Here is a 72,089-nt window from a genome sequence, read left to right as displayed (position 1 = left end):
CTTGAACTCAGAATTTACAATGCTTCTGTGCCAGGGAGTCTCAGTTATGTAAGAATTGAGTAAACAAGGGGTCTTATCTGTTTTGTCATAAATCAGCCAAGATCCTCTCAAGACCCTATTTGGATGTCTAGTTTCAACTAAGGCACTGTAATAAAAAAAAAATCTATGTATTCCCTTTTGATGTTGCATGTATATAGCTGTGTGTACCAACATCTTGTCAGCATACAGGATTCAGTCTGACGAAGGCAGCACAGCCAAAAGCTTACTCTTGTATTGTTAAATGGCAACTGAAGCGAGAGAGATATGGAGGCTGCCATATTTATTTCCTTTTAAGCAATACCAGTTTGCCTGGCTATCCTGCTATTCCTCTCTCTCTAATACTTTTAGCCATAGCCCCTGAACAAGCATGCAACAGATCAGGCGTTTCTGACATACAGATCTAAAAGATTAGCTTCAGACTTGTTTCTGACATTATTTAGACTCTAGGACTGCCAGGCAACTGGTATTGTGTAAAAGGAAGCAAATATGGCAGCCTCCATATATTTCTCACTTCAGTTTTTTTGGAGGGTCTAAAAGCTTATGAAAAAATTGCACTGCTTTTAGAGAAACTCTGGATGTAATTATACCGCCAGGGAGATTAAAATGCATAGAAAGTACTTTACTGAAAACAAATATCATCCCAAAAATCCTAATGTGTGGCAAAAAAACAAGATCTACATCATTTGGGTGTGATCAGTAGAGATAGTCATTGGCAAATGAAAGGGAGGAGCGCTGTCGGGTGAAAATTGCTCTGTTATAAGGGTAAAAACCTCTAAGGGCTCTTTCACATTAGGGCAGATTTTCTGCGTTTCAACGCAAAGGGTAAAGTTTGCGTTACCCAAGGTGAAATGAAAGTCCATAGACTTTCATTTTAGCTTTCACATATAACGCAGCCTTTTTGTGCGTTGCGTTACACTGACTGCACCCAGGTGCAGTTTTTCGGCCGACGCTAGCTTTATGCGTTACAATGTTAGTCAATGTAAAACGCACACTATGCGTGTTTGTAATCCATTAACGCAGGCAATCAGTCCCAGAATGCAACAGAGGAACAATGTAGAAAGTTGAAAACTAAAAGAAAAAAAAATTACCTGCGTTTTTCTATGTGCTGTAACGCATTGAAAACGGATTAAAAACGCACACTCACTGCAGTGCAACGCATATTAAAACGCATACAACAAAACTTATGCTTTGAGCGTTCTCCAATGCAAGCTCTGATGTGAAAGAGCCCTTAGGGCTCGTTTCCACTAGTGCGAATCCGCATGCGGGCACTGCACGCGGATTCGCATAGGCAATGTCAGTGGATGGGGCTGTTTACACTTCTGCGGGTGCGGCAGCGTTTTTTGAAGCGGCAGAAATCTGCACGGCAGAGCCGTCAGATTTCGCGTGCAGAAGGAATGTGCACGAATCGCCGCTAATGTATCTTAATAGGGAAATCGCATGCGGGGTGACCATGCGTTTTTTGACGCGAAATCGCATGCGATTTCGCATAGGTAATAATGTTAATTTACACCAGCAGTGACATGGTTAAATTCGCATATACCTTACCTATGCGGAATCGCATGCGAAATTGCTGCAAAAACGCATGCGGAATTGCACCTGCATGCGATTTCGTCCGCGGTGGAATGCAGGCGATTCCGCACCGCACTAGTGGAAACGAGCCCTTAGTGTTAAAGGGACTCCGAGCACTTCTCATGGGCATGCCTTTAAGACAGACTACCTCCAACAAAGTTGTGCTATGACCCCCTCTGGAGGCGCCTCTTGCAATGGCCATGCGTATCACTTCCTCTTCCTGCTTCATTCAGTGATGCACTTCTCTAACAGAGAAGACAGGGGTGACCCGAAAGTTATAACATAGCCAAGATGGCAGCTGCAATTTTTTAATTTGAAATCTAATGAAAACTATTTGGTGTAGAATGGCGATTCAGGCATCAAATGAAAGAGGAGAGCACAAGCTACAGAAAGGTACTGGTCGGAGTCTTAAAGGCATTCCCATGAGAGGTGCTCGGAGTCACTTTAAAGTGGATCATTTTATTGTATCATGTGATACCACCTTTAGTTTTGATTGTACATCTCTCTAAAGGTATCCATTTAGTATTACATTTTTAAAATCATTAGACTCCTATAACAAAATCGGTTATTATTGCGTTTGAAAAGTATGGCTTGCCATTCATGCCCAAGGCACTCCCATTTCCCTGCATGTGCACATAGCAGGAAGCATTGCCAATGTAGATGAGCATTACCTGCACTAATCAGATAACAGACACACCCAGTACTCCATGTGCTGGCAGTGAGGAATGGATGCAGCCATCTCTGCAGATAAAACCTATGAAATAAATCTGAAATGTTTGCACAATTATTTGTGATGTGTAAAAAGGGGCTAATGTTGACTACTTAAGCTCTGCCCTGCAACTCTTACCCTCAGATAGGACAACAGCTCATCTCCCTATATCTGGTGTGTGCAGCCTACTCCGACCCCACTGTCAGGAAGTCACTAACTAACCCGGTAAGACTGAGCGGATACAAATAATCATTTACTTCACATGAAATGTGTGGAAAACATGAGTTCCTCACTTAAGTAACTGGTTCTCCCACCTCTGGCACCAGTAACTGCCCCTGAACATGGTGGATCTCTCCTGTACATTGGCTGAGGAATTGCAGCCCGCTCCTTCTTATCGAACAGCTGAACTCTTGGGTGTTGCTGCTTTCCATTCAAGGTCCTTCCTGGATGTTTCTATAGGACTAAAGTCCAGATTCCACCATTCCCCAGTGTTTCCTTGGCAGATGGACTTGTGTGTTTAGGGTGGGGTTGTTGCACAACCTAGGTTCTCTAGAGTTTAGTTCAGACGGATGTTCTAAATGTGTAGTTCCTGCAGAATTAAACGGTACAATTGAAAATTCAAAGCTCCATTGCAAATATCCTGGTCTAGAGGCAGAAAAGTTGGGTTTACCCGTGCTTCCACCACCACGTTTCATGGTTGGTCTAAGGTTCTCTGAATCTGTTTGCCATTCACCAAAAACAAGTTTCTGTGCAAGGGAGAGAGGTGGATTTTTAGTACACAGAACCTGCTACTGCATGCCCTCTGGCTTATCATGTTGATCTTAGCAAGCTCTCTAGATGGTCAGCAAGTTCTCTCTGGATAATCGTGTATTTCTACTTATAACCCTACATATAAAAAGGCTTTGGGAAATTATCAATAATGGTAATATTACCGATATTCTACTATATTCTAACCTATCCCTCACACGAACCCTTCACTATGGACACCTACTACTTACCCTACCTATTCCTAACACTAATCTGCTGCAGGGGGGTTCCACTTCATGATAGCCTAATCGAGAATGGCCATTTACTGGCCCCGCGGTGCCTCCACTGAGCTCTGTGCCCCAGAACTAAATCCCTGGTGCTGCTATCACTCCCATCACTATTGTAACCACCACTGCCCTCTCCAGTGTCTCCACCACTATTTGGAGTTCGGGTACATTGTAACCCTACTCTGTGCACCAACACTTGCTTCCCTTTGATGATGGCTGGAGTTCAGCGATCTAATAGCTCAGCTCTGCCGCCAAAGTTGTCCATTTTGAGCCACCATAGCTACAATTTACATTGCAGTGTAAAGTGACACCTACGTTTCCAGGCGCACTATGCGCCCAAATGCTTGCTTCCACCATAAGGGTTCAGTGTACTGATGGTGGACTCAGGGTCACATGCATTCCCCATTGCAAGAAATGGCTTAAAGTACATCTGAAGTGAGAGGTATATGGAGGCTGCCATATTTCCTGTTAAACAATACCAGTTCCCTGGCAGCCCTGCTGATCTTCATATCAGTAGTGTCTGAATCACAAACCTTAACCTGCTGGGCGGTCTGGACGAGCTCAGCTCGTCCAGTACCGCCGGAGGCTGCCGCTCAGGCCCTGCTGGGCCGATTTGGCTGAAATAAAAAGCAGCACACGCAGCCGGCACTTTGCCAGCCGCGTGTGCTGCCTGATCGCCGCCGCTCTGCGGCGATTCGCCGCGAGCAGCGGCGAAAGAGGGCCCCCCTAGCCGCCTGAGCCCTGCGCAGCCGGAACAAAAAGTTCCGGCCAGCGCTAAGGGCTGGATCGGAGGCGGCTGACGTCACGACGTCGGCTGACGTCGATGACGTCACTCCGCTCGTCGCTATGGCGACGATATAAGCAAAACAAGGAAGGCCGCTCATTGCGGCCTTCCTTGTTTATTCTGGGCGCCGGAGGCGATCGGAAGATCGCCTCCGGAGCGCCCTCTAGTGGGCTTTCATGCAGCCAACTTTCAGTTGGCTGCATGAAATAGTTTTTTTTTTATTAAAAAAAAACCCTCCCGCAGCCTGCCTGGCGATCTTAATAGAACGCCAGGCAGGTTAAACAAGCATGCAGCTAATCCAGTCAAACTTCAGTCAGATCACATCATCTGCTGCATGCTTGTTCAGTGGCTATGGCTAAACCTATTAGAGGCAGAGGATCAGCGGGGCTGCCAGGCAATGTGCATTGTTTAAAAGGAAGGAAATATGTCAGCTTCCATATCCTCTCACTTCAGGTGTCCATTAAAGGTGCATAGACATGCATTTCAACCCGTAGTCCTCAGGATTCCACCCCAGGTTGGCACAACTGGTGGGAGGAGGAGCCTAGGACCATAAAATGCATTAAAAATACTAAAATGGAAAAATAGCTTGGCCTTCTTCTCTAGGTGAATGACCCAGTCAAACATCGACTATAATGGGACATCGACTATAATGGAAACTTTTTTAAATTGCATGAAGATTGCGCGTTTTGCAGGCTGACGCTGCTTCTTCCTCAGGTGAATAACAAGTTGTGCCGGGTGGCCAGACAGTCAGGAATGAGCACCTGTCATCGATCTTTGCTCAAGTTCATAGAGATGTGCTCGGTCATTGACTGGGTCATGGCCAGAATTGGTTTTAGCAACAACAGGGCACATTTACATCACAGAAGCAGCAGCAAATGACTGAGAATAAAAAAAATCAGAATAGTAATAGTACAAACTTGCACACTGGTGAACAGCCTTGGGTTGGGTTGGGGGGGTGGGCAGTATAAGGCTAAGTGAAGTACCCCTGTTTGCACCAACATGCCTGGACCTAACAGTGGTCTGGTGGAGGCTCAAGTGTGTGGAAAAAGTTTTGGGACCTTTTTCCTGAGAGATTCAATAACCACTTTTAGGAGTTCCCCAGAAATCTCCTTTGATGGAGAGAGACATGATGGTGGCTCTCCATACGTATGACCTGTGATGAGATCTCCCTCAGATCAGATGGTGCAGACTGAAGACCCAGAACACCTACACCAATGAGGGTGCGTTTCCACTAGTGCGGTGGGAAATCGATGCGGATTCTCCGCGGACGAATTCGCATGCAGGAGCGAAATCGCATGCGGTTGTATGCGAATTTTACCGCAAATTCGCATACGATTTCGCATGGATGACGCTGTGTGCGAATTTAACCATGTTAGTGCCTGTGTGCTTTTTCATTGATTCCATGCGAAATCATATGCGAATTCGCATGAAAATTCGCATGAAAAAACACCATGCGAATTCCCTATTAAATACATTGTATGCGAATCGCATGCGTGTGTGCGGTGTCCGAATTCGGATGACTCTGCTGAGCAGATTTTTCCTGCACAAGAAAACGCTCCGTTTTCCTGACAAGTGGACACAGACTCATTCACTTTTATTGGTTATGCGAATTTGCATGCGGGGAACGCATGCGAATTCGCGTTAGTGGAAATGCACCCTCAGACTTGCCAGAAATGTAACTATGGATCATTTCCCTCGATAAATCGATGAGTAAGCATCAACTTCGGGACTCTTTTGCTGATATGTGGTCTGATTGTCTGGATCCTATGAAGAAGACATCATGGCCGCCTCTGTGAGGACGCTGGCGTGAGGGAAGATAGATGTCTGAGGATCCCAGCAGAGAGAAGACAGATGGAGACATCCCAGATTACTTTGCAGTAATTAAGCCGGTGTTATTTATTGGCCATTTATTCCGTTCATTATACATGATCAGCTCTGGCATTACCATCTCCCCGGAGACGCCAAATCTTTCAATGAAATCCATTAATATATTCTGACCGTCATTCGTTTTATAACAGCATGTCTAATGTAGCGGAAGTTACTTCTGTGTTCACATTTACAGCATGACCCAATGAAGAGGACCTGTCCCCAAACATTGCTGATCATGCAGGAGAACTGAAGAGGACCTGTCACCCAGTGCCTGCTGTCCATATACCAGAGCACTGAAGAGGACCTGTCACCCAGTGCCTGCTGTCTCTATACCAGAGCACTGAAGAGGATCTGTCATCCAGAGTCTGCTGTCCATATACTAGCAGCAAATGGAGCCAGTGCACTATCTGCAAAGAGTTTGTATGTTTTCTCCGTGTTTGTGTGGGTTTCCTCCGGGCACTCCGGTTTCCTCCCACATCCCAAAACATACAGATAAGTTAATTGGCTTCCCCCTAAATAAAAATTGGCCCTAGACTATAGTACTTACACTACATAATATAGACATATGGCAATGGTAGGGATAAGATTGTGAGCTCCTCTGAGGGACAGTTAGTGACAAGACAATATATATACTGTACAGCGCTGCGTAATATGTCGGTGCTATATAAATACTAAATAATAATAATAATACCAGAGGACCTGTCCCCCGGTGCCTGCTGTCCATATACCAGAGCACTGAAGAGGACCTGTCACCCAGTGCCTGCTGACCATATACCAGACTACTGAAGAGGACCTGTCACCCAGTGCCTGCTGTCCATATACCAGAGCAGTTAAGAGGACCTGTCACCCAGTGCGTGCTGTCCATATCCCAGAGCACCTGTCTCCCGGTGCCTGCTGTCCATATACCAGAGCACTGAAGAGGACCCGTCACCCAGTACCACTGTCCATATACCAGAGCACTGAAGAGGACCTGTCACCCAGAGTCTGCTGTCCATATTCCAAAGCACTGAAGAGGATCTGTCACCCAGTGCCTGCTGTCCATATACCAGAGCACTGAAGAGGACCTGTCACCCAGAGTCTGCTGTCCATATACCAGAGCACTGAAGAGGACCTGTCACCCAGAGTCTGCTGTCCATATACCAGAGCACTGAAGAGGACCTGTCACCCAGTACCACTGTCCATATACCAGAGCACTGAAGAGGACCTATCATCCAGTGCTTGCTGTCCATATACCAGAGCACTGAAGAGGACCTGTCACTCAGACGTTTATGCCCATACCAGCGAACTGAAGAGGACCAGTTCTCCTTCTCTCCTGTAAAGGTAACCATACACTGGTCAATATTTTTTATCGATATCTGGCCGATTCAAACATTTGATCGGATCTGCTTAAAATCAACACCACAAATGATTCCTGATCGTTTTCCTCCCAAAATCGATTGATTCAGTTGATCTCGCTGGATGGACTCGTAGTGTGTACAGGCAGAGCTCTCCCTGCCACGGAAGTGTGATCAATGACGCGCCACTGGGCCTAGCGCTTGCGCACTCCGGCCAACCCGCAAGCAGCTTCTTCTGGCTTTTAGGAGAGAACAGAGGGGGGTAGAGCTAAATGGGGCAGTGGGTAATATGCAGGGCCGGGTCTAGCTATAATGGGGCATAGGGCAATAGTAACCTGGAGGCCCACCTGATAATGGGTCAGTGCATTGATGGAGCAAGGAAGGTGGACCGGCTGCCCATAGCAGTGCTGCCCAGTTCCCTGTCCCATGTGCACTTTCACTAGAGGTGAAGGTTAAAAAGTGCGCCCCCCTTGGCTGCCCCAAGTATAGGTAATAAATGTGCCCCAATACTGCCTGTAAGGAGGACACTTGGGGGCCCTCTAGGGCATGAGGCCTGCTCCCCCATTCTTACCATTTTATTCGCTCACCGTAGATCAAAATGACTTCTCCTGTGGCTGGAGAGATTCCTCCACTCGCTCTGTCTGTCCAGATACACAAGTGAGGGGAACCTGTGTGGATAATATCTGTACAATCCGAATATACCAGACTGGGAACCTACAGAGGCTGGTCCTATTGTGAAACTTGTGTTCCTTCAGTTGTTGTTGTGGTCATTTGTGCATATTTGTGTAGTGTGTTTATGTTGTGTGTTTATGTATAGCTGGATATTGTTATTGTTATTATGTATAACTGGATCTTATTATTGCCCCGTTTATGTATAGCTGGATCTTGTTATTGTTATTTGTGTATAGCTGGATCTTGTTATTGTTATTTGTGTATAGCTGGATCTTGTTATTGCCCTGTTTATGTATAGCTGGATATTATTTGTGTATAGCTGGATCTTGTTATTGTTATTTATGTATAGCTGGATCTTATTTGCCTGTTTATGTAGCTGTTTTTGTTCTGCTGTAGTTTTACAAGGTTTTTGTACTTTATAGAGCTGTTATTAGACATTCCGGAAATAATAACAAATTGTTAGCTTACTCTGACACTTGGAATGAATGTAGTTAGCTGTTGGTGTCCCAGGAAATAGGCTGCCACTAGGGGGTGATGTTGTTACCTCATAGACTAAAGAGTGGCCGGGTTCCAGGACAGTTATAGATAGCAGGTTAGGCTTCTGTCTGTGACACGTTACCACAGCACCGTCGCTGCAGCCGCCCAGGGCCGGGCCGAGGCATAGGCTGGAGAGGCCCCAGCCTCAGGGCGCAGTGTAGGAGGGGGCGCAGAATTCATTCAGCTGTTATTCCTAATTGTGTTTGAAGCAGAAAGAAATAATAAAAGGGGATACATGGCAGTGACTGCAAGCCAGATAACTAGATATTAAGGTGTTGGTGAGGTTGTGGGCCCTGTGGCCCTCTTAGTCTAATAGCAATCAGTGTGTGACAGCTGGGGTGCAGGGATGGGGGGGCGCACTTTGGTGTCTCAGCCTTGGGTGCTGGAGGACCTTGTCCCAGCTCAGCAGAAAAGCATTGTCTGCCTCATGGAAGCAGGGAGTTTGGGTGCCCACTAGCGGCAGAAGTTCGGACGCCGCCAGAGCAGCCCATTGTAATTATCCACAAGGAATAATTTATATATAAATGATTTTTTTTTTATTCCAGAAGAGGAAGGGTTAAAGAGAATCTGAAGTGAAATTAAAAATTAAAATCAGATACTCACCTAAGGAGAGTGGAGGCTCTGGGTCCTACAGAGCCTCCCGTTCTCCTCATGATCCCCGCGTTCCGCCTTTACAAATCCACAACCCATGGGTGGTACACTGCTCTCTTCTGGTGGGCGGGACTCTATAGCACTCGGGCTTCGGAAGATGGCGGCTCCGTAATGCGCATAGGCGAGCGCCCTCTCTCACGCAGTACGGAGCTGGCGGTCTACGGGAGGACTTGGTTCCCGAAGACCCCCGAAGCCTCCTGTGGCGGGAGATTTGAACTGGGAATCCAGCACTGGAACGCAGTGACCGTGAGAGGAGCGGGAAGGCTTATTAGGACCCAGTGCCTCCCCTCTCCTTTGGTAAACATCTTTTGTTTTTATTATTTATTTATTTTTTTACTACATATTCTCTTTAAAGGATACCCGATGTGACATGTGACATGATGAGATTGACATGGGTATGTACAGTGCCTAGCACACAACTAGGCTGTGTTCCTTTTTTTCTTTCTCTGCCTGAAAGAGTTAAACATCAGGTATGTAAGTGGCAGTTCCTGTCTGAGTCAGGACTGGGACAAACTACAGCGTGACCCTAACTGATAAGTAATTACAACTATAACACACTTTCCTAGCAGAAAATAGCTTCAGAGAGCAGGAAAGAGATAAAAAGGTAAAATGGTTCATAGATTTTAGCTCTGGCATACTACAGTGAATTCTTTGAGCAAAAACAATAGAACAGTAAAAACTTAAATATAAAATAAAACTGTGGAATATTTTGAAAAAGTAATTTTTAGGAGGAGGAGGATAGATACAATTGTTACAATTTCTTTAGTTTATTTTCACCTCGGGTGTCCATTTAAAGAGGAACTGAAGATACTTAAAAAAAGAAAAAAAGTTTCACTTACCTGGGGCTTCTGTGAGCCCCCTGCAGCCGCCCTGTGCCTCGATGTCCTGGAACGATGCTCCGGTCCCCAGCCGCGGCGTAGTTTCAGTTTCACAGTAGCGCATGCGCAGAACACGTACAGCGCAGTACATGTCCTGTAGTACGCATACACCACATGTGTAGGACGGCCACAGAGACATGAATGAGAGCGAGGACGCGTGCGGCCAGAGCCGTGGCGGGGGACTGAAGCATCGTTCCAGGACGTTGAGGGTACAGGGCGGCTGCGGGGGGGGGGGGGGGGGGAACAGCAGAAGCCCCAATAAGTGAAACACTTTTTTTTTTTTTTTTTTTTGCAGAATCTCTCTTCAGTTCTGCTTTAAGGTTAGCTATGAAGGATTGGTGGAGGCCGGAACAGTCTAGGCATGAGCAGGGCAGTTTCTAGGCTAAATTACACCAAGCACGAGGGTGTAAAAATTGTCCTATTTCCCCACCTTCTTCTTTCTTGTTCCATTTGGCTGCTCCGCACGCCACCGGCTCCCTAGCGGTTATGTGCTTCTGCCTGCACCCCTTTGTTGCCGGTCCGCACCCAGGGCGGTCGCCCTGCCAGAAACGGCCCTGGGCATGAGGGAGGAAGAGTTAAGGTTAGGTGTGGGGGCAGAGCTGGGACAAGGTCCTCCAGCACCCAAGGCTGAGACACCAAAGTGCGCCCCTCCATCCCTCCCACCCCAGCCGTCACACACTGATTGCTATTAGACTAAGAGGGCCACAGGGCCCCCAACCTCCCCAACACCTTAATATGTAGTTATCTGGCTTGCAGTCACTGCCATGTATCCCGTTTTCTTATTTCTTTCTGCTGCAAACACAATTAGGAATGACAGCTGAATGAATTGTGCGCCCCCTCCTACACTGCGCCCTGAGGCTGGAGCCTCTCCAGCCTATGCCTCAGCCCGGCCCTGTGTGGGGGTGTGGGTTGGTTAAGGTTAGGGGCATTGGTAGTGGGAGGATTCAGTGTGAGAATAGGCTTGGGTTTACCTATAGTAAGCTATCGGCATTTAATACCAATATTTGACTATAATTTTTACACTTTAACTACTTGCCGACTGGTTCACGCCAATTGGCATGAGCAGTGCGGCCGCCTCAGGACCGCTCCATGCCGATTGGCGTGCACGGCCGTTTATGGGCCTAACAGGAGATCGCGCGCAGGATGCGTGCGCATCTCCCGCTTGGGGGCGGAGCTCTTCTCCACCTTCAGTCTCCGAGCATCAATTGTCGCTAGGGAGACTGTTACACGGCGAAACCGCCGTCTACTTACTTTGTACAGCACTGCAATCTGCAGCAGCGCTGTACTGGGGCAGCCGTGTGACATGGCTGTCCCCCTGGGACACAGGGAAGCGATCCGCTTTCATAGGCCGAAGCCTATGATCAGGATCAGGCATGGTCGGAAGAGCTTATTTCCGATTCTGCGGTAATTCCGCATACCGTCAAGACGAAATTCTGCTACCGCTGCATTCTGGCGTAAATCCGCTACATTCCGGCGGAAATCCGCATAATTCTGCCGGGTACATTTTCCGTAATTTTTAAATGGATGTCCGTAAATTTCGGAGGAATTACTCAGATGCTCATTTGAAACATCGTTTTTGTATCTGAAATTTAAGATGATCATCAATAATGTTGATAATAGTCTATTGTTAATAAAGTTGATTTGTACTTTTTAAATTTGGCTAAAAAAAGTACTTTAGTTTTTTGCGGAAATCCGTTTCTTTTGTAATGCAGAGTGATTGGGTGGCGCCAAGGCGGAAGTTGGCAGATGTCACTTCCAGCCAGGAGTCCCTGAGTGCATGTGGACAACGATAGTGAAGAGAGGACAGGACAGGAGGAGTGACGTCAGCATCAGCAAGCATTTGCAAGTGAATTCACCAGCTGATCATGATTGGTCAACTAATTCCGGATCTCCTGATTGGTCAAAAAATTCAGATTCCGAATTCACGGTGTTCCGCATATTCCGACTACCGTTTTGTAATTTCCGCGGTACAATGCGGAACACCCAATTCCGGCGGAATTTCAGAAAATTAGCTTCCGCGGAATTCGGAAGCTCATGCCTGGCGCTGGCCAGTCGGGTAGTAAAAAAAATAAAAAAAGCTAAATTTTATTTAAAAATAATACAAATAAATATTTATAAAAAAAAAAAAAACATTGTAGGGGAGATCAGACCCCACCAACAGAGAGCTCTGTTGGTGGGGAGAAAAGGGGGGGGGGGGGGGAAATCACCTGTGTGCGGAGTTTTACGGCCCTGCAGCTTGGCCTTAAAGCTGTAGTGGCCTATTTAACAAAAAATGGCCTGGTCTTTAGGCAGGGTTAACGCTGCGGTCCTGACGTGGTTAATAGTGAGATATTGGTAAATTTACTAATATTCTGCTATTGGAATTACTGGGCGCCGAAATGACCAGGTGCCTCTCAGTGCCCTTATTTACTTACCCAATTGTCTTTCTATCTAACTTTGGCAGACATTACCTAATGCCGGGTACACACCGTGCAATTTCCCATCAGATAGACGGGTTGAAATGATTATTTGCGACAGGTTTGATCTGATTTCTGATCGCTCTATGCAAAATTAAGCATTGATCTGTCGGAAATAATCGATTTAACCCGTCTATCTGACGGGAAATTGCATGGTGTGTACCAGGCATTAAACGAACCTCCTTGTCTGAGGTGTTTACTGACAGGTTAAAGCCCACCTGCAGTGAGAGGGATATGGAGGCTGCCATATTTATTTCCTGTGAAACAATACCAGTTGCTTTTCTGTCCTATTGATCTGTTTGGCTGCGGTAGTGTCTGAATCACACATCTGAAAGACGCATGCAGCTAATCCAGTCACACTTCAGTCAAAAACATCTGATCTGCTGCATGCTTGTTCAGGGGCTGTGGCTAAAGTATTAGAGGCTGAGGATCAGCAGGACTGCCAGGCAATGTGCATTGTTGTCTCGCACTTCAGGTGCCCTTTAACAAGTTTTTTTTTTTTATCCCCTGCTTCTAGAAACTGTAGTTTCCAGAGTGGAAGCACAGAAGGCGCCCCTCTTTCCCATTCCATAATGTTGAGACAGAGCCCATATATGTGCCATATGCAGGGCCGAGCCCGAGAGAGGCTCCAGTCTCAGGGCACAGTGTAGGAGGGGGTGCAGGGCAGGCAGAGGCGAGAGAGGCTCCAGCCTCAGGGCGCAGTGTAGGAGGGGGGTGCAGGGCAGGCAGAGGCGAGAGAGGCTCCAGCCTCAGGGCGCAGTGTAGGAGGGGGGTGCAGGGCAGGCAGAGGCGAGAGAGGCTCCAGCCTCAGGGCACAGTGTAGGAGGGGGCGCAGGGCGGGCAGAGGCAAGAGAGGCTCCAGCCTCAGGGCGCAGTGTAGGAGGGGGGTGCAGGGCAGGCAGAGGCGAGAGAGGTTCCAGCCTCAGGGCGCAGTGTAGGAGGGGGGTGCAGGGCAGGCAGAGGCGAGAGAGGCTCCAGCCTCAGGGCGCAGTGTAGGAGGGGGGTGCAGGGCAGGCAGAGGCGAGAGAGGCTCCAGCCTCAGGGCGCAGTGTAGGAGGGGGGTGCAGGGCAGGCAGAGGCGAGAGAGGCTCCAGCCTCAGGGCACAGTGTAGGAGGGGGTGCAGGGCAGGCAGAGGCGAGAGAGGCTCCAGCCTCAGGGCGCAGTGTAGGAGGGGGGTGCAGGGCAGGCAGAGGCGAGAGAGGCTCCAGCCTCAGGGCGCAGTGTAGGAGGGGGGTGCAGGGCAGGCAGAGGCGAGAGAGGCTCCAGCCTCAGGGCGCAGTGTAGGAGGGGGGTGCAGGGCAGGCAGAGGCGAGAGAGGCTCCAGCCTCAGGGCGCAGTGTAGGAGGGGCACACAACTCACTCAGCTATCATTCCCCTATTGTGTTTGAATCAGAGAGAAATAAGAAAAGGGGAGACATGGCAGTGACTGCAAGCCAGATAACTAGAGATGAGGGGGGGGGGCGCTTGGGTACATCTTAGCCTAATAGCAGTCAGTGTATCATGGCTGGGGTGGGAGGGATGGGGGGTGCACTTTGGTGTCCAGCCTTGGGTGCTGGAGGATCTTGTCCCGGCTTTGGCCATGTGTGTCACCTCAAACACATACAAGGACTGTTACCTGCAGATATCGGGACTCGATCTTTCAGGTGACAGGTTGGGGTGAGTTCTGTACAGACACAATGCTAGCCTGCAGACTAGGGCTGCATCCTGTTGCTATGGAACAGGGGGAGGGCAGAAGGCACAGCACACGATGGAGCAGCACAGAATGCAGATATCGGGACTCGATCTTTCAGGTGACAGGTTGGGGTGAGTTCTGTACAGACACAATGCTAGCCTGCAGACTAGGGATGCATCCTGTTGCTATGGAACAGGGGGAGGGCAGAAGGCACAGCACACGATGGAGCAGCACAGAATGCAGATATCGGGACTTGATCTTTCAGGTAACAGGTTGGGGGTGAGTTCTGTACAGACACGTTGCTGGCCTGCAGACTAGGGATGCATCCTGTTGCTATGGAACAGGGGGAGGGCAGAAGGCACAGCACACAATGGAGCAGCACAGAATGCAGATATCGGGACTCGATCTTTCAGGTAACAGGTTGGGGGTGAGTTCTGTACAGACACGTTGCTGGCCTGCAGACTAGGGATGCATCCTGTTGCTATGGAACAGGGGGAGGGCAGAAGGCACAGCACACGATGGAGCAGCACAGAATGCAGATATCGGGACTCGATCTTTCAGGTGACAGGTTGGGGGTGAGTTCTGTACAGACACGTTGCTGGCCTGCAGACTAGGGATGCATTCTGTTGCTATGGAACAGGGGGAGGGCAGAAGGCGTGGCACAGAATGGGCGGAGTAAGTAGAGGAACAATGCCCTGAGATGATCCCTCGCTGACGGATAGGGGGTGCTGTACATGCAGTATATTCCCAGCAGAGTGCAGCTCTGGCGGGACGGGAACCATGTAGCGTGCGTAGGCGGCTTAGCGTTCCCACAGGTGATTAGCTCTGTAATAGGTTCCCTCTAAACACACAATAATATTTATTCATCAGCAGCTTGTGTTGTGTTTCCTCCTCCAGCGATCTGTCTGGCGGTGGCAGGCATGGCTGAGGCGCTCTGCAGCTGTCACTGTTTACTCACTGAGGCTGGGGAAGGGGGGGGGGTGCAGAAAGCTGGGGGGGGGATATTCATTCTCAGGTCTCATCTGAGGCTGACACAGGAAAGAGGCGTCCAGCTGACATTAGGAAACTCCTGTACTGAACACTGCCTACCAGGGCCGGCGCTACCACAGCGGCAAAGGGGGCAATTGCCCCAGGGCCCCAGAGCCTGGTACAATTGATGTACACCTGATGATATTGTGTGATGGGAGGGGAGAATTGGATCAGGCCTGGCAGCTGGCTCAGGGGACCTGGGGGTGATGTGGTTGGGGGGGGCGTTAGGGGGCCCCCAAAGTTACTTTTGTCCCAGGGCCCTATTGTAGCTATAACAGGCCCTGCTACCTTCAGCAGCATAGCTCCCACCTGTCCCTCTTTTGGGAAGCATGTCCCTCTTTTTTATTTATTTGTCCCTCTTTCAGGACTCATGGACAGATCTATGTAAATATATGTGTTTTTGTATGTTTTAATTGACTGTGAACTTTAGTACCATACTTTAAATTGATGTATTTCTTGTTTCCAGGTGTTAATATAAAAGAAAATGAACCAGGATAGAAAGGGCCAGTGTGGTTTGTATAATGAAACAGGATATTTTTCTTAGAAAAACTTTATGGGATGCGTGACTAGGGGTGGGCCTGGGGCGTGGTTAGGGGTGTGAAACAGGCGTGGCTTAAGTGTTCCTCTTTCTTATTTCAAAAAGTTGGGAGGTCTGCAGCAATAATTGTTTAACATAGTCCCGCCCACCTCCCCAACTCTCCCCTTGCAGACAGGTGTGGTGTGTCACTAAGCTGCTTTATGTAACTGAAGTTATTGAATATTTACTCATACAACTTCTTATCTTATCTATTCCAACAACAACAGAATTCTGTGGCTGACTAATCTCATGCAGACGGGTCTAGTGCTGGGGATTACGCAATCCTTCCTCTTGCTGGAGAAGACTCTGTGCTCTTCCTCAGCCAATCAGTGAATAATGGCGCACAGCGCCTATGCATAAAAATGGCGCTGCATTAAAAAGATGCGCTTATCGCTATTTATCGTTAGTATTGCATAATAATGGCGCCCTTGGAAAAGAGAACAAAAACGGCACGCAGTAACGTTATTTATCAATAACGCCGTTCATATGCCAAATAGCAGACGTTATTGCGCACAGTAACGTTATTTATCAATAGTGCCCTACATAGGCTTAGGGTTAGGCACCACCAGGGGAGATTTAGGGTTAGACACCATCTGGGAGGTCTTAGGGTTAGGCACCACCTAAGGAGGTCTTAGGGTTAGACACAACTAGGGGGTGGTTAGGGTTAGGCACCACCAGGGGAGATTTAGGGTTAGGCACCATCAGGGAGGTCTTAGGGTTAGGCACCACCATGGAGGTCTTGGGGTTAGGCACCACCAGGGAGGTCTTAGGGTTAGGCACCACCTAGGGAGGTCTTAGGGTTAGGCACCACCAGGGGAGATTTAGGGTTAGGCACCATCTGGGAGGTCTTAGGGTTAGGCACCACCATGGAGGTCTTAGGGTGAGGCACCACCTAGGGAGGTCTTAGGGTTAGGCACCACCTAAGGAGGTCTTAGGTTTAGACACAACTAGGGGGGTGGTTAGGGTTAGGCACCACCAGGGGGGTAGTTAGGGTTAGGCACCACCAGGGGGTAGTTAGGGTGGGTTAGGCACCACCAGGGGGGTCTAGCCGTAAGGGATAGGTACAGAGAGGGCTCTGTGTGAGAGTAGGGTTAGGTATAGTTACAGTACAATATACACCACCAGGGGGGTGGTTAGGGTTAGGCACCACCAGGGGGGAAGGGGGGGGTTAGAGTTAGGCACCACTAGGGGGGGTCTAGGAGTTAGCGATAGGTACAGGGAGGGTACTGTGTGAGAGTAGGGTTAGGTATAGTTACAGTACAATATACACCACCAGGGGGGTGGTTTCGATTAGGCACCACCAGGGGGGGTCTAGGGGTTAGGGATATGTACAGAGAGGGTTCTGTGTGAGAGTAGGGTTAGGTATATCTTTTATATCACCGCTTTTTACAACGATAAATAACGATACAATGTTAACGCTAATGTTCAATAAAATAGACAGATAGACAGAGCAAAATAGCGATAAGGCTTTAATGTTAAATAGTGATAAGCGACAAACGGATTAGCGGCAACACCGTGCGCCATTATTCGCAGGCGCCATTTTCAGATGGATGCCTTCCTCAGGGTCACATGTATCTTATGCTAGGTACACACCATACAATTTTCTGTCAGATTTACCTGCCAAATCAATTTTTTTTTCAACATGTCCGAACTTAATTTTGATTTTTTCTGATCGATTTCCATAGACGTGAACAGAAATCAATTGGAAAATCGATCAAAATTTAGGTTGGACATGTTGGAATAAATTGATCTGGCAGGTAAATGTAACAGAAAATTGTATTGTGTGTACCCAGCATTATGTGACCTCCTGATGTCTGAAGGTGTCGATCTGCTCATGTTACCCTCCTATAGAAAGTGTCTATTAGAGATGGGCTGAACCTACGTTTTTGGTACATACGAACTTTCGCGAACCGCAATAGACTTCAATGGGGAGGCGAACTTTGAAAACTAGAAACATTTATGCTGGCCACAAAAGTGATGGAAAAGATGTTTCAAGGGGTCTAACACCTGGAGGGGGGCATGGCGGAGTGGGATAGACGCCAAAAGTCCCCGGAAAAAATCTGGATTTGACGCACAGCAGCGGTTTAAGGGCAGAAATCACATTGCATGCTAAATTGCAGGCCTAAAGTGCTATAAAACATCTTGCATGTGTATACATCAATCAGGGAGTGTAATTAGAGTACTGCTTCACACTGACACACCAAACTCACTGTGTAACGCACCACAAACAGCTGTTTGTGTAGTGACGGCCGTGCTGGACTGGTGCACACCATGGCCAGAGTGCAGGCGATATGGTCGGGCTAAGGTAGCTGAATGACAGTGACTGAGTGTCCAGCTGATTGAATTTGGTCTGTCCACAATGAAGCAACGACCTTATTAAACAACCTTATTATCTATTTTCTTGGGTCAGGTGCGCCCCCCAACCCCAACTCACTCATATAGCCGTCGGTCATTGCCTCATTGTGATACGCAAGCCCCTTCACCGCGGCAAGGTAATGATCACGAAGGGGAATTGACACATGCACATGCCTTTTGTTTTGTTGTTGCAGCCGCAGTGCAGCCAGAAAAATTAGGCAGGCATGTACACACACCAGAAAAATTATTATAGCAGCCACCTGGAGTCCTGGACACTGTTGGTGATGGCGGAGAAGTCAGTCACACGGCGTGCAGGCAGAGATACTGTGTGACTTAGTCTTCGGGCAGGCAGTAACCCTCCGGGATCCATGCCTCATTCATTTTGATAAAGGTGAGGTACTGAACACTTTTGTGACTTAGGCGACTTCTCCTCTCAGTGACAATGCCTCCAGCTGCACTGAAGGTCCTTTCTGACAGGACGCTTGAGGCAGGGCAAGACAGAAGTTGGATGGCAAATTAGGACAGCTCTGGCCACAGGTCAAGCCTGCTCACCCAGTAGTCCACGGGTTCATCGCTGCTCACAACGTCTACATCCACACTTAAGGCCAAAGGCCAGGTAGTCGGCTACCTGCCGGTCGAGGCATTGGTGGAAGATGGATCCCGCTAAGGCGAGGCGTTGGACTAAAGAATGTCCGCATGTCCGACATCACCATGAGATCGCTAGAGCATCCTGTCCTTGCCTGTGTGGACATGGGAGGAGGATGATTACTGGCAGTGGCACCTTTATTCCGTTGTGCTGTGACATCACCCTTAAACGCACTGTAAAGCATAGTTGCCAGCTTGTTCTGCATGTGCAGCATCCTTTCTGCCTTCTGGTGAGTTGGTAACATGTCCATCACTTTGTGCTTAAACTGAGGTTCTAGTAGCGTGACCACCCAGTACAGCTCATTCCCCTTGAGTTTTTTTATACGGGGGTCGCTCAACCGGCTGGACAGCATGAAAGACGCCATCTGCACAAAGTTGGATCCAGACGTACTATCCAACTCCTCTTGCTCTACCTCAGTGATGTCAGGTAAGTTCTCCTCCTCCCCCCCAGCCATGAACAATACCAAGGGAGCGTTGAGCAGCACAAGCCCCCTGCGGCGTCTGCTGCGGTTGTTCTTCTGCTGCCTCTTCCTCCTCCAAAAAAAGAACACCTTCCTCATCATCTGACTCCTCTTCCCCACACGACTCTTCCTCCTCCTCATCCCCCCTCTGTGCTGCCACGGGGGTTGAGGAAACATCTGGTTCTGATGAGAATTGATCCCACAACACTTCCTCCTGTAACTGTTCCTGTTCACGCTCATCCACAGCTTGATCCACCACTCTACGCACGACACGCTCCAGGAAGAAGGCATACGGGATCAAGTCGCTGACGGCGCCTTCACTGTGACTCACCATGTTTGTCATCTCCTCACACGGCTGCATGAGCCTGCAGGCATTTTGCATGAGTGTCCAGTACTTCGGCAAGAACATCACCCATCTCCCCAGACTGTGTCCTTTGACTGTAGTTGTAGAGATACTGTTTGACGGCTTTCTCCTGTTGTAGCAGGCAGTCGAACATCAGGAGGGTCGAATTCCAGGAGGGCTATCGCAAATCAAGCGCCTCACCGGCAAGTTGTTTCTCCGCTGAATATCAGCCAAGCGTGCTATGGCCGTGTAAGACCGCCTGAAATGCCCACACAACTTCCTGGCCTGTATTAGGACGACCTGTAAGCCTGGGTACTTAGACACAAATCTCTGGATTATGAGATTGAGCAGATGTGCCATGCAGGGTACATGTGTCAACTTTCCCAAATTCAAAGCCGAAATGAGATTGCTGCCCTTGTCACACACCACGTTACCGATCTTCAGTTGGTGCGGGGTCAGCCACTGATCCACCTAATTGTTAAGAGCAGCCAGGAGAGCTGCTCCTGTTTGACTCTCTGCTTTGAGGCAAGACATGTCTAAGATGGCGTGACACCGTCGTACCTGGCATGCAGCATAGGCCCTGGGGAGCTGGGGCTGTGTAGCTGGAGAGGAGATTGCAGCACCAGTAGAGTTGAGCTGCCACTCAGCCAAGGAGGAGGAGGAGGACGACAGCGAAGAGGATGTAGCAGCAGTAGTAGGAGTAGAAGGAGAGGAGGTGGCAGCAGGCCTGCCTGCAAGCCGTGGAGGTGTCACAAGTTGGTCCGCTGCACAGCCACATACTCCCTGCTTGCCATCAGTCACCAGGTTGAACCAATGGGCTGTGTAAGTAATGTACCTGCCCTGACTGTGCTTGGCAGACCAGGCATCCGTGGTTAGATGGACCCTTGACCCAACGCTGTGTGCCAGAGATGACACCACTTGCCTTTCTACTTCCCGGTACAGTTTGGGTATCGCCTTTTTTGGAGAAATAATTGCGGCCTGGTATCTTCCACTGTGGTATCCCAATGGCCACAAATTTTTGGAAGGCCTCATAGTCCACCAGCTGGTATGGTAACAGCTGGTGGGATAACAGTTCCACCAAGCCAGCTGTCAGACGCCGGGCAAGGGGGTGACTGGCAAACATTGGCTTCTTCCTCTCAAAGATTTCCCTCATGGACACCTGGCTAAAGCTGTGGGCAGAGGAGCAGGAGCCGCTCAAGGTGAGAGGCGGAGTCGCCGGAGTGGAAGAGGTTGGCTGTGATTGTGAAGGTGCAAGGGAGAAAGTGGCTGAAGAAGATGAAGCACCTGAAGGAGGAAGAGGAGAAGGAGGGTGGCTTTGCTTTTGTGTGCTGCTTTTGCTCAGGTGTTCTTCCCATTGCAGTTTGTGCCTTTTCAGCATGTGCCTTCGTAAGGCAGTTTTCCCTACCTGGGTGTTGGCCTTTCCACTGCTCAATTTTTGGTGGCAGAGAGTACAGATGGCATTGCTCTGATTTGAGGCAGACACTAAAAAATGTCCACACCGCTGAGCCACCCTGGGGTGATGGCACTATGGTGGCGTCAGCAGCTGACGTTGAAGGGCATGTTGGCTGGCTGTCCATAGGTGGCGATACATGGCGCTGGACACTGCCCCCAGCTGTTTCTGATGACGAGCTCCCCCTGCTTCTTTCAGCAACTTGTCTCCTCCTACTCCTCTCTGACTCCCCCTCTGAACTGTCCCCCTGGTCATCTCCTCTATTGGGAACCCACGTGGCATCCGTATCATCATCATCATCATAATCATCATAATCATCCTGCCCAGCTTCGCTTGTATCAAACACCTCCAAAACTGCACCAACAGCAGGTACATCATCATCCTCCTCCTCACACGTTACGTCCATAGTGTCGCCTAACTCAGACATATGAGGTGGTGTAACTTGCGCAGCGCCTTCATCTTGTTGTAACAATAATGGCTGTGAATCAGTGATTTCCCTCCCAAATAACTCCTGCGAAGTGTCAAATGTAGCGGATGTGGTACTTGTAGTAGCGCTGGTGGCTGCGGAAGATGAGGTGTTCTGTGTTAAATAGTCAACTACATCCTGACAAACTTGGGAGTTGATGGGACGTGCCTTCTTCTGAGCACTGTACTTTGGTCCAGAGCCAACGAAATCACATCAGCACGACCTCGAACAGACCTGCCAGGTGGCCTGCCTCTGGGTCTGCCTCTGGCTCAACCTCTGCCTGTTGTTTTGTCCATATTGGGGGGATGAACTGAAAGGTATGCACCGACTTGACTAATACAATGTGCAGTCACACAGGTGCAGTGAAAGGTATGCAGTGACTGGTATTACAATACAATATGCAGCTGTCACACAGGTGCAGTTAACAGATATGCACGGACTGGTATACTAAACAGCGTGCAGTGACACAGGTGCAGTGAACAGATATGCAGGGATTGGTATTACAAATGTGCAGCTGTCAAACACAGGTACTGTGAACAGGTGCAGTGACTGCTTGCGCTCACGTAGGTGCACTGAACAGGTTTCAGGTATGCACTGCAGTGATTGGGATTACAAATGTGCAGATGTCTGTCATACACACACACAGGTACCGTGAACAGGTGCAATGACTGGTGGTATTAACTATGCGTTCGCTCACGTAGGTATAGGTAGGTAGGTAGGTGGACTGAACAGTGAACAGGTGCAGTGATTGGGATTAAAAATGTGCAGCTGCCTGTCACACACACACACAGGTAGTCAATGAATGTGCTGGGCCTGGCAGTGGCACAGTAGGAATTACCAAGGCTATCTATGCAACACAAGTGTCTGTGGGACACACACACACACACAATAGATCACAAGAACAAGATTAGCTCTCAAAAGAGCAGTTGAGGGGTGCTTTTTTAGCAATAAGAATCAGCAAGGAGCAAGCTAACAATCTTACAAGAGCCTAACTAAGCTTTCCCTATAGCTCTCTCTGCAGCAGCTCTCCCTTCTCTAATTGCTGCAGGCACACGAGTGAGTCCAATGCTTGACGCTGCGTGCCTTTTATAAGGGCGAGAGTGGCTCTAGGAGGGAGTGTAGCCTCATTGGCTACTTGCCTGCTGACTGTGATGTAGAGGGTCAAAGTTGACCCTAATGATGCACTATGGAGGCAAATCGAACTTCCGGAAAAGTTTGCGGTTCTCCGTGATCGCGAACCCCGGAAGTTCGCCGGTTCCTGTTCACCGGCGAACCGTTCGAGCCATCTCTAGTGTCTATCTTCTTCCATTAATCCTATTGGAGGTGTCTATCTTCCCCCAGTTCCTCCTATTGGAGATGTCTGTCTTCTCCTAGTTCCTCCAATTGGAGATGTCTGTCCTCCCCCAGTTCCTCCTATTGGAGATGTCTGTCTTCTCCCAGTTCCTCCAATTGGAGATGTCTATCTTCCTCCAGTTCCTCCTATTGGAGATGTCTATCTTCCCCCAGTTCCTCCAATTGGAGATGTCTATCTTCTCCCAGTTCCTCCTATTGGAGATGTCTATCTTCCCTCAGTTCCTCCTATTGGAGATGTCTATCTTCCCTCAGTTCCTCCTATTGGAGATGTCTATCTTCCCCCAGTTCCTCCTATTGGAGATGTCTATCTTTCCCCAGTTCCTCCTATTGGGGATGGCTGTCTTCTCCCAGTTCCTCCAATTGGAGATGTCTAATCTATCTTCTCCCAGTTCTTCCTATTGGAGATGTCTATCTTCTCCCAGTTCTTCCTATTGGAGATGTCTATCTTCCCCCAGTTGCTCCTATTGGTGATGTCTATCTTCTCCCAGTTCCTCCAATTGGAGCTGTATATCTTCTCCCAGTTCCTCCAATTGGAGATGTCTAATCTATCTTCCACCAGTTCCTCCTATTGGAGATGTCTATCTTCTCCCAGTTCCTCCTATTGGAGATGTCTATCTTCTCCCAGTTCCTCCAAATGGAGATGTATATCTTCTCCCAGTTCCTCCAATTGGAGATGTCTATTTTCTCCCAGTTCCTCCAATTGGAGATGTCTATCTTCTCCCAGTTCCTCCTATTGGAGATGTCTATCTTCTCCCACTTCCTCCTATTGGAGGTGCCTATCTCAGGGGAATAACAACTGCCCCAGCATTGGCTGCGACCGCGGGGGAAGGAGAAGCCTGGGGAGGTCAGGTAGCTCTGGGACTCACCCAGGGTTGTTTTTACATATTGGGGGAGGGCACCGCAGGAGGGGGAAGCAGTAGGCAGACACAGCCACAGGGAGGAAGGGCCCGCCTCCCCCCTCCCTCACCTCAGCCCCCCTCAGCTCTCCCCCCTCCAGAAATAAGAGCAGCAGGCAGGGAACATGGACTCACCTCTTCCAGGTTTCCTGCGATGGAGGTCCACATGCCACCGGTTTGTCTACAGCGCCGCTTGGAACTTAATGTCGGTCTTCTCTCATTAACACTCTAGAAGTTGACCAAATGTTTTTCTTCCGTCTGTTAGAGGCATCTATCTGTGCTCCTTCCCATTGCTAGAGGTGTCTATGTTGTCTCTTTCCCATTGCCAGGGGCTCTCATTCACTCTTGCTAGAGACATATATAACTTTTCTACTTCCCACTGTTGGAGGCTTCCATTTGCTTTTGCACTCTCCCATTGTACGTAACTTCTGCTGTCGGCTCTTCCCTTTGATGGAGGTCCTTATCCAATTTCTGTACTCCGTCCCACTGTTGGTATCCAGCTGCTCCAAGTTCTTCACTTTACATGGTATTTTGTGGATGTGAAAAATGGGCCCTGCCATAGGCACAGTTGTTGAATTTTAATTAATGGCTACAGCAGTAATTTTGGGCCCCAGAGGTGCCCGAGAAGGTAGCAATAAAGTTCTGCTGCACCGACATTGTAGCAGGACTTTTGTAGCAAAGGCATGTAGAGACTCATAGAGGCTATTTTATGCTCTAGTCTAAAGAGTTCTTCTACATATTGTATGCACTCTATAGCCAAGGCCGGTTCTGGACTTATTGCTGATAGAGGCAAACTTGTGAGGATGCGCACCCCCCCCCCCCCCCTCCCACCCCACCCCTGAAATGTAATGATCACACAGCACCCCAAAATTTAGTTATAGCTGCGGTGAGCCCCCCCCCCCAAAAAAAAAAACACCCTCAGTATAGGTAGGTATCCAGGTGTGATGATCCGCTCAGCTGGCTGCACAGGCAGACAGCTGTTTGTCCATTCCTCTAGTCTGTGGGCTGCAGGTCTCTGGAACAGAGACCTGTCTTTCCATTGCAAGTTTCTGGTCTGTTCTCTTGCTGGGGAATTTGCATACATTCGTTATGCAAATCCCCTACCTGCCTTCTTTGATGACTGGCACTATAAGAGCTTTATGTTTCCCAGAATGCTTTGCTGGACATTTCCCTTCCATGCTCTGTTCCTGATGGACACTGCTGGAGTGTCAGCCATTGCTATCTAGTATAGTTAATTCCTGGGGGTTGCTTTAGGCTCCCCTGCTAGCCCAGTCAGGTTGTATTATCTGTATTGCCTGTTCTGTCTTGTCTTGCCTGTTTGCCATTGTCCTGTCCCTATATGGTGGTTGACAGGAAATGGTTCTGATCTCTGTTCTTGGAGTATAGCTGGTGCAGCGGTTGCTACCAGCTATCTCTTCTGTTCTGTCTTCTGGGATCGCGCTAGCTACTTTTTGCTAGCACTGGGGATCCTTCTGTTCTGTCTCATGGGATCGCGCTAGCTACTTTTTGCGAGCGCTGGGGATCCTTCTGTTCTGTCTTGTCTGTCGCGATTGCGCTGTCACCAGCGGCGGTTGATAGCGAATCGCTCTGTCTTGTTTAGATCGCACTAGCCGCTAGCGTTAGCGGCTGTGGATCTTTCTGGTCTGTGTTCCTGCTTGGATCACACTTGCTCTGGTGGAAGAGTGGTGGATCCTTTCTGCCTAGTTCCTGTTTTTCGTGTGTCTGTCTTGTCCGCTACGCTTGCTGCAGGCTCGGTGAGGTAACCGTTAAGCAAGCGCTCGCGTCCTCTGTTTCATGTTTGTCTGTTTATGGTTAGTTAGGCGTGCTTGTCTCTATTGTGCTTATCACGTGGAGATCGCGCATAACCGCGTGCACTGTTGCGAATGAGTGCGGTGTTCGCGGTTAGCTAGCGGTTGTTATTTTCCGTATCTCCTTATTGTATTTGCTGTGCCTTTGCTACCCTCGTATTCTATTCTGTTCTGCCTTGTGTTACGTCTGGCGATCGCACCTCTCACGATCGCGTTCCTATTTCGTATCTGCTGTTGTGTGTGCGCGGTCGCGGGGTGGCGACTGGATTGGCGCACACACATACAACCTATCCCTTTGCTCAATCTCATTCGCAATCGCCTCTCTTGCGATTGCGTTCTGCGCTTCGTACAATTCCTGTCTGGCACTTGTGGAGGTACAGAGGATTGGTTCCTCTGCACTCCCCAGCGCCATCTGCCGACAGGAATTTCCCTCTACAGGTGCGTAGCACCTTTTGCTGGGTGCCTGCAAATATACGCTTGTGGAGGATTTCCGCCGTGTCAGCGCACGCGTTGTGCGCTGATCACGGAGAAAGTTCCACAATCGTGACACCAGGTATAGGTGCCCTCAGTATTGGTAGCTAGGAACAGTTGCCCCCAGTATAGGTTGGCCAGGTACTCTTTTCACTTTTCACTTCCTGTTTCTGCCAGACTTCTGCCACCTGAATCACTTGGTATCATGGGCAGACCGGGCCTGTCTATAGCGGCAGGGATAGCGACGGTGTTGGAGTTGAGGTAGAAACGGGATAAGTTAGTGTTAATGTTAGGCATAGATGCAGAGAAGGTAAGTGTGAGAATAGGTTAACATAGGCGATGGTAGAGCAACACTTCCGATATTCTACTACACATAGCAGCACATAGTAGAATAGAGGTATCCTCATTCCCATTCTTGGCTCTTTTGTATGATGTATTTACTTTTAGGTTTATCCAGTTATTATATACAGTACTCCAGGAAAATAAGTACTGAACACATCAAGATTTTGATCAGCAAATATATCTCTAATGGAGCGATGGATGTGAAATCTATAGAAGCTTTTGGTAACTTAAGTAGTAATCCACACATGCAAAGACATCAAAATAAGTTCATAAGTTAAATTATATGAAGTAAATCCATATGTTATGTTATATGTAGTAAATCCATAAGTTAAGTTATATGTAATAAATCCATAAGTTAAGTTATATGTAGTAAAGCGGAATGACACAGAGAGAATATGTATTGAACACACTGAATGAAATGTATTGAATATTAGCAGAGAAGCATGCGATAGCCATTATAGTTCAAAGACGCCCCCTATATGGAGAAACTAGTCACATGCTTTTCTCAGGTGTGATTTTGGCCCATTCATCCACGCAAACTGTTTTTTTTTTTCGAATCTTGAAGGTTTCATCTTCAGCAGCCTGGTAGAAGGCAGCAGATTCTTATCAAGAACGCCCCAGTACATTTCTCCATTCACCCTTCCATCAGTTGCATGAAGTCTGCCAGTACCATATGCTGAAAAACAACCCCACACACACCATGATATTTCACCTCCAAACTTCACAATTGGCCTGGTGTTTTGGGGTGAAATGCAGCTCCATGTCTCCAAACGTGGTGCCCAATGACGTCCATAGAATTTAATTTTGGTCTCATCTGACCAGACTATACTCTCCCAATATTTTATCTCCCAATACTTTAATGGCTTCTCCGAATGTTGTGCAGCAAACTCTAAATGAGCTTCAGGGTGCCTCTTGTTCAGCAGTGGAGTCTTGCGCGTTAAACTTGGCCATGTCAGATGAGTATGCACCTTATTGTTTTCTTTTAAACAATTATGCCTGGTAATTCCAGGTCTTCTGCAGCTCACCGCAAGTTTTCCTTGGCTCCTGGACAACTCCTCTGATTGTCCTTATGACTCCTCTGTCAGAAGTCTTGCAAGGAGCACCTGGTCATGGCTGGCTTCCAGCCCCACCAGTGCTCACCGGAGCATCTCTAAGCTTTGGTTTCTGCAGCGATAACGTTGTGAAGGTCTTCAGAGATCCCTCTGCTGTTACCGATCATGAGCTGCTTTGTGTGGGACACCTCGGTGATGAGAAACTTTTAATAGGCCTTCAATTAGGACTTTACCAGCTGATAATAATTTGCACTAATACAGAGAATAGGATTGCTTTCAAATTACAGATATCCGGTGGTTTGTTGTTCTTCCAGAGGGCTTTTTTTCATGTATTCAATACCTTTTTCCCTGTGTCAATTTACAACACATAGCTGAATGTATTGACTTTTTTGCTTTGATTTCTTTGTATTTGTGGCTTACTTGGGTTGTTACCGACCCCTGGCGTACATTTCACGTCAATAGCCCTATTAGAAATATATTTACCGAGAAAAGCATTGACGTGCATAATCCTTATTTTAGCTGCTGTAGAGTACATGGAAAGTTCTTGGTGAGACTCGTCAGCCAGAGGTGTCGAAGGCCAGTGCTTTGCTATCTGTGTTTCCTGGTATAATCTGCACATTCTTATCACTGTCACAAGGAATATTGTACAGCCCACTGTCACCACCTGCAGCCAAGAACACGGCTGGTTTTTCAAGTTATAGAAAGTCAACCGGCAGGTTTTTTTTTTTTTTATGCTGTGACCCGGGTCACAAATGGTTAATGGTTTGTGTTTAAACTGCTGCCAAAGGTGTGGACTATTTGAATAGTTGTACCTGTGAAAGCGAAAACCACCACTAAAGCCGTGGATGCCATATAATGTGATCTCTGTCATCTCCTCTCGCCTGACTCTACACCCCCACCGCCATGAAGATGCCCAAAAACGTTGGCCGTTGTGCCGTGGCATTTATTGTCGCACTGATCTTTGATGTGGTCGGCCTCATTTTGCTCCTCATTGGAATTTTCTCTGGCCTTAGCTTCTATGACTTCTTCATCTACACGGGGGCCATCGTTATCGCACTCAGCCTGATCTTCTGGGTTCTGTGGTACACCTTCAACGTGGAGATCTCCTACAAAGACTTGGGGTTGACCTGGTGGTAGGCCGTGAAGGCATCTGGTGGGCTTGCTGGCTCTAGAATTAGGAAGCCGTTTTGCTGAACTTGATTTCATACGAAGAATAGCTTATTAATTTCATCTTTTTACTCACCCAAACATTTTATATAGACGATATTGGTGTTGCAAGCAAGCAAGGAGGAAACAATGGACGGTGTTCTACAACCAAGTATGAAGGTATGGTGGCTAAAAATGTCTGCACATTAAATAGGTTGCTTGATGCCTTTTTGTGTTGGATTATTGTTGGATTTTGAGTTCTTTAGACTGTTTTGTAGAGTTAAGGTCTCTGCAAAGACTTACATACAGTAGTTAATTTTGTTGGAAAAAGACACCCGTCCATCAAGTTTAACCAGGAAAAAAAAATCACTGCCCTGAACCCGCACATATCGTATCTAACTGATCCAGGAGAAGGTGAAAAACCTTTAAAAGGCAATTAGCCAAAAATGGGAAAAAATCATTTCCAACTCCCGGTGGCAGTCAGATAAATCCCTGGATCAACTCTGACTGAAATCACCCAGTGATTATAGCCCTGGATGTCCTTTTAATGCAAAGAAAACAGCCCTGCTTTCTTTAAATGAAGATATACAGTAAAGTTTACTATAACTGCTTCCTAAGATGTTCCAGATTCTTTCTGTAAAGAACCCCTTTTTAAATAGATGGCAAAAAAATGTCCTCCGTACACAGATCATGCCCCCTTGTGTTGTTATCTGTCTGGGGGCCACCTCTGGAGATGGAAGGATGTATTTGGTGGTCTGTCTGGGGGTCACCCCAGATTACTCCAAATTAGCCAAATTAAATTATTCATTTGTGGCCAGCTTTAGAGTCTTCTTCCCTTCTGTAACCCTCATAAGTTTCCTTATTTTTCATGGCGTTTCTCCATTTCACTTTTTTCAGAGTTTGTCTGTGACACCTTCGATATTGCATATCGAATGCATCATAAGCTCATACAGTCATATTTCAATTACAGAATCCTCTCATTCACAAAAAGAGTTAAACTTTTCAAGTACAGGATTAATTAGCGTGGCTTTTAGAGTCACATCAAAGGGGGCCTTTCCCAAGTGCAAGTAATACTTGTCCCAGCACCCTGCTGATTAACAATGCATTCATGTTCCTTTAAGGTAGCCATACACTGGTCGATTTGCCATCAGATTCGACCAACAGACAGATCCCTATCTGATCGAATCTGATCAGAGAGGGATCGTATGGCTACCTTTACTGCAAACAGATTGTGAACCGATTTCAGCCTGAAACCGATCACAATCTGTTGTGGTGGTGGTGCCGCCGCTCCCCCCGCCCGCATACATTACCTGCTCCGCTGGTGCGACTGCCCCCGGTCACCGCTCTTCTTCTCCGTCTCCGCGCTCTGGTCTGCTCTGGTCTCCGGCATGCTTCCCTTCTTCCTGTCTGGGGGAAGTTTAAACAGTAGAGCGCCCTCTACTGTTTAAACTTCCTGCCGGGACAGGAAGAAGGGAAGCATGCCGGAGACCAGAGCAGACCAGAACGGAGACGGAGAAGAAGAACGGAGACCCGGGAGTCACGCCGGCGGAGCAGGTAATGTATGCGGCTCTATTGCGTCGGTCGTCGGGCACTCGAACGCCGCTAGCGATGCGCTCTTTACCCGCGGGCGATCGACGATTATTTTCCGCACGGCGCGATCGACGGGATCGGACGGAATGGATCGAAATTTGGCGTGTAGCGTGAACGATTGGCAGCAGATTCGATCCCAGTGATCGAATCTGCTGTCGAAACGGGCGCAAATCGGGCCAGTGTATGGCCACCTTTACTGTTGACAAAACTCATTTAGGCAGACCCGTACTTGCCTGACAGGCTCCAAAACACCAGGGGTGCTAACCCCTGTAGAAGCTATACCAGCTTCAAAAAGATGTTCAGAGATGTTCACTAGCATGTCAGGTAACCTCCCTGTAATAACCTCAAATTAATATTTTCTCCATATTTTATGGGTTTTCTAGCCTTTAGAAAAATGCTAGCAGAACAATTTTTACAGAACTTAGGACGGTCAGCTTGATGCACACATTGACCGATTTCCACGCGAACCCCACATACAGCAGCTGAACAATAGAAGTTGTCGACCGTATTTTCCAATTTGATACTCATGTGTAATATCTGTGAATTTGTGACGCCTTACTGAATGCAAATATGCAAACCATTTCTTGATATGACTGATGGGCATGGAAAGATCAGCTTGCCAGGAATTCTATCAAGATTTCTCCCCCTGCAGGGGGTACTGCCCCCAGCTCCAATTGCCGCAGGGCTGGACTTTGCTTGTTATAGCGAGTCCCAGCTGCAGAGTGGGTGAAAACACAGCGAGCCTCAGGTCCTGGTCCTTTGTCTATCATCTGTTATCTAATCCCATCAATCGACAGACCAGAAGGACACTGGCCAGATAACCATTTTGGATTATTGCAGCACAAGACTTTATCGTTTACTGGACATTCTACCTCATTTTCTCATCTCTTACTTATTCTATCCAACAAATCTGTTCAGCTGTCAGATGTATATAGATTTTCTTATTTGCCAGCTCCAATGTATATTTGTGTGTATAGTTTTTAGATTAAACTAACAATTTAACAGTTCCAGTTTTGCCCTTGTTACCTGATTATTTGGATCCATGCTAGAATTCTCTGTCCTCAGAAGAGACACACTACCGCATTGTCTGATCTCTGATCCATGCTAGAACTCTGTCCTCAGAAGAGACACACTACTGCATTGTCTGATCTCTGATCCATGCTAGAATTCTCTGTCCTCAGAAGAGACACACTACCACATTGTCTGATCTCTGATCCATGCTAGAACTCTCTCCTCAGAAGAGGCACACTACCGCATTGTCTGATCTCTGATCCATGCTAGAATTCTCTGTCCTCAGAAGAGACACACTACCGCATTGTCTGATCTCTGATCCATGCTAGAACTCTCTCCTCAGAAGAGGCACACTACCGCATTGTCTGATCTCTGATCCATGCTAGAACTCTCTCCTCAGAAGAGACACACTACCGCATTGTCTGATCTCTGATCCATAATATTCAGGTTCAATCACTGCGCATACTTTAACCACTTGCCGACCGCACGCTTATACCGTGCGTCGGCAAAGTGGCAGCTGCAGGACCAGCGACGCAGTACTGCGTCGCCAGCTGCAGCTTAATTAATCAAGAAGCAGCCGCTCGCGCGAGCGGCTGCTTCTTGTCAAATCACGGCGGGGGGCTCCGTGAATAGCCTGCGGGCCGCCGATGGCGGCTCGCAGGCTAGATGTAAACACAAGCGGAAATAATCCGCTTTGTTTACATTTGTACGGCGCTGCTGCGCAGCAGCGCCGTAAGGCAGATCGGCGATCCCCGGCCAATCAGCGGCCGGGGATCGCCGCCATGTGACAGAAGACAGCCTGTCACTGGCTGCACAGGACGGATAGCGTCCTGTGCAGCCCAGATCTCCGGGGGGAGCAGGTAGGAGAGGGAGGGGGGAGAATGTCGCCGCGGGGGGGGCTTTGAGGTGCCCCCCCCGCAACATGCCTGCAGGTAGGAGCGATCAGACCCCCCCTGCACATCATCCCCCTAGTGGGGAAAAAAGGGGGGCGATCTGATCGCTCTGTGTGGCCGCGGATCTGTGCTGGGGGCTGCAGAGCCCACCCAGCACAGATCCAAACAAACAGCGCTGGTCCTTAAGGGGGGGTAAAGGGTGGGTCCTCAAGTGGTTAAACCCTGTAAAATCATAAAAATATATAGTGCCCAATATTGCTTGCATCAGGCTGCGACTCACACCTCGTGCTGCACACCTGGGGGTCGTGCCACCACCTTATAGGGGAATTATAGCAGGTCCCCCCTCCGTGCCCGCACTCACCGGAAGAGCGTCTTGCTCAATTGCGCATCAAATCAAACTGCTTTGCCAGCCAAGGAGAATCAAGCAGAAGATAAAAGAAGCATCCATTTATTGGAATAAAAGCATCCGCAGGCTTACAGTTCTCAGGGGACAAGTTTCAGCTCCACCGCGGTAGATCTAGAGCCACTCGCTCCCACTTCTCGTCCTGCTTCCTAACTACGTCAGCGCGTTCCTCCGCTCCGCCCTACGCGTTTCGTCACACCGTGACTCATTCAGGGGCTGGAGGATAGCGCTGACGCACATCTCTTATGGCTGTACGGCGTTCTCCCCGCCCCGACTCCACCCGCAGCCCTGCCCTCTCCCGCTGCTAAGTTACCATCGGAGCGTGCTGGCTCAATATCTACGCCGCATAGCTGATTACAATTACAATACACAGTATCAAACTCAAAACATTTTCAATCATGGCTCTATCTAAATAGGAACCCAGTGCTTCACATAACTATACATCACATCCCTTATTTTAATCATTCAAAATTCCCATAGACGTCAGTATTGCCATAATGCATATCTCATACACCATGACGATACAACATAACAAATTACACCCATTCCCCATTGCACATCCCCCCTCATCCAATACATTTCTACTGTCCCAATACCATTCTCTTAAAGTGACAGTGCTTATAACAAAATTATTACACACCAATAATCTAAAAATGCTCCCTTGGTATTATCACCATTTCAATACATTTCCCAATACCACTAGTGTTAAAGTGACAGTACTCATTATCACCATTACAATTCATTTCATTCCCAATATCACTTATATTAAAGTGACAGTGCTCATTACCAAATTATTATACCCAACCTTAGTACACACCACCCCCACCCCCCCTCTCATATGTTTTCAGAGTAGATCCTATATCCTACATCACATATACACACCAACCCATATACTGTGACCAATTTACTATTAATCATTTTACCCATGTCCAGATACGTCCTTTATACAGTAACCCCTACCTTATCGCTAAACACATGTGAAACTACCCTCACTCCTAATCTCCATAATACCTCACCTTAAAGTGACAGTGCTCATTATTCAGTCTCAAAACTCCTAATCCATTTCAAAAATATGCATAAGTACAACATTTCATATCACTCATAAACAATTCCATAAAAATATAATAAAAAAATATATATAAAACCTATGTGCATAGACACTACATGTGATACCTAATTGTTTGCGATGTAGCAGTTAATATCTAGTTCTATATTTAGGCCTCTTGGGGTAAAAGAGCCCATTCTGTAGATCCACTCGGTCTCCTTTTTGCACAACTGCTGCAACCGATTGGACCCACGCCAGTGTGGCCTTACGTGTTCCACTGCAATGACTTTCAAACTACCTGGATCCCTATTGTGTACCTCTGAAAAATGGGCCGACACACTGTGCCACATAAAACCCTTTCGAATATTATACATATGTTGATAAATTCTTTTCTTTAATGGCTGGGTAGTCCTCCCGACATAATGTAAGCCACATTCACAAGTAAGGACATACACCACATAGGTTGTGGCACAGGTCATAAATTGTCTAAGTTTAAACTCACGTTGATAGACATTCGTTCTTACCACATCCGTGCTCACACTTGCAGTGTCACTACAAATGCAGCAACCCCTGCATGCATGGTAACCCGGCCTCTGCCACGGGATCACCACCCGTCCTGGGGGGTTGACACAACTCGGTACCAAGGCGTCCCTCAAGTTCGGCGCCCGTTTGTAAATGAACTTAGGTTTCTCTGGAATAATAAGGTTCAGTCGAGCAGTGGAGGTTTTCGAGTTCAGGAAACACAGGAATGTGGACCTTGATAAAATCTTCAATGAGGAACCCCCTATGTTGACAGATTTGGATCAGGATTTTAAACTCTTACAGCATAATATGGTGAAGGAACTACAGACCTGGTGGGACCTTGCTGCTTTACATAAATATGAGAAAAAAGGACTAGTTCCTAAGAGATATCGTTGGGACATTATGCCCACAGATGGGGAGGAGGGGGTTGATAACAATAAAGAATGGTTTGAGTATGTTGAAACTTGTGGGGTGGGTATGGTTAAACTATTGATTAAAAGGAAAACTAGGAGGTTGGAACGCCTGGGGGGTGAAATTGATGTGTTGAAGGTTAAACTTGATCCATTTAAACATTCAGAGGAGTTCCAACAAAGATCTTCTAAATTACAGGAGGTTCTGAATGCTAACGAAAAGGATATAATGTTGGATAAACAGAAACAGTTTAGCAAGGATATTCTGGCATACAAAAATAATGAGGCCTATAAATGGCAAAAGGTAAAGAGTGATGATAAAATGGAGGTAAATGGAGAAGGAGTAGCTGAACCCCAGGGTGAGCAAAAGGGAGGGGGAATGGGAGCTCGACCTAAAGGGGGAGCGGTGGGTGTGCAGGAGCCAACTAGACCGAGCCCAGCCCAGCCGAGATTACAGTCACAGCCCAGACCACAGCCCCAACCGATGGGAGCTCCCAATCGGGGGAGGGGTGGGGGGTCAGGGAGGGGTAGGGGGTATGGTCAGTACCCTGCACGTCCATTCATACCCAATCCATTGAATTATCCGTCTAGACCTGTGAGGGGGGGTGGGGGGGCACCATATCAGAATGGGGGTAGGCCACCATTGGAGAATCTGGGACCACCAGATCTTCCAGTTTATAACAGATACGAACCTTTACAGTCTTATGTGAATGAGGAGCCTCCTCCTTTTTTTCACAAACCCCGATATCGCCAGGACGAATGGTACTTGGACCCTCATCTCACTCCAAAAAACATCAGGAAAAGAGAGCCAGAAGAGGAATCAGAGGAGGAAGGAGGATACAAGAAAAGAAGGGAGTAATTAATGGAGAGGGTATCTTTAATTTGAGTGGGGTGCCATTGGGGAAATCTGAAGTGAAACTGCTTGATAAGGGTCTGAAGTATGCCCCCAAAAACCATTTAGATAAATTTGGAACGTTCATTGATGTCCACAAGTTTGTACGCAGGTTGAATCTTAAAAGATATTTTTTGGACAAAGAGGGTCCAAATAATAAAGTTAATAAGGGTGAAGGTTATGCCCACTCTAATATGCGCAACAACTCTGTTTTTAATCCAGCAAATAATGCTAGTAAGCCAGTTATTGATGTTTTTAAGAATCTGGTGTTAGGAGATTTAGAGCGGATGCAGGGTGCCCGGATCAGGACTGACGATCGGGCTGTCTGCAAACTGCTGAAAGAGAAAGAGTTAATCATCCGACCAGCAGATAAGGGAGGGGGGGTTGTTATTTTAAATCATGAACAGTATTTCACAGAATTGGATAGACTGGTGGGGGATGTATCGGCATATATGAAGCTTGGTGGTAACCCGGTGTCTGCCTATAAGAAGGAGTTGATCGACCTTTTGAAAGAGGGTCTGGATGAGGGGCTATTAAACGAAAAAGAATTTGAGCATCTGGTACCGAGGAATCCTAGAACCCCTATCATTTATCAGTTACCTAAAGTACATAAGTCCATGTCCCAGCCCCCGGGTCGTCCCATTATAAATGGGATAGATTCGGTAACATATAGGGTGGGTAGATATTTAGACTTTTTCTTGCAACCATTGGTGGCCAAATTACCTAGAGTATTGAAGAATACTTTGCATACATTGCGGGTCCTGGAGGGGATGGAGGTAGGGGATGGGGCGCTGCTAGTGACAGCGGACGTCTCATCCCTCTACACGAATATAGACCACCAGGGAGGGATCAGTGCAGTGGAGAATGCTTTTAAAAGAGAAGGGGATCTCCCGTTGAAGCAAATCCAGTTTCTGATGAAATTATTGGGGTTCGCCTTGGCCCGAAATTATTTCTGGTACAAGGGTGAATTCTATGCACAGATCAAAGGCTGTGCCATGGGGGCACCTTTTGCTCCGGCCCTAGCTAATATATATATGGCAGAGTGGGAGGAGAGGGCCATTCAGTTGTACCCTGGGGGGGTTGTCGAATGGCGGAGATTCATCGACGACCTCTTTATAGTTTGGGGAGCCTCTGTACAGGAATGGAGCAAGTTCCTGGAGAGGATGAATGAAATTTGTCCCAATATAAAGTTGGAGGCAGTGGTTGACACAAGTAGTGTCGACTTCTTGGATCTCACCATTTTCAAAAATAGAGGGCAGCTATCTACCCGGTGCTTCTTCAAGAAGACCGACAGAAATGGGTTTATTCCGATGGGAAGTTGTCATCACCCCTCCTGGTTAAGGGCGGTCCCCAAGGGCCAACTCCAGAGGATCAGGAGGAATTGCACCCTGAAAAAAGATTATGCTGAGCAAGCGACTGTACTCACACGTAGATTCGTGGAGAAGGGATACAGTCCAAGGAAAATCCAGGTATTGGAGGAAGAAGTGGGCAATATGGATAGGGACGTGTTGATGAGGGGGAGAGGAAACAGGGATATTAAACCTCCTGAGCTCCCCTTTATCTCCACGTTTAACACCCAGTTTAAACAGGTGGAAAAGATTTTTTATAAACATTGGCCGGTACTTCAGCAGGATGCTAGACTGAACCTTATTATTCCAGAGAAACCTAAGTTCATTTACAAACGGGCGCCGAACTTGAGGGACGCCTTGGTACCGAGTTGTGTCAACCCCCCAGGACGGGTGGTGATCCCGTGGCAGAGGCCGGGTTACCATGCATGCAGGGGTTGCTGCATTTGTAGTGACACTGCAAGTGTGAGCACGGATGTGGTAAGAACGAATGTCTATCAACGTGAGTTTAAACTTAGACAATTTATGACCTGTGCCACAACCTATGTGGTGTATGTCCTTACTTGTGAATGTGGCTTACATTATGTCGGGAGGACTACCCAGCCATTAAAGAAAAGAATTTATCAACATATGTATAATATTCGAAAGGGTTTTATGTGGCACAGTGTGTCGGCCCATTTTTCAGAGGTACACAATAGGGATCCAGGTAGTTTGAAAGTCATTGCAGTGGAACACGTAAGGCCACACTGGCGTGGGTCCAATCGGTTGCAGCAGTTGTGCAAAAAGGAGACCGAGTGGATCTACAGAATGGGCTCTTTTACCCCAAGAGGCCTAAATATAGAACTAGATATTAACTGCTACATCGCAAACAATTAGGTATCACATGTAGTGTCTATGCACATAGGTTTTATATATATTTTTTTATTATATTTTTATGGAATTGTTTATGAGTGATATGAAATGTTGTACTTATGCATATTTTTGAAATGGATTAGGAGTTTTGAGACTGAATAATGAGCACTGTCACTTTAAGGTGAGGTATTATGGAGATTTGGAGTGAGGGTAGTTTCACATGTGTTTAGCGATAAGGTAGGGGTTACTGTATAAAGGACGTATCTGGACATGGGTAAAATGATTAATAGTAAATTGGTCACAGTATATGGGTTGGTGTGTATATGTGATGTAGGATATAGGATCTACTCTGAAAACATATGAGAGGGGGGGTGGGGGTGGTGTGTACTAAGGTTGGGTATAATAATTTGGTAATGAGCACTGTCACTTTAATATAAGTGATATTGGGAATGAAATGAATTGTAATGGTGATAATGAGTACTGTCACTTTAACACTAGTGGTATTGGGAAATGTATTGAAATGGTGATAATACCAAGGGAGCATTTTTAGATTATTGGTGTGTAATAATTTTGTTATAAGCACTGTCACTTTAAGAGAATGGTATTGGGACAGTAGAAATGTATTGGATGAGGGGGGATGTGCAATGGGGAATGGGTGTAATTTGTTATGTTGTATCGTCATGGTGTATGAGATATGCATTATGGCAATACTGACGTCTATGGGAATTTTAAATGATTAAAATAAGGGATGTGATGTATAGTTATGTGAAGCACTGGGTTCCTATTTAGATAGAGCCATGATTGAAAATGTTTTGAGTTTGATACTGTGTATTGTAATTGTAATCAGCTATGCGGCGTAGATATTGAGCCAGCACGCTCCGATGGTAACTTAGCAGCGGGAGAGGGCAGGGCTGCGGGTGGAGTCGGGGCGGGGAGAACGCCGTACAGCCATAAGAGATGTGCGTCAGCGCTATCCTCCAGCCCCTGAATGAGTCACGGTGTGACGAAACGCGTAGGGCGGAGCGGAGGAACGCGCTGACGTAGTTAGGAAGCAGGACGAGAAGTGGGAGCGAGTGGCTCTAGATCTACCGCGGTGGAGCTGAAACTTGTCCCCTGAGAACTGTAAGCCTGCGGATGCTTTTATTCCAATAAATGGATGCTTCTTTTATCTTCTGCTTGATTCTCCTTGGCTGGCAAAGCAGTTTGATTTGATGCGCAATTGAGCAAGACGCTCTTCCGGTGAGTGCGGGCACGGAGGGGGGACCTGCTATAATTCCCCTATAAGGTGGTGGCACGACCCCCAGGTGTGCAGCACGAGGTGTGAGTCGCAGCCTGATGCAAGCAATATTGGGCACTATATATTTTTATGATTTTACAGGGTTTAAAGTATGCGCAGTGATTGAACCTGAATATTGTTGATCAAGGTGGAGTGAGCCTGTTGTAATTGCGATCCCCTGACTCTGGCGGTGTAAGTTTGTTCCAGTGGAGCGCAGTATTTCCTTAGGAAAATTTGATCTCTGATCCATGCTAGAACTCTCTGTCCTCAGGAGAGACACACTACCGCATTGTCTGATCTCTGATCCATGCTAGAACTCTCTCCTCAGAAGAGACACACTACCGCATTGTCTGATCTCTGATCCGTGCTAGAACTCTCTCCTCAGAAGAGGCACACTACCGCATTGTCTGATCTCTGATCCATGCTAGAACTCTCTGTCCTCAGAAGAGACACACTACTGCATTGTCTGATCTCTGATCCATGCTAGAACTCTCTGTCCTCAGAAGAGACACACTACTGCATTGTCTGATCTCTGATCCATGCTAGAACTCTCTCCTCAGAAGAGGCACACTACCGCATTGTCTGATCTCTGATCCATGCTAGAACTCTCTGTCCTCAGAAGAGACACACTACTGCATTGTCTGATCTCTGATCCATGCTAGAATTCTCTGTCCTCAGAAGAGACACACTACCGCATTGTCTGATCTCTGATCCATGCTAGAACTCTCTGTCCTCAGAAGAGACACACTACTGCATTGTCTGATCTCTGATCCATGCTAGAATTCTCTGTCCTCAGAAGAGACACACTACCGCATTGTCTGATCTCTGATCCATGCTAGAACTCTGTCCTCAGAAGAGACACACTACCGCATTGTCTGATCTCTGATCCATGCTAGAACTCTCTCCTCAGAAGAGACACACTACCGCATTGTCTGATCTCTGATCCATGCTAGAACTCTCTGTCCTCAGAAGAGACACACTACTGCATTGTCTGATCTCTGATCCATGCTAGAATTCTCTGTCCTCAGAAGAGACACACTACCACATTGTCTGATCTCTGATCCATGCTAGAACTCTCTGTCCTCAGAAGAGACACACTACTGCATTGTCTGATCTCTGATCCATGCTAGAATTCTCTGTCCTCAGAAGAGACACACGACCGCATTGTCTGATCTCTGATCCATGCTAGAACTCTCTCTTCAGAAGAGACACACTACCGCATTGTCTGATCTCTGATCCATGCTAGAACACTGTCCTCAGAAGAGACACGCTACCACATTGTCTGATCTTTGATCCATGCTAGAACTCTCTGTCCTCAGGAGAGACACACTACCGCATTGTCTGATCTCTGATCCATGCTAGAACTCTCTGTCCTCAGGAGAGACACACTACTGCATTGTCTGATCTCTGATCCATGCTAGAACTCTCTGTCCTCAGAAGAGACACACTACTGCATTGTCTGATCCATGCTAGAACTCTCTCCTCAGAAGAGACACACTACCGCATTGTCTGATCTCTGATCCATGCTAGAACTCTCTCCTCAGAAGAGACACACTACCGCATTGTCTGATCTCTGATCCATGCTAGAACTCTCTCTCCTCAGAAGAGACACACTACCACATTGTCTGATCTCTGATCCATGCTAGAACTCTCTGTCCTCAGGAGAGACACACTACCGCATTGTCTGATCTCTGATCCATGCTAGAACTCTCTGTCCTCAGGAGAGACACACTACCGCATTGTCTGATCTCTGATCCATGCTAGAACTCTCTCCTCAGAAGAGACACACTACCGCATTGTCTGATCTCTGATCCATGCTAGAACTCTCTCCTCAGAAGAGACACACTACCGCATTGTCTGATCTCTGATCCATGCTATAACTATCTGTCCTCAGAAGAGACACACTACCGCATTGTCTGATCTCTGATCCATGCTAGAACTCTCTGTCCTCAGGAGAGACACACTACCGCATTCTCTGATCTCTGATCCATGCTAGAACTCTCTGTCCTCAGGAGAGACACACTACCGCATTGTCTGATCTCTGATCCATGCTAGAACTCTCTCCTCAGAAGAGAGACACTACCGCATTGTCTGATCTCTGATCCATGCTAGAACTCTCTCCTCAGAAGAGACACACTACCGCATTGTCTGATCTCTGATCCATGCTAGAACTCTCTCCTCAGAAGAGACACACTACCGCATTGTCTGATCCCTCATCCATGCTAGAACTCTCTCCTCAGAAGAGACACACTACCACATTGTCTGATCTCTGATCCATGCTAGAACTCTCTCCTCAGAAGAGACACACTACCGCATTGTCTGATCTCTGATCCGTGCTAGAACTCTCTCCTCAGAAGAGACACACTACCGCATTGTCTGATCTCTCATCCATGCTAGAACTCTCTCCTCAGAAGAGACACACTACCGCATTGTCTGATCTCTGATCCATGCTAGAACTCTCTCCTCAGAAGAGACACACTACCCCATTGTCTTATTTTTATAAATTGTGGATTTGGCTAGTTAGGTAAGGTTGCAATTAACCGTTTCTTCCTTATAGGAATGGCTAGTTCCGAGGCCTCTCCGCCTCATCAATCTGGAGAGTGGTGGCAGCAAAACCCAATTTCCAGCACAAAATCGATAATTGTTGCTGATTTTACATACAATCGAGATTGTATCATGTATGGGCACACAAACCAATCTCAAACTTTTAGTGTGCTCACAGTGGATTCGCCTCCAGAAGCCCCTGGTGGATGAGACCTGAATGGCAGCTGTGGCATAGTAAGACAGAATTGGTGGGTGTTTGTCACATGTATTCTCTACTGTGCTCACTGTTTTTGCATTAATCTATTTGTAGCGTAACAGCTGAAAAGGTGATTGGGTGCTCTTGGTGGGGCGGGGCAGAGGCGGAAGAGGCTCCAGCCTCAGGGCGCAGTGTAGGAGGGGGGTGCAGGGCTAGGCAGAGGCAAAGGAGGCTCCAGCCTCAGGGCGCAGTGTAGGAGGGGGGCGCAGGGCCGAAGCAAAGGCAAGGGAGGCTCCAGCCTCAGGGCGCAGTGTAGGAGGGGGGTGCAGGGCTAGGCAGAGTCAAAGGAGGCTCCAGCCTCAGGGCGCAGTGTAGGAGGGGGCGCAGGGCTGTGCCGAAGCAAGAGAGGCTCCAGCCTCAGGGCGCAGTGTAGGAGGGGGGCGCAGGGCCGAAGCAAAGGCAAGGGAGGCTCCAGCCTCAGGGTGCAGTGTAGGAGGGGGGCGCAGGGCCGAAGCAAAGGCAAGGGAGGCTCCAGCCTCAGGGAGCTGTGTAGGAGAGGGTGCAGGGCGGGCAGATGTGAGAGAGGCTCCAGCCTCAGGGTGCAGTGTAGGAGGGCGCGGGGCTGGGCAGAGGCAGAGACAAGAGATGCTCCAGCCTCAGGGCACAGTGTAGGAGGGGGCATAGGGCTGAGCTGAGGCAGAGGCAAGGGAGGCTCCAGCCTCAGGGCACAGTGTAGGAGGGGGCCTCTGGGTCAGGGTTGTCTGAACCTGTAGGCTTAGCCTTTGCGAATCAACACCATGGAGGGCTAAGTTGGAAGATCACCCTTATAGCATCATATGTTCATCCCCAATGTTGTAAATTGAGAAACAAATGAAGATTCATTCTCCATACAAAGTTTTTCAGGAAAATGAGAAAACAGTGCTGGGGAGGTGTGAAAATTCACTTTGGCATTTGTGCAAAATTCCAGGAGAAGTAGATAGCCAAATACACAAGCAAGAAGAGTTTTGGAAGGTCTGTTGGCCAGTGTATTGTTTGCAGGCCTGTGAGGAAGACAAACATGACTTGTTTGTCAGATTTAGGGCTCGATTCACAAAGCGGTGATAACCCAGTTAAAGACTTTAGGCGTGATAACCATTTTTATCATGCCTAAACTCAGTTTAGGCATGATAAGTTTAGGCATGATAAGTTTAGGCATGATAAGTTTAGATAAGTTTAGATCGCGCGCAAAGTCCCGCACGCAAAGCAGCGCCATTAAACTCTATGCAAAGTGCACCAGACTTTGCTAGCGCAAAACTTTTGATCAGCTGTGCACTGCGGTGCTAACCCAGTTGGTGCTTAAACTTATCACGCCTAAAAACTTATCACACCTAAACTTATCACGCCTAAACTTATCACACCTAAACTTATCACACCTAAACTTATCATGCCTAAACAGAGTTTAGGCGTGATAAAGGGCTTTTCACTAGCGTGCTGTTAGCACCGCTTTGTGAATCAGGCCCTTAGTGACCTGCAGGTTGGAAATAGAAAGGTAGCATGTAATGGTGTTACGTCGTCTTGTGTAGCAGCTATCTGTTATATAAGGTTTCCTGTAGACTTTTCATGCTTTTATGTCTTCTATGACTTAGTCAGTCCATTATGTCCTCCTCTCTGCATAATGTCATATGACAGAGCCCTGGTGACTTCTGGACTCTGCCAGGTGCTATAAACAGAGCAGGTGACGTTGGCAGTCATTGTTGTCACTGACGGTGCATGTCACATCCAGGAAGTAAGGTGAGGACTCGGAGATAAGGTGACTCAGAGATAAGGCTCAGGTTGCAGCACAAGCACTGATCATCATCTTGTATTGCAGGTGGGAGCTGCAATGTGCCATACATCAGGCAACTTGGTGGCCGGACGATCATCCAATTCGATTATGAGAATTAAATTGGATGAAAATCAGTGCTGCCAAAAGCATGCCCGACCAACAAAGCGTCCAACTTCGGGATGAAAATTGGTTGCATTGTCGATAGTGCATGCTGCAAGATGTCGGGCCAAAGTTGGTTGGTCGGGTGCACGGCGGGAATAACGTGCAATTATTCCCCCCCATGCCCGCCGTGCCAAAGTGTATACGTTACCCGACCACGGCCTCCGCTTGTCCCCCGCTTCTCTGGGCGCATTCTCCTGTTCCGCATACAAGCGTGGTTTCCTGGTAAGGGCTCAAGTGTGACGTCAATGTATACACTTTGGCACAGCGGGCATTAGGGGGGCATATCGGCAAGGCAGTGCACAGGGCTGAATCGGGATCGATTTCAGCATGAAATTGTTTGGGAATCGGCCTGCGGTGTATGTGGAGCTGACATATCTCTCTTATCAGATTCAATCAGAGATATGTGAGCTCTACATACACTCTTGGACAAATCTGCCCATCATCGCTAGATGTACAGTCACCTTTACTGGTGTGCGGACTGCATGTGCATGACTGGTGGGTGTATGGACCGCACATGGTGGGCTGTGGAGTGTACGGACCGCACATGGTGGGCTGTGGAGTGCATGGACTGCACATGGTGGGCTGTGGAGTGCATGGACCGCACATGGTGGGCTGTGGAGTGTATGGACCGCACATGGTGGGCTGTGGAGTGCATGGACTGCACATGGTGGGCTGTGGAGTGCATGGACTGCACATGGTGGGCTGTGGAGTGTATGGACCGCACATGGTGGGCTGTGGAGTGTATGGACCGCACACGGTGGGCTGTGGAGTGTATGGACCGCACATAGTGGGCTGTGGAGTGTATGGACCGCACATGGTGGGCTGTGGAGTGTACGGACCGCACATGGTGGGCTGTGAAGTGTATGGACCGCACATGGTGGGCTGTGGAGTGTATGGACCGCACATGGTGGGCTGTGGAGTGCATGGACCGCACATGGTGGGCTGTGGAGTGTATGGACCGCACATGGTGGGCTGTAGAGTGCATGGACCGCACATGGTGGGCTGTAGAGTGCATGGACCGCACATGGTGGGCTGTGGAGTGTACGGACCGCACATGGTGGGCTGTGGAGTGTATGGACCGCACATGGTGGGCTGTAGAGTGTATGGACTGCACATGGTGGGCTGTGGAGTGCATGGACCGCACATGGTGGGCTGTAGAGTGCATGGACCGCACATGGTGGGCTGTAGAGTGCATGGACCGCACATGGTGGGCTGTGGAGTGTACGGACCGCACATGGTGGGCTGTGGAGTGTATGGACCGCACATGGTGGGCTGTGGAGTGTATGGACCGCACATGGTGGGCTGTGGAGTGTACGGACCGCACATGGTGGGCTGTGGAGTGTATGGACCGCACATGGTGGGCTGTAGAGTGCATGGACCGCACATGGTGGGCTGTAGAGTGCATGGACCGCACATGGTGGGCTGTGGAGTGTACGGACCGCACATGGTGGGCTGTGGAGTGTACGGACCGCACATGGTGGGCTGTGGAGTGTATGGACCGCACATGGTGGGCTGTAGTGTGCATGGACCGCACATGGTGGGCTGTGGAGTGTACGGACCACACACGGTGGGCTGTGGAGTGCATGGACCGCACATGGTGGGCTGTGGAGTGTACAGACCGCACATGGTGGGCTGTGGAGTGTATGGACCGCACATGGTGGGCTGTGGAGTGTATGGACCGCACATGGTGGGCTGTGGAGTGTACGGACCGCACATGGTGGGCTGTGGAGTGTACGGACCGCACATGGTGGTCTGTGGAGTGTATGGACCGCACACGGTGGGCTGTGGAGTGTATGGACCGCACATGGTGGGCTGTGGAGTGTATGGACCGCACATGGTGGGCTGTAGAGTGTATGGACCGCACATGGTGGGCTGTGGAGTGTATGGACCGCACATGGTGGGCTGTGGAGTGTATGGACCGCACATGGTGGGCTGTGGAGTGTATGGACCGCACATGGTGGGCTGTGGAGTGTATGGACCGCACATGGTGGGCTGTGGAGTGCATGGACTGCACATGGTGGTCTGTGGAGTGCATGGACCAGACACGGTGGGCTGTGGAGTGCATGGACCGCACATGGTGGTCTGTGGAGTGCATGGACCAGACACGGTGGGCTGTGGAGTGCATGGACCGCACATGGTGGGCTGTGAAGTCTGGAGTGTATGGACCGCACATGGTGGTGGACTGTGGAGTGTACGGACCGCACATGGTGGACTGAGGGCATTCATGTATAAAGGGCACCAGGAAATTTGGGCGCAGGGTGAAGCCGTAAAACTACTCACCCTTGCAAATTTCTCGATGAAGTTAATTATTTACTCCAGGCCGCAATGGACTCTGCCCTCCCCCCCCCCCCCCCCCCGCAATTGTCAGCCCCCACCTTATCCATAGACAAGATGCTCTTCCCCACCTCCTTAAGCTTTCAGAAGAGAAATTCCCATGCGTCCTGTGTTGAGAACTGCACTGCCCCCTTCTGGAAGTCATTATGTTGCTGCCCTCAGAGCACCTGCCGGAGGTGATGCTGCCCACCCTTCTTCTCTCATCTCTTGATCTCTTCTATCTTATCTCTCTTGGAGCTCGTCAACGACCACTTGGATAAGCCGGACTCGTACCCCAGGATCCTTCTACTTGACTTTAGCACTCCAGAGAGAGCATTGATTATCACCAATAATCCCTCTAATCCAGGCTTCAGCTTTTTCAGTCGGCTCCCTTCATGCCGAAGGTTCCGGTCCATCGCTACCAAGACCTCAAGGCACAGGAACGGCTTCTTCCCCTCAGCTGTCAACTCTCTGAACTCTCTTAACACACTTCCGTTGATTATTCTTCCCTTACAAGCTAATCTTGATAGAACTCGATGCACCTTACACAATCTGTAGCAAAGTTTGGGTGAAAATTGCTTATGTGTTCATGCTGGAATAATTGCAGTTGTAGCAAGGGCCTAACAATAGGCCTTGCAAGGGATGCAGCTGCAGGGGGGTCCAGAAGCCACAGGGGGCCCCATCTTGAGAGTCTGACAACTAAAGCGCAAGGAGAGATAATAAACTTTCTGCCCTCTGCACAATTGTTGTAACGACTGCATCTGCTCAGCCACTGGTAAGGAATCATACAAAGTTGCAGCGGGAGGCGGCGCCATCCAAAGCTTAGCAGGGGGGCCCAGTGATTTCTAGTAACGCCCCTGAGTTGTAGGGTTGTACTGTTGTATTGCATATGCTTAATTTTTCAAGTTGTATTTATATTGTTTTATTGCTGTTTTTCAGTCCTGTATGCTGAGCCCAATTCCAGACACGACCCAGTCGTGATTTGAGAAATAAAATGACTCTGATTCATCTTACAACTCACTATTTCACCCCAACCCACTCTGAATGAGCTGGTTAGTAGCTTGGAGAGGGCTATTCTTCCTGCCTGCCCTCCTGTGTGAGTCGGCCTGCAGTGTGGTGTAGTTTGCTTTCAGAGGAGCGGCAGCTTTGCACGGGTGTACAAAGCTAGTGGAGAATGCTGTTGAGAGCTTGAGTTGATGCCAAGTACCTGACTATAAGCGGAGAGCATTAAGGGGTCCTGTGTTCAGGCCAGGCACCCCCACTTGTGGAGAATGAGGATCTAACTGAAGCCTTAGCGATTCACATTGCTGGATCTGGCTGCTGATCTCTTCTGGCCTTTCTCCAGCTGATTGCGAAAGCCCAAAAGCATACTACTGGGACTGCTGGGACTTGTTGTTCATCTAGGGTCCTGCTGGAAACTGTGACTCCACTGGGACATGCGGTTCATCTCCTGCATTGAGGAGAATGTGGATGATGGTAACCTTAAGTTTGTTACTGGGCCTTCTGGGACCTGTTGTTGGTCTAAGATCCTGAAGAGCAGACTCTCTGCTGGGACTTCCCCATGTCGGTGGGATTTGTACGGTAGGCCGCGTTGTTGGAATGAGTGGCAACTAATGTGTTACAATAACCATTTTCTGGTCAGGCTTGTGTGGAGTCACTTTCACAATCAGTCCTGATACCCCCCTCCCCCATTCATCATAAACCTAATCCCCTTTGTAAAGCCCCCCAATATCTTATCTCCTATTGTTATCAGGAGTGGTGCAATAGTGGCCCCACCCTACCTAACATTCCTCATGACTGTTCCAGGAGACATTCTAGCGATCTTCCTGATGAGGCTGTCGCTAGCACTTGGCATAAATTGGCCTGGTGAAAAAAAAAACAATTTGTTTTTGTTGTTTTACACATTGTGACATCTCTGAGAAATGACAAGTTCTGGTCTCGTAATCCCCAGATGTTCGTCTCCGTAACATAAGGTGATGTTCTTCAAACACGAGGTCTTATTCCGTAGTTCGGAATCTTGTTTTTAAACGTGACTCAACTGTCAAGTTTGTCTAGGCTGACATAACGAGTTGTGTTGAGGCATGCGTTGTGTCTCTGACTAATAAATACCGTAGTGTTTAAATTCATGCATGCTCTATAAACCAAACCATTATTCCAAGCGCCAGCCAAAGCAGAAGCAAGCTCGGTCCTGCTCCTCACCCAACCGATGGGGAGAAGAATGAGGTTCACGGACATCACCGGTCGTTGTGCCTTCCTTGCCTGTTTGGGTTTGCTGATGGACATTACTGGGATTATATTAATTATCCTAGGGATTACCGCCAACTTGAGTTACTGGGATTTTTTCATCTACACGGGGGCAGCCGCCTTGGGACTCAGCATCTTGTTGTGGTTACTTTGGTATACGTTCAACGTGGAGGTCTCTTATGAAGAGCTGGGATTGGATATGTCATGAGTCAAGGGTTGACCTTTGACTGGTATTAATTCAAGGTTATGGTTGTTGCTGGTTTTCAACCCAAAATCGTCAAAAAAAAGATGAAATTTTCTTTTAAGTTGGAAACTTGGAGAAGCTCAAAACTTCACATTAATTATATATTTTTATTTTTTTATTTACTATCTATTTATTTATTCGGTCCAACACTTCAGTTTTTTAAAGGAGACAGTTTGCTGCTTATGAACCTGTGTGGAACATCACGAGGGGTCGCCCACATCTTCTTGTCGGAGAAAATGAAGGTATCGTATACGTATGTGTCTATTATATAAAGTGTAAAGCTGTAATATATCATGAGCATGCAGATTAAGTTATCGACACATCTGGGGGCTTTCTCCCTCAGGATGACCTCTTCTGTAGTTGCCTCAAGCCTAGTTTACCTTCAAACACCCCTCCAGCCAGGATTATCGCTCTTGTTCTTGAGTTTCAACCTCATTTGGGTTCTCACACTTCTCTATAACCTCATATACAAATATTTCCTAACTTCCTGTTGTGACAGGAAGTGAGGTTTCACCCAAATAAACAAACACTATCTAGCGGAGACTCATTACAACCTCTGCCAGCTCTACATTCTGACCCTGTGACTCATAGTAGATCTCATGTGAAGATACCATATGAGGAAAACGCTCTCTAATAGGGACAAAGACTGCAGGAACCACCTGACAAAAGGTCTTCTTCTCTTCTCTCCCTCTGTTAGGAGGTTTTGATTGGATGTGAGACGCCAGACTCCTTTGTTTGGGTGGAGTCTGGAGATTAGGGTTATCGTTGGGGTACGCTTGGCTCTGCTGGGCTCTATGTAGGTCGGTATCGTAGTCACAACATAGTTTTCTGTCCTGTTCCAGGAGTTATATTTCTCTTTGTGGAGGATAGACCGACCCAGCCGGAGGGGGCACAACGGGAGCAGAAGCACACAGCAATGCTTTGGGTACATACAATAGCATCCTAGTTTCCTGTCTATCAGTCACTGGATTTGTGCTGATTCTGAACATGAGATAACCGTGATTGCTGGCCAGTGCAGTTACTCACTCCTGCAGCAAGGGGGCAGTCTGTACACTAGATGCTATACGGTTGCCCATGGATGCAGAGAAAAAACATTTTAGCTTATTTTCTGGTTTGGAAATTCATTGCAGACTTAAGTAATAAATAAGATCATTTTTAATAAAAAATAATTTACTAAAATGACGATTCGACCAATTTCGGCCCAAAATAGGTGCACAGTGGTAACGTCATGCAATATCGTGATAAACGCAACCAGCCACTGTCCCCCAAACTGAAGTATCCCCCTTTCCCCCGTGCCCATGCATTGGAAATCTCACCTGCTTCAGGTCTCCTCCTCAGGCCGGTGTGATGTCACACGTCACATGGTATACGCGGTGCCACGTGGGGCGCTCATGCAGAAGCGGCGGACCTGGAACTGTGGTGGGCAATCATGGCAGCTGGTGCAGGTGAGATTACAATGCAATGGCACTGGAGGGGAAAGGGGGGGGGGGGGCATTTACATTTGGGGGGGGCGGAGGCGGAGTCACAGCTCCAATTTCCGAGATATTTCATGCTGGAATCGATCGGGAATCGGCCTGCAGTGTATGGGCAGAAGATTCGATCAAAGAGAGATCGGACTCCTGGTCAATCTGCCCATACATCGCTAGATCTATGGGCACCTTCACTGATCTGTAGATCTGATTCAGAGGAGAGAGCCAGGGCCGCCCTCGGGGCATCACAGATGGGACTGCAGTATGGGGCCCGGGTGAGTCTGGGGTCTGGCCAACAGTGCCACAAACATGGGCTGATTTTGCATTGTGATATTTTATTTATTTTTTTCGTGATGCCATGCTTGTGCTTTGACATTCTCATTTCAGTGAGGCCCAGTGCACACCGAGCGGTTTTTGATGCGATCCGCCGGCCACATCTGCCTGTCAAACCGCTCGGTTAATGTATCTCAATGAGATGGTGCACACTGGCGGTTTGAGGATTGTAGCAAACCGCAAACGTGCCTCCTGCTGCACGTTTGCGGTTTGCAGAAGCGTTTCTGCCTCAATGTAAAGTATAGAAAAAACGCAAACCGCTCTGAAAAACGCTACATCAGAGTGGTTTGCCAGGCGTTTTTGTTACAGAAGCGTAACAATTTGTGTAATCTGCTACACAAAAACGCAGCCAAAACCGCTAGGCATGTTTAGAAATCCGCTCTAAACATTCCTAGAATCTCTCTGCTCCCAAAACCGCTAGCGTTTTGCGGATCTGCTAGTGGTTTTGGTGTGCACTGGGCCTGAAAGAGAATTACATCCCAATCACTGAAAAAAATGCTGAATACAGCTCATTTACAATTTTCGCAAGCGCTGCTCAAGCACTGCAGTGAGAGCAATCCCAGAGGATAACATGTGTCACAGCATTTTCCTGATCGCCGTAATCACCTTAAAAATAGGGGGTTCACCTCATATATATAGAGGGGGTAGGGGAAAGAGGGGGGCCCAGAAATTTCTGATGGTGGCCCTGGAGAGACCCAGACAATGGGCTTGATTCACAAAAGAGTGCTAACTGTTAGCACAGCCGTTTTCGCACGCAAACGCGAATTTTCACGTGAAAACGATACCGATTTTGTGAGAAAATTCGTGTTTGCGCACGAAACAGTTTAACTGCGCGTGAAAATTCGCGATCGCGCACAACGGCTGTGCTAACAGTATGCACTCTTTTGTCAATCAAGCCCAATATTTCCTCCAGGCAATTCTCACCTGGCTGCCTCCCGGTGTTAAGGTGGCCATACATGTATTGATTTTTCTTGTCCATATCCTGTCGATTTGATCAATACAATGGGGGCCTGATCGATCGTTTGATTTTCATCCATAGTAAATAAAATTGGTTGATTGCTCTAGCTGAAAGATATCGATTGGAGGCTGACTGAAGTGTGACTGAATTAGCTGCATGCTTGTTTCAGGTATGAGTCAGACACTACTGCAGCCAAATAGATCAGCAGGACAGCCAGACAACTGGTCCATGGTTACAACAGTTTCCTGTTGCATTGTGGGAAATAACAGCTTGTCCAACTGCCAAGCAAGCAGTATCTCCCTCTGTGTATAGAACTCTCAGTCAGTGTCGGACTGGGGGGTGGAAAAGTTGAGGGAATCCACCTGCTGGCCAAGCAGCAGTAACCCTGTGTTTTCACTCCCAGTAGAAACCTGCAGCAAATCCTCACTGTGAGCAGCAACACCTGATTACTGCTGCCTGGCCAGCAAGTGGATTTCCTCAGTTTTACCACCTTCCAGTCCGATACTGCTCTCAGTAACGAACATTCTGCAGAGATCACCTGGCAGGACTAAAGATGTCACCACTAGTGATACATTTTAGAATGTAAATCAGGGAGAGGAAAGTTTTTACAATGGGCAAACACTTCATTTATAAATGAATATTGTAAAAAAAATAAGCAATTGTATTCATTATGCTATTTTCACTACAGGTCCTCTTTAAAGTCTGTTGCTAGGTCATGTGTCAGTTGTATCTGCTCCAATGTTTATATGTCGGTCAGTGGAGGAATGGAGGTAAACAGAGAGGTGGTAAATATCACACAGCAAACACAAACATTGCTCAGGAAAATACGCACGATCCGGGCCTAAACCATTTCCATACAAGATGGGCAACTTTACATATATTCTCCGCATATCCCCCATTCCAGCCCTGACATCATTATTACCCCACAGGCAGGGGACGCTCCATACACTGGGGGCAGATTATACACATCAGGCAATCACAAACACCTGTGTACCAAAGAGCTGACACTCTAATACTCCTCAGCAGCCTCTGACTTCCGTTAGCAATACAGTCGGGGCCGATTCCACTGCCTGGATCTGCCGTAAGCTGATTGGGAGGCAGTGGTCAGGTGACCGTGTGGAGAGTCAGCCTCGGGTCTGGTGTGGTGATCTCCTGGGAATGGAGCTGTGTATGGCAGTCATCCTGATTCAGTCATCCCTACTGGGCAAAGGGTGACCCCCGGGCCCCGCAGGGCGATATTTCCCCAAGAAGCATATGACATCATTCTAGGGGTAGCAGAGTCAAGCTCAGCTATCAGTGTTGCAGCACTGCAGATCCCGCGTTCAGCTCCCAGCCAGTATCCTGTCTGCATGGAGGTGGTCTGCATGGAGGTGGTCTGCATGGAGGTGGATGTTTTCCCCATGTTTGCTTTGTTTTCCTCCAGGCACTCATGTTTCCTCCCACACCCCCTACATTTGCCCCAGACTGTGGCAGAAGGCAGGAGTGTGGTCCCAGCAGGGGCTGCCATTGCTGGATATTGTTACGTATTCTCTGTACAGAGTTGTGGAAAAAGTCTGCACTGTATAGAACTATAACAAAGCCCTGAGTAATGGGAGGAAGTACTCACAGCCCCCTTCCTTTATGCAATATTTACACAATATTTCTGCAGAGCGATACAACACCTGCCCTTTTAGATGCTGAATGATGACCGGACAGGTGCGGCTCTGACTACTGTTATTCCAACCCCCCCTCCCATGGCCCCCCCACTGAGTACCATACATTTAACTGTTTCCAGACTCCAGCAGTGTGCACAGAACAGGAAAAACAGCTACAGAGTTAAGGAATTCCACACTGGGGTACTCAAATTGTGTGCATTTTTTTGTCAGTCACAGAGCTTAATTCCTCTATTAATCCCTCATTAATTCACTGGCTATCCAGACCAGTTTACCGTAGGTTGGTTACTGTGTGTTGGTTGTAAGCTAATTGTTTTTATAATAGCTGAGCAACAGATCAGATTACAGAGCAGTACAGAGCTTATACACACACGTGTGCCGAGATGCACTCTGACAGCAGCAAATACTAGAGAATGCAGAATGCTGCTAGCTTGCACCTAAATACCTCTACTACTGTCTGCCTCCCCTCCCTTTCTTCTCTCACTCGTCTTTAATAGTTAGGACTCCTGTTTTAAAGATCTGTAGCTACACATTATCCCCAACTCCCCATCAATAATGTTCCCTCATAATCTGTAGTGCTGTCCCCCAAGTATTGCAGAACCCTCAGTATAGCCATGTCCACAATGTGTCACCCCAGTACTGCCATGTCCCCACAGTCTCCTGAGTACAGGTATATCAATCTACCCATAGTTATAGCATAGTCATAGTCTAATGTCCTACCATATTATTATTATGTATTTATATAGCGCTGACATCTCCTGCAGCACTGCACAGAGTACATAGTCATGTCACTGACTGTCCTCAGAGGAGCTCACAATCTAATCCTACCATAGTCATAGTCTAATGTCCTACCATATTATTATTATGTATTTATATAGCGCTGACATCTCCTGCAGCACTGCACAGAGTACATAGTCATGTCACTGACTGTCCTCAGAGGAGCTCACAATCTAATCCTACCATAGTCCTAGTCTAATGTCCTACCATATTATTATTATTATGTATTTATATAGCACTGACATCTCCTGCAGCACTTTACAGAGTACATAGTCATGTCACTGACTGTCCTCAGAGGAGCTCACCATCTAATCCTACCATAGTCCTAGTCTAATGTCCTACCATATTATTATTATTATGTATTTATATAGCACTGACACCTCCTGCAGCACATTACAGAGTACATAGTCATGTCACTGACTGTCCTCAGAGGAGCTCACCATCTAATCCTACCATAGTCATAGTCTAATGTCCTACCATATTATTATTATGTATTTATATAGCACTGACATCTTCTGCAGCACTTTACAGAGTACATAGTCATGTCACTGACTGTCCTCAGAGGAGCTCACCATCTAATCCTACCATAGTCATAGTCTAATGTCCTACCATATTATTATTATGTATTTATATAGCACTGACATCTTCTGCAGCACTTTACAGAGTACATAGTCATGTCACTGACTGTCCTCAGAGGAGCTCACCATCTAATCCTACCATAGTCATAGTCTAATGTCCTCCCATATTATTATTATGTATTTATATAGCACTGACATCTCCTGCAGCACATTACAGAGGGCATAGTCATGTCACTGACTGTCCTCAGAGGAGCTCACACTCTAATCCTACCATAGTCATAGTGTAATGTCCTACCATATTATTATTATGTATTTATATAGCACTGACATCTCCTGCAGCACATTACAGAGGGCATAGTCATGTCACTGACTGTCCTCAGAGAAGCTCACACTCTAATCCTACCATAGTCATAGTGTAATGTCCTACCATATTATTATTATGTATTTATATAGCACTGACATCTCCTGCAGCACATTACAGAGGGCATAGTCATGTCACTGACTGTCCTCAGAGGAGCTCACACTCTAATCCTACCATAGTCATAGCCTAATGTCCTCCCATATTATTATTATTATTATTATGAATTTATATAGCACTGACATTATGTTTCTTTTAGGGGGAAACTGCTTTTTTTTTTGGGGGGGGGGGGGGGGGCAAAGGGAGTTAGGGGGGGCCAGAGTAAGTTTGTCCAACAATTTCTGAAGGCGGCCCTAATTGTAGTTGTAGTTATGTTAGTAGTCCACAGCCCTTAGTTACAGCACAAAACTGCCTGACATCTCAGCGCTTTATAAATATCACCAGTAATACAGGCTTGCTTCACATTGCACTTGGCACAGCCTGGATCTGAGGTCTGTACTGCAGTGAGAAGCTCGCCCTGTTCTCTATTCTCCACACTCAAGGCCGGCCGTAAGAATTTGAGTCACGCCAGGTAAATGTTATTTTTAATCTGATGTTACACGTGTGTGCTGACAACTGCGGAGACAGGCGCTATGCTGTTCAGTCTGTGACAAATCTAACGCCTCGATGCCAACTCTAAACAAAAGTCAATCCTTTCATCTGAGGATTAATCCGTGGATAAATCCAGGAGCTGAAAATGAATAACAATGACTCCTGTCCTGTGTAGCTGATGACTCCCGCTGTAAGGTGGGAATTCGCAGGCAGTCTGTACCATCAAGTTATAGTTGCCATGGTTGGTGAGGAATTGTGCTTTTCTGTCAATTTTGTATTTTTGCCAATTGTATTGCCTCAATCCGAGCTGCCTCTATTTTGTGTCATATGTCTCAATCGCCAGCAGCATTCGGCCTGTAGAAGGTCTGGAAGCCTAGCGTTGCCCACGTGGGGAAAGGTGATCAGATGTTAGATTTGTAAGGCTCTGATTTGCTGGAGTCACTTCATGATGTATTACATTAACTTAATCGTCAAATCAGAACTTTACATATCGACCACATGATGAAAATGATCATGTTCTTCTCCACTGGCTCCTCCAGACATGGGCAACTGTACTGAAGGCCACCAAGTGTCCCTCACTCATGCTTTCTCTTCTTCTCTCCCACAGGAAGGTCTTCAGCACTTTTTGCTCTGCTAGAACATCCCCGATGGCTTCCAGAAGTCGGGGGAATTCTTGGTGGACACCAGAGAACGTGACCAAAGAGCTTCAGCACTTTACAGATTTGAAGGAGTCTTCAGGAAAGAAGCCGTAGAAAGGAGGAGCCCCTGGAGGATCCCAGCTTCTCTGCACAGCTTCTGTTCTATGTTCTTATATGGTAGACAATAATAGAATTCCTGGAAAGTGGACATTTCATATCCTCAAAGGTTATCTGACCTTAAATGGGAATTACTGTGCTGTGATTTAAGTGGTCCTCCACATCTCAAGATGATGGCCTCCTGGCCTCGGATGATGGATTATCTCAGGAGAAAGGATGTTTACACTTCAGATGTCTCAAATCTACCTCCGTTGTTGGCAGCCTGAGAGCTTGTTAAACAATGTGTGAAGGCATCTGATAGAGATTATGTTCTTTCAAGCGGCCGGATGAAGTGGCTCGCGAGACATGAAAGGATGTGTGTAAACCAAAGACATCGATATCTGTGAAATACAGGAACCATCTAACATGTGGCTCTGCCAAACCCACAACCGTAATCTGTAGTACGATATTGCACACATCAAATGTTATTTGTTTTACATGTTTTATCTTGAAGGAGAAATACAGGATGTGGCCAATAAAAGCCTTCTCCTAATGATATCAGCCATTGCAGATCATTATTGAATCTCTATTTCCACATGTTTATAATCTGCTATAAAATATTTCCAAAAACGGCCTTCTTTGAAGGATCCCCCACCCAACGGTCAGCCATGTTTACCCATATTCACACCCAACAGCCAGCCATGTTTACCCATATCCACACCCAACGGTCAGCCATGTTTAACCATAGCCACACCCAACAGTCATCCATGTTTAACGATATAGACGCCCAACAGTCAGCCATGTTTAACTATAGTCACACCCAACAGTCAACCGTGTTTAACCATATTCACACCCAGCACTCAGCCATGTTTTACGGTTAACCATATTCACACCCAAAGGTCAGCCATGTTTAACCATATTCACACCCAACAGTCAGCCATGTTTAACTATATAGACACCCAACAGTCAGCCATATTTAACCATATCCATACCCAACAGTTAGCCATGTTTAACCACATCCATACCCAACAGTCATCCATGTTTAACCATATTCACACCCAACAGTCAGCCATGTTTAACTATATAGACACCCAACAGTCAGCCATATTTAACCATATCCATACCCAACAGTCAGCCATATTTAACCATATCCATACCCAACAGTCAGCCATGTTTAACCATATTCACACCCAACAGTCAGCCATGTTTAACTATATAGACACCCAACAGTCAGCCATATTTAACCATATCCATACCCAACAGTCAGCCATATTTAACCATATCCATACCCAACAGTCAGCCATATTTAACCATATCCATACCCAACAGTCAGCCATGTTTAACCATATTCAGACACAACAGTCTACCATGTTTAACCATATAGACACCCAACAGTCTGCCATTTTTAACCATATTCACAGCTAAAAGTCAGCCATGTTTAACTATATAGACACCCAACAGTCAGCCATGTTTAACCATATTCATATCCAACAGTCAACCATGTTTAACCATATAGACACCCAAAAGTCAGCCATGTTTAACCATATTCACACCCAACAGTCAGCCATGTCTAACCATATCCACACCCAACAGTCAGCCATGTCTAACCATATTCACACCCAACAGTCAGCCATGTTTATCCATATTCATACCCAACAGTCAGCCATGTTTAACCATATTCACAGTCAGCCATGTTTGGTTAGATGTATGAGAAGCAGCGCACATCAGTATAGTTCCATTCGCATGGAAAAAATTATATCACAGATCTTCATTAAGCTGCTATCAAACTTCAATCAAACTTCATAGGGAGATGTAACCCACCACCAGGACACCCACCGGGGAACAAACTCACCCTCCTGGTGCAACCCCTGATAGATGTGTTGTTAATCGCTCAGTACCGCCCACATGCTTCAGGATCTGGGCTCTCAGTGTGAGATCAGTCAGTGTACAATAAACCTCGAGTAAGAGTAAACACTCACATAGCATAATACCATTTCAAAATCGTAAAAACTTTATTCTAAAGTCCACTCACATTCTCCTAGGATATCATAGCGCACAGAGTTCTGGTGTCCTGGTGGTGGATTACATCTTCCTATGAAGTTTGATTGAAGTTCAATGGCGGCTTATTAAAGATCTGTGATATAATTTACGAATGCGACTATACTGATGTGCGCTGCTTCTCATATATGTCGAATTTCGCATTGAAGACTGCCATCCAAGAACTGAGCGCACTCAAAACGTTTTTGATTGATATTGTACTGTAGCGCTTTTGGTGTATAGGTGTGTAAGTCAGCCATGTTTAACCATATTCATTCCCAACAGTCAGCCATGTTTAACCATATTCACAACCAACAGTCAGCCATGTTTAACCATATTCATTCCCAACAGTCAGCCATGTTTAACCATATTCATTCCCAACAGTCAGCCATGTTTAACCATATTCACAACCAACAGTCAGCCATGTTTAACCATATTCACAACCAACAGTCAGCCATGTATAACCAAATCCACAACCAACAGTCAGCCATGTTTAACCATATTCACAACCAACAGTCAGCCATGTTTAACCATATTCACAACCAACAGTCAGCCATGTATAACCAAATCCACAACCAACAGTCAGCCATGTTTAACCATATTCACAACCAACAGTCAGCCATGTTTAACCATATTCACAACCAACAGTCAGCCATGTTTAACCATATTCACAACCAACAGTCAGCCATGTTTAACCATATAGACACCCAACAGTCAGCCATGTTACCATATTCACACCCAGCTGCCAGCCATGTTTTCCCATATTCATTCCCAACAGTCAGCCATGTTTAACCATATTCACAACCAACAGTCAGCCATGTTTAACCATATTCATTCCCAACAGTCAGCCATGTTTTCCCATATTCACAACCAACAGTCAGCCATGTTTAACCATATTCACAACCAACAGTCAGCCATGTTTAACCATATTCATTCCCAACAGTCAGCCATGTTTAACCATATTCACAACCAACAGTCAGCCATGTTTAACCATATTCATTCCCAACAGTCAGCCATGTTTTCCCATATTCATTCCCAACAGTCAGCCATGTTTAACCATATTCATTCCCAACAGTCAGCCATGTTTAACCATATTCACAACCAACAGTCAGCCATGTTTTCCCATATTCATTCCCAACAGTCAGCCATGTTTAACCATATTCACAACCAACAGTCAGCCATGTTTAACCATATTCATTCCCAACAGTCAGCCATGATTAACCAAATCCACAACCAACAGTCAGCCATGTTTAACCATATTCATTCCCAACAGTCAGCCATGTTTAACCCTATTCATTCCCAACAGTCAGACATGTGTAACCAAATCCACAACCAACAGTCAGCCATGTTTAACCATATAGACACCCAACAGTCAGGCATGTTTAACCATATTCATTCCCAACAGTCAGCCATGTTTTCCCATATTCATTCCCAACAGTCAGCCATGTTTAACCATATTCATTCCCAACAGTCAGCCATGTTTAACCATATTCACAACCAACAGTCAGCCATGTTTTCCCATATTCATTCCCAACAGTCAGCCATGTTTAACCATATTCACAACCAACAGTCAGCCATGTTTAACCATATTCATTCCCAACAGTCAGCCATGTTTAACCATATTCATTCCCAACAGTCAGCCATGTTTAACCCTATTCATTCCCAACAGTCAGACATGTGTAACCAAATCCACAACCAACAGTCAGCCATGTTTAACCATATAGACACCCAACAGTCAGCCATGTTTAACCATATAGACACCCAACAGTCAGCCATGTTTTCCCATATAGACACCCAACAGTCAGCCATGTTACCATATTCACACCCAGCTGCCAGCCATGTTTTCCCATATTCATTCCCAACAGTCAGACATGTTTAACCATATTCACAACCAACAGTCAGCCATGTTTTCCCATATTCATTCCCAACAGTCAGACATGTTTAACCAAATCCACAACCAACAGTCAGCCATGTTTTCCCATATAGACACCCAACAGTCAGCCATGTTACCATATTCACACCCAGCTGCCAGCCATGTTTTCCCATATTCATTCCCAACAGTCAGACATGTTTAACCATATTCACAACCAACAGTCAGCCATGTTTAACCATATTCATTCCCAACAGTCAGCCATGTTTAACCATATTCATTCCCAACAGTCAGCCAGTGTTTAACCAAATCCACAACCAACAGTCAGCCATGTTTAACCATACTCACACCCAACAGTCAGCTATGTTTTCCCATATAGACACCCAACAGTCAGCCATGTTACCATATTCACAACCAACAGTCAGCCATGTTTAACCATATTCACAACCAACAGTCAGCCATGTTTAACCCGTATACACTATATAGATGGCTGACTGACGGTTTTGTGTATATAGATAGTAAAGTACCTTCTTGGTGTCTATGGTGATGAAACTTCAAAGTAATCATGGTGATGACTGAGACCTCCTGTTTTTCATGGTGAAAATTCATAGTTTCCATGGTGCAGAGACCTCATGGCTTTCATGTTCTCGTGGTGATATGGCCACCTGGTTATTATGTTCTCATGGTGATGTCATCTCATAGTTTCCATGGCGATGAGACTTCTTTGTCATCCTAGTAATGACTAAGTTGATCGAGACAGCTAAATTCAGATTCCATGGGTACTCGGTGTTCTGCAGGCAAATTCCGAGTTCTGAAGTTCCACAAGAATTTACTATTAAATTCAATGGCGGTCGATTTCTGCGGTTAATAGCCATGCCCCTATACATGCTATGGTCACCAGACTTGCTATCTATGTTAGAGTAGCTATTAGGAACATGGTGAGAAAAAAGGAGGAAGCAAACCCATAAACCGACACTTTGGAACAAGAAGTTTTGGAAAACAGTAACCTCAAAAACATGGCCATCGGTTAAACCCCGGTACCACCACCCACGTTACTGTGGCAGAACGAGCGGTTTCCCACATGGTTAGGGGTAGCCAGGGGAGGGGATGCCCTTGTCCCCCTATCCATGTGGGTAACAGCTCGTTCTGCCACAGTAACGTAGGTGGCCTCCGGTGGCCATTTTGGAGACAACTCTTTAATCCAAAATTTTCATATGCCAGGTTAAGTGCCACTTGCCATCACAGGCCATTGTTTTAAAGGGAAGGTCCGAGTTGAATAAAAATCAAAAATCTACTTACCTGGGGCTTTCTCCAGCCCGTGGCAGCCGTCCTGTGCCCTCGACGCAGCTCCGGTGGCTTCCGGTCCCCTCCGGTGCAGATGCCGACCTCGCCAGGTTGGCATCTTACTGCACTCCAGCATGCGACTCATGGAGTCGCACTGACATCATCCCGACTGTACTGCACAGGTGCAAAACTAATGCGGGACAGTGGTGCGAGGCGCCTGCGCTGTACAGTCCGGATGATGTCAGCCACTGGAGCTGCGGTGAGGACACAGAATGGCTGCCAGGGGCTGGAGAAAGCCCCAGGTAAGTAGATTTTTGATTTTTATTCACCTCAAGCCTTCACTCTAAGGATATTTTTGCAGAAAACTCCTGTTGCTGATGCTAATTTTCCGTGGAACGCGGTACTTAGAACAGTGTAAATTCCGATTTTCGTGATTTGACTCGAAACGGCTAAAACCTGATGCGGATTGTTCCGACCTGAAAGCTCAGCCCTGGTAATGACAGCTCCTGGTTATCACTGCTGATAATGGCACCTTACAGTTTCCAAGGCCATGATGGTTTTATTGTAAGCATGTTAGCGCTCAGGTTGTACGATGTAGGTGATTGGCCGGCACCAGGCTGGATAGAGGAGGTTCACCAGAGACGGTCAGTGAGCTGCAAGTTGTAGGCAGCTGGAATTGGGCCAAGATGGCTGCCCCCATGACAAAGATGGCAGCCCCCATGAATCACAAACATTTGCCTGTTCTTTTAAAACAGGGTGGGTAAGAGATTATACTACCTATCTATTCTAATTAACATAACTAATGTAACTTAATGACAGTATGTTTGTTTAGGCTGAAGTTCCCCTTTAAGAGGTTGATTTGAAGGCATTTTTGTTCAAACATTTAATATAACATTACTTCCGCATGTCACTGCAGCTTACCTCACAGGGTGAATCCTCCGTAATATATACAGGCAAGATGCCAATAATAAGCACTATAATTGCTCAGGCCTGATTAAGCCACTGTCACGCATTGCACAATTTGCATGTGATTTGCATTTTCATGAATTGGCATTTGCTGCACATCAAGGTCATCGCGTCCGATTTGTGTCGTGCGATTTTTCAAATGCGAACTTTCTGCACAGAAAATCATCCAGCATGGATGCTTTTTTCACTACTGACACGCAAATTATCTGACAAGGCAAACCGAAGGTCAACAGCAACGCAAAAATCATGCAAGAATTTAAAATTAGGGCTCGTTTCCACTATAGCGAATCCGCATGCGGGCACTGCATGCGGATTCGCATAGTCAATGTAAGTGGATGGGGCTGTTTCCACTTGTGCAGCGGCGGGAGCGTTTTTCGGTGCGGCAGAAATCTGCACGGCAGAGCCGTCAGATTTCGCGTGCGGGTGGAATGCGGGCGAATCGCCGCTAATGCATTTAATAGGGAAATCGCATGCGGCTTTGTCATGCGGATTTCCCAGCGATTTCGCATGATGTGCTATGGAGCTTTACTCAGGCAGTGACATGGTTAAATGCGCCTGGCTCCTTGCCATGCGAAACTGCATGCGAAATCGCGGCTAAATCCGCAGGCGGAAACGCAGCCGCATGTGATTTCTTCTGCGGTGGAATCCAGGCGATTCCGCACCGCAACAGTGGAAACGAGCCCTTAATTAGATACTTTTTCATGTAAATTAAAGAGGAAATGTAGCGAAAAGGGGAAAAAAAAATCAATACATTGCAAAGTGAGAAAGTGAGAAATTAAAAAATAAAAATGAGATCAAGAAATGATTGATATTCGCCATGTAATTTGTTTGTGTTGTTTGATCCACAATCAGCCTGCTCGTCATCAGCTTTACTACTGGCAGACATGAAAAAAAAAAAAAGACATCACCAACTGGCATTATCTATAACTAACCACACCCACTAACAATGCAATAGGCTAAAAGGATGTTTGTTTGTTTTTCATAGATATACATAGGCACAGAGGGAAATACTGGTTGCTTGGCAGTTGGAAACAGCTGTTATTTCCCACAATGCAACAAGGCTCACAGACAGGAAACTGTGAGGACCATGGTCATGACATAACACTGTGGGAGGGGTTTGACCACAATATCAGCCACACAGACACCCCACCTCCCCCCCATGATCTTTTTGAGGAAAGGTAAAGATTTCCTGTGGGAAAGAGGGTATCAGCTACTGTCTGTGACTGGGGTGAACTTCAGTCCTGGGTTACAGTCCCTTCTTAATTTCATAAGTACTATAGGTGAAACATTTGCATTCTGAAAATTTACATAAAAAGCACAAACAAAAGGAGATTATTGTAGTGGAACCAAAAAAACACAGGATGACAAATGTGAAAACTGTGGAACGCATGGCCAGAAATGGCAGGGGGAAGGGAGGGTTCACACTTAGTGTATCTGTTCCACAATACAAAGCATTGTTTGCAGCCAGTGGTGTGCCTCCTCCGTCTTGTTCACCAAGGTCGTGCGAATAATCCGACCGAAGCCTGGACTGTCTCCTTGGAACGCTATATGCAGCTCGATAAAGTAGGGTTCACACTTATCCCTGCAGTTTTATTTTGGCTGCACCTTTCTTTCGCGTTTGGGCCTATATACACTGAAAATCGCCAAGTGAGTATACGCTGTCTGTATGACATAACTACATTCAGAGACAGAGGCTCCTCCCCATCCCTTACTATTGCCAGAGATAGAGGCTCCTCTCCACCCCTTATTATTGCCAGAGAGAGAGGCTCCTCCCCCACCCCTTACTATTGCCAGAGATAGAGGCTCCTCTCCACCCCTTATTATTGCCAGAGAGAGAGGCTCCTCCCCCACCCCTTACTATTGCCAGAGACAGAGGCTCCTTCCCATCCCTTACTATTGTCAGAGACAGAGGCTCCCCCCCCCCCCACACACACACTTCTTACTGTTGCCAGAGACAGAGGCTCCTCCCCCCACCCCTTACCATTGCCAGAGACAGAGGCTCGCCCCCCCCCCTTACTATTGCCAGAGACAGAGGCTCCTCCCCCCACCCTTTACTATTGCCAGAGACAGAGGCTCGCCCCCCCCCTACTATTGCTAGAGTCAGAGGCTCCTCCTCCCATCCCTTACTATTTTCAGAGAGGCTCCTCCCCCTTACTATTGCTAGAGAAAGAGAGGCTCATCCACCCTTTACTATTGCCAGAGACAGACACTCCTCCCCCTTACTATAGCCAAAGACAGAGGCTCCTCCTTCTACCCCTTACTATTCCCAGAGACAGAGGATCCTCCCCCACCCCTTACTATTGCCAGAGACAGAGGCTCCTCCCCATCCCTTACTATTGCCAGAGACAGAGGCTCCTCCCCACACACCTTACTATTGCCAGAGACAGAGGCTCCTCCCCACACCCCTTACTATTGCCAGAGACAGAGGCTCCTCCCCACACCCCTTACTATTACTTTACGGCAGGGGTCCCCAAACGTTTTGGGTTGAGGGCCAGGTCAAAATACTTCAGACCGCTGGTGGGCCGGAGTAAACATAAAATGATGTAGAAGTCTTTGCGGACCAGACAGTGAAGCATACCCAGGTGACAATCTGCAAGCCAATTGGACAGCAGTGTCACCTGATGTGGAATTTGATTGGAAACCAGCAAAATTTCTGCTTTCTGGCTTCCATGTGGATGGGGGGTGCTGCACTGCTATTCCATATGTGGACCACCAATATTTAAAGATGTAGCTGACTGCATTTATAAGCAATACATTTTCTGTGTGGGGGGCCGGTAAGAAAGCCTTAGGGGGCCACATTCGGCCCGCGGGCCTTAGTTTGAGGACCACTGCTTTACGGCATTAAATATTTTCAACTGGGTAGAGGCGCTAAAGGGGTGTGGCCAAACTGCAAACAGCACAAGCAATTAACCCTTTCCACCCACACATATACTCATTGCATAATAACAGCCATACAAATGTAAGGCAATCAAAATCCAGCATCCCTTCCTAAAACAAAATGCAACTACAGAGCCATTAGAGTTCAGTGACCTGCAATGATTCTGTTCTGTGTGTGAATCACACGGCATGTATAGAGAGATCAGCATGTGTCATGCTTATTATTCAGAAAGGAACGTGCGTCTTAGACTTAATATTGCTTCCCTGTCTTGTGTCCTGAACTTATCCACACCTCCCAACTGCTTGAGATAAGAAAGTGGAACACTTAAGCCACACCCACCTCACCTCTAACCACGCCCCCACCACATCCCTAGCCATACATATCGCAAAGAATTCAGAAGCAAAAGGCGCAGTTGTATCATTCAGATCACACTGGTCCTCTCTATCCTGGTTCATTTTCCTTCATATTAACATTTGAAAATAAGAAATACCGTATATCAAATTAAAGGCTGGAGGCCAAGTTTGTAGTCAATAAAAAACATTCTGAGTTTTGTCAGTAGAAAAATACATATATTTACATAGATCTGTACATCAGTCCTGAAAGAGGGACAAATGAGGGAGACAGAGGGACAGAGGGACAGTGTTCCCAAATAGGAGCTGTCCCTCCAAAAGAGGGACAGTTGGGAGCTACTGTATATCATAAGTAGGGACGGATTTGTACTCTTTGCCGCCCTAGGCTACTGTCACCAGCCGCCCCCTTTCAGTATAGGTAGTGAGATGACCCCCCCCCCCCCCTTCCCTCTAGTATAGGTAGCCTGATGACCCCCCAGTATAGGTAGCAGATAACTCCTCCCCTTTCCCTCCAGTATAGGTAGCCAGATGACCCCTCCCCCTTCCCTCTAGTATATGTAGCCATATGACTCCACCCCCTTTCCCTCCAGTATAGGTAACCAGATGACTCCTCCATCCCTCCTTTTACCACCCGTCCACCTTTCAGTATAGGTAGCCAGCTCGCCTTCACACCGCAGCAGCCATCAATGTCACTCATTTCTCCACTCGTCTCCAGCGCAGACGCTTCCTCTTACTTTTCGTCTCCAATGCTGTCCAAGTCCATAGCCGCCGGCAGAGCAGGGACAAGGTCCTCCAGCACCCAAGGCTGAGACACCAAAGTGCGCCCCTCCATCCCTCCCACCCCAACCGCCATACACTGATTGCTATTAGATTAAGAGGTCCACAGGGCCCACAACCTCCCCAACACCTTAATCTCTAGTTATCTGGCTTGCAGTCACTGCTATGTATCCCCTTTTCTTATTTCTTTCTGCTTTATACACAATTAAAAATGACAGCTGAATGAATTGTGCGCCACCTCCTACACTGCGCCCTGAGGCTGGAGCCTCTCCAGCCTATGCCTCGGCCCGGCCCTGGCCGCCGGCCATAATGCAAACGTGCACAGAGAGCAAGGTGGCTGCTGCACAGCTGAGTACCGCGGTCAGGCGCTCACCTGATCTCCTTGCATTGCAGCATTTGCAAGCTTGCAAATGCTGCACCAGTTTAGCCTGCTGCTTTGGTGCCCTTCCTCCTGTGGTGCCCTAGGCCATGGCCTAGCTGGCCTTGGCCTAAAACCGACCCTGATCATAAGTTTGAGACTAAAGACAGACAAAGATAAACGCAGTCCTGCCACAACACTCCCGTCACAGAGACTTTCATTAAATCTAGCGTGGAATTCTACAACTTTCCTGCCTTAGATGAGAACCTTTCTATGCTGCAAAATGACGACCTTGAAATGCTTCAATATTCTGAAATAATAAAAGTTCTACCAGGCACATTGTTTCAGAACAATAAATTAACTTCCTGACAATTTAATCTTTCAGTCTTTGTGCTGCTCCCCCACCCCCACCACAATATGACAGGAGAAGCTATGCACTGATGGCCATGTGACAAGGGTTGGTCAGGGCCGGTTCAAGTAACAATGGGGCCCTAGGGAAAAATTAGCCTGGGGGCCCCCAACAGACACCCCAACCAAAAAGTGTCATTAGGGGCCTTTTGTTGCAGCCAAATTTCCCTCCTGGGCCCCTGAGCTGGCTGCTGACCCTCCCCCAATCACCTCCCAACTTAACTGTGCTCCCTAGGACCTCTGCAGTGTCTGTCAGTGTAGTGCCTCACCTGCCCACCAGCAGTCATGAGAGGCTACTCTGCCAAAGACTCTGCCTGGGGTCCCTGGGGAGCAACTGTTAAGATGGGGGAGGGACACCTTGGGGGCCCCTACAGGCTCTGGGGCCCTGGGGCAATTGCCCATTTTCTCCTATGGTAGCTCCGGCCCCGGGGTTGGTTCTAGCTACAATGGGGCACTGGGGCAAAAGTAACTGATAAGTGACTCGAGTATAAGCCGAGAGCCCCACTTTTGGGCCACTTTTTTGGCCTCAAAAACTCGGCTTATATTCGAGTATATACTGTATGATTATAATACTAGTTTAAAATGTTCTTTAACACTGTACTGTTCTGTGGATCCACAGAAGTGTCCACTGCACTTGGGAGCTGATACATGACTGTGCTGTGCGTCTGATGTCCAAAAATCACTCTTCCGGATTGTTTGTTGTGTGCTGGGTGTGTGTGTGTTGTGTTTGTGAGTTATGTGTTGGGTTTGTGTGCTGTGGTAATGCAAAAGACAAAAGAAGACTCCATGGGCTTGATGCGCTAAGACAAATAGCATGCCTTATCAGAGTTAACATGCCTTATCAAAGTTAACACTCCTTATCAGAGTAGCATAGCGAGTGCTACGAACTTATGCCTGCTAATTGGCAATGACGAGAGCTCCACTCATCCTGCCCTGAGCTATAGTGACCAGACGTCCCAGATTCGGGGTCCGCTGTCCCAGGAAGCATGAGGTCCCGGGAAATGTCCCGCTTTTAGGACGTCCCGGCCTCGGGACTCTGGTCACTGTTTCTGCATGAACTGGCAGCGGCGTCTATAGACGCCGTGCCAGTTCATTGCCTGCAGCCCCGCTCCAGCCTCCTTAGTGTCTTGTCTTCTTCCAGTGTTCCGACACCGGCAGGCGAGCAGGGCTACGTACTGGAGACTATTTGTGTCTCCAGTACAGGGCTTCGGGCGCCATCTTGCCGTAGCCCTGTCAGTGCGGGAGACAAGAGAAGGAGGAAGGTGGTCCCGGGAGCAGCGCGTCAGAGGCCAGAGACTTCTGCCAGGTGAGTAAATGCTTTCTTTTCCAGGTGAAATGTTTGCCCGCATTGCGTTAATTTTCTGGTGAAATGTTTGCCCGCATTGCGTTTATTTTCTGGTGAAATGTTTGCCCGCATTGCGTTTAGTTTCAGGTGAAATGTTTGCCTGTATTGCGTTAATTTTCTGGTGAAATGTTTGCCCGCATTGCTTTAATTTTCTGGTGAAATGTTTGCCCGCATTGCGTTTATTTTGTACTGACATGTTTGCCCGCATTGCGTTTATTTTGTACTGACATGTTTGCCCGCATTGCGTTTATTTTGTACTGACATGTTGCCCGCATTGCGTTTATTTTGTACTGACAAGTTTGCCCGCATTGCGTTTATTTTGTACTGACATGTTTTCCCGCATTGCGTTTATTTTGTACTGACAAGTTTGCCCGCATTGCGTTTATTTTGTACTGACATGTTTGCCCGTATTGTGTTTATTTTGTACTGACATGTTTTCCCGCATTGCGTTTATTTTGTACTGACATGTTGCCCGCATTGCGTTTATTTTATACTGACATGTTGCCCGCATTGCGTTTATTTTCTGGTGTCCGGGGTAACTGTTACTGCATTTATTATTTAATGGTCATAGATGGCTATGTTTGCTGCTTTGTGGTTACGGTATACTATTAGCATCACACAGTTTCTGCACGCCCATGTAGCAAAGTCTCGTTTGACCACACCATGGCGTAAACACTGCTTTCTTATGCCTCGCTGTTACATCATTACATTAGCTCCGCCCATACAATGTCATGACCACGCCTATTTTTCGCCGCGGCACAACCCTCCACCCAAAGTCTTCGTCACTGCGCGCTCCTCAGTCCCCCCCACTTTTCGTCGCGGCGCGCCCCCCCCCCCCCCTCCCCGTTCTAGGTTGGACCCACAAAAATCTGGTCACTCTACCTGAGCCCCTGTGGGTCCAATCACTTTAAAGGACATTCTCCCCGCACTTTGATTGGCCCAGTAGCCTGCCTGTCAAGTTTCCTGTCAAGTGACAGCCAGCCTATTGGGCCAATCAAAGTGCAGGGATAATGTCCTTTAAAGTGATTGGACCCACAGGGGGTCATGGCAGGACGAGTGGAGCTCTCGTCATTGACAATTTTCACCATGCAATGCTACAAGGGAGGAAGTACTGTCACCATGCAGTGCTACAAGGGAGGAAGTACTGTGACCACAATGTGCTACAAGGGAGAAAGTAGTGTCACCATGCAGCAGTACAAGGGAGGAAGTACTGATACCATGCAGCGGTGAAGGGAGGAAGTACTGTCACCATGCAGTGCTACAAGGGAGGAAGTAGTGTCACCATGCAGCAGTACACGGGAGGAAGTACTGTCACCATGCAGCGGTACAAGGGAGGAAGTACTGTCACCATGCAGCAGTACAAGGGAGGAAGTCCTGTCACCATGCAGTGCTACAAGGGAGGAAGTAGTGTCACCATGCAGCGGTACAAGGGAGGAAGTCCTGTCACCCTACAGCGGAACAAGGGAGGAAGTACTGTCACCATGCAGTGCTACAAGGGAGGAAGTAGTGTCACCATGCAGCAGTACAAGGGAGGAAGTAGTGTCACCATGCAACGGTACAAGGGAGGAAGTCCTGTCACCCTACAGCGGAACAAGGGAGGAAGTACTGTCACCATGCAGTGCTACAAGGGAGGAAGTAGTGTCACCATGCAGCAGTACAAGGGAGGAAGTACTGATACCATGCAGCGGTACAAGGGAGGAAGTACTGTCACCATGCAGCGGTACAAGGGAGGAAGTACTGTCACCATGCAGCGGTACAAGGGAGGAAGTACTGTCACCATGCAGCGGTATAAGAGAGGAAGTACTGTAACCATGCAGTGCTACAAGGGAGGAAGTACTGTCACCATGCAACAGTACAAGGGAGGAAGTACTGTCACCATGCAGCGGAACAAGGGAGGAAGTACTGTCAGCACACATGCAGCAGTACAAGGGAGGAAGTACTGTGACCAACCATGCAGTGCTACAAGGGAGGAAGTAGTGTCACCATGCAGCGGTACAAGAGAGGAAGTACTGTCACCATGCAGCGGTACAAGGCAGGAAGTACTGTCAACATGCAGCAGTACAAGGGAGGAAGTACTTTCACCATGCAGTGCTACAAGGGGGGAAGTACTGTCACCATGCATCGGTACAAGGGAGTAAGTACCGTCGCCATGCAGCGGTACAAGGGAGGAAGTACTGTCACCATGCAGTGCTACAAGGGAGGAAGTAGTGTCACCATGCAACGGTACAAGGGAGGAAGTACTGTCACCATGCAACTGTACAAGGGAGGAAGTACTGTCACCATGCAGTGCTACAAGGGAGGAAGTACTTTTACCATGCAGCGGTACAAGGGAGGAAGTTTTGTCACCTTGCAGCGGAACAAGGGAGGAAGTACTGTCACCATGCAGTGCTAAAAGGGAGGAAGTACTGTCCCCATGCAGCGGTGCAAGGGAGGAAGTCCTGTCACCCTGCAGCGGAACAAGGGAGGAAGTACTGTCACCACACCAGGCAGCAGTACAAGGGAGGAAGTTCTGCCACCATGCAGTGGTACAAGGGAGGAAGTACTGTCACCATGCAGCAGAACAAGGGAGGAAGTGCTGTCACCATGCAGCAGTGCAAGGGAGGAAGTACTGTCACCATGCATTGCTACAAGGGAGGAAGTACTGTCACCATGCAGCGGTACAAGGGAGGAAGTACTGTCACCATGCACAGGGAGGAAGTACTGTTACCATGCAGTGCTACAAGGGAGAAATTTCTGTCACCATGCAGTGGTACAAGGGAGGAAGTACTGTCACCATGCAGCAGTACAAGGGAGGAAGTACTGTCACCATGCAGCGGTACAAGGGAGGAAGTACTGTCACCATGCAGTGGTACAAGGGAGGAAGTACTGTCACCATGCAGCGGTACAAGGGAGGAAGTACTGTCACCATGCAGTGGTACAAGGGAGGAAGCACTGTCACCATGCAGTGCTACATTGGAGGAAGTACTGTCACCATGCAGTGCTACAAGGGAGGAAGTACTGTCACCATGCAGTGCTACAAGGGAGGAAGTACTGTCACCCTGCAGTGGTACAAGTGAGGAAGTACTGTCACCATGCAGTGGTACATGGAAGGAAGTACTGTCACCATGCAGCGGTACAAGGAAGGACGCCCTTTCACTATGCAGCGGTACAAGGGAGGAAGTACTGTCACCATGCAGCTGTACAAGGGAGGAAGTACTGTCACCATGCAGCTGTACAAGGGAGGAAATACTGTCACCATGCAGCTGTACAAGGGAGGAAATACTGTCACCATGCAGCTGTACAAGGGATGAAGTACTGTCACCATGCAGCTGTACAAGGGAAGACGCACTGCCACCATGCAGTGCTACATGGGAGGAAGTACTGTCACCATGCAGCGGTACAAGGGAGGACGTCCTGTTGCCATGCAGCGGTACAAGGGAGGAAGTACTGTCACCATGCAGCTGTACAAGGGAGGAAGTACTGTCACCATGCAGCAGTACAAGGGAGGAAGTACTGTCACCATGCAGCTGTACAAGGGAGGAAGTACTGTCACCATGCAGCTGTACAAGGGAAGACGTACTGCCACCATGCAGTGCTACATGGGAGGAAGTACTGTCACCATGCAGCGGTACAAGGGAGGACGTCCTGTTGCCATGCAGCGGTACAAGGAAAGAAGTACTGTCACCATGCAGCGGTACAAGGGAGGAAGTACTGTCACCATGCAGCTGTACAAGGGAGGAAGTACTGTCACCATGCAGCTGTACAAGGGAGGAAGTACTGTCACCATGCAGCTGTACAAGGGAGGAAATACTGTCACCATGCAGCTGTACAAGGGAGGAAATACTGTCACCATGCAGCTGTACAAGGGATGAAGTACTGTCACCATGCAGCTGTACAAGGGAAGACGCACTGCCACCATGCAGTGCTACATGGGAGGAAGTACTGTCACCATGCAGCGGTACAAGGGAGGACGTCCTGTTGCCATGCAGCGGTACAAGGGAGGAAGTACTGTCACCATGCAGCTGTACAAGGGAGGAAGTA

At 47.6% G+C, this 72,089-nt stretch overlaps 1 long non-coding RNA gene across 1 annotated transcript; it reads left to right on the top strand.

Annotated features, from left to right (window-relative positions):
* The first annotated feature begins 28,253 nt into the window (after window positions 1-28,253).
* Window positions 28,254-56,350, top strand: LOC137541196 (uncharacterized). The gene is made up of 2 exons (XR_011025101.1): window positions 28,254-28,779; window positions 55,670-56,350. It is a non-coding gene; the product is annotated as an uncharacterized lncRNA (long non-coding RNA).
* Window positions 56,351-72,089: the final 15,739 nt, after the last annotated feature.

Source organism: Hyperolius riggenbachi, chromosome 12 (genome assembly GCF_040937935.1).
Source record: "Hyperolius riggenbachi isolate aHypRig1 chromosome 12, aHypRig1.pri, whole genome shotgun sequence".
Taxonomy (NCBI): Eukaryota; Metazoa; Chordata; class Amphibia; order Anura; family Hyperoliidae; genus Hyperolius; species Hyperolius riggenbachi.
Note: the sequence above shows the minus strand (reverse complement) of the source record. Positions and strands in the feature narration are given on the sequence as shown.